At 40.2% G+C, this 72,089-nt stretch overlaps 3 protein-coding genes across 7 annotated transcripts in view; all 3 read right to left on the bottom strand.

Annotated features, from left to right (window-relative positions):
* The window catches only part of TXN2 (thioredoxin 2), a 16,549-nt gene extending 11,865 nt beyond the window's left edge, over positions 1 to 4,684 (bottom strand). Inside the window, exons 1-2 of the mRNA XM_081957897.1 lie at positions 4,542 to 4,684; positions 1,590 to 1,867 (exon numbers count right to left, since the gene is read on the bottom strand). Of these exons, the coding sequence (XP_081814023.1) occupies positions 1,590 to 1,867 (278 nt within the window). The 5' untranslated portion in view covers positions 4,542 to 4,684. The remainder of the gene's footprint in view (positions 1 to 1,589; positions 1,868 to 4,541) is intronic.
* Positions 4,685 to 8,995: 4,311 nt separating this feature from the next.
* FOXRED2 (FAD dependent oxidoreductase domain containing 2) lies at positions 8,996 to 24,932 on the bottom strand. 4 transcript variants are annotated; one of them, XM_081956802.1, is made up of 10 exons: positions 24,192 to 24,932; positions 23,175 to 23,234; positions 21,922 to 22,491; positions 20,381 to 20,632; positions 17,541 to 17,807; positions 15,974 to 16,140; positions 15,002 to 15,167; positions 13,601 to 13,842; positions 11,298 to 11,468; positions 8,996 to 9,803 (listed from the first exon to the last, which is right to left on the bottom strand). In XM_081956802.1, exons 3-10 carry the CDS (start codon positions 22,446 to 22,448, stop codon positions 9,544 to 9,546), a joined length of 2,052 nt encoding a protein of 683 aa, XP_081812928.1. In that variant the 5' UTR covers positions 22,449 to 22,491; positions 23,175 to 23,234; positions 24,192 to 24,932; the 3' UTR covers positions 8,996 to 9,543. The 4 variants fall into 4 exon arrangements, with proteins under 4 accessions (XP_081812928.1, XP_081812927.1, XP_081812929.1 ...); XM_081956801.1 differs by having other exon boundaries at positions 23,175 to 23,278; XM_081956803.1 differs by lacking the exon at positions 24,192 to 24,932 and adding an exon at positions 23,761 to 23,817.
* Positions 24,933 to 26,867: 1,935 nt separating this feature from the next.
* EIF3D (eukaryotic translation initiation factor 3 subunit D) lies at positions 26,868 to 46,164 on the bottom strand. Of its 2 annotated transcripts, none has more exons than XM_081957656.1 (15): positions 46,023 to 46,164; positions 43,960 to 44,091; positions 42,982 to 43,027; positions 41,014 to 41,150; positions 40,503 to 40,588; positions 39,998 to 40,070; positions 39,775 to 39,887; positions 38,944 to 39,076; positions 38,081 to 38,228; positions 37,227 to 37,357; positions 34,288 to 34,373; positions 34,028 to 34,157; positions 32,864 to 33,006; positions 31,475 to 31,755; positions 26,868 to 27,018 (listed from the first exon to the last, which is right to left on the bottom strand). In XM_081957656.1, the coding sequence occupies exons 2-15, from the start codon at positions 44,080 to 44,082 to the stop codon at positions 27,005 to 27,007; spliced, it is 1,644 nt and encodes a 547-aa protein (XP_081813782.1). In that variant the 5' UTR covers positions 44,083 to 44,091; positions 46,023 to 46,164; the 3' UTR covers positions 26,868 to 27,004. The 2 variants fall into 2 exon arrangements, with proteins under 2 accessions (XP_081813782.1, XP_081813783.1); XM_081957657.1 differs by having other exon boundaries at positions 43,960 to 44,085; positions 46,023 to 46,122.
* Positions 46,165 to 72,089: the final 25,925 nt, after the last annotated feature.

A 72,089-nucleotide genomic window follows, 5' to 3' on the forward strand; every position in this document is an offset into this window, starting at 1 on the left:
ACTTCATTTCACATCATCTCATCTTTTTCTGTATCCTTGTTTGTTTATATTTAGAAATAGGAAGGAGGTAACAACGGGTAAACGTTTCACGCTTCTAATAATCAGAAATGAGGATTATATTCCCGTAAAGAAAGGCAAACGAGATTGCATTATAAAAGCATCTGTATCTTTCTCTCCATTAATTGGTAGAAGTATATCCAAGCAATAGTGCCTTATTTTTATTGATTAGCTAACGCTCTGCTAACTTGTATCTTGCCTATGCTTTGATGAAATCAAGTACCAATAAACTAAATATGTAGCTTCTTTTTCAAAAAATTGAAGAGCACCAAGGGCTTTTTTTCAATGTTTCATGAGAAAAAGAATTGTAAGATGACATTTAAAATGTTAACTCTACTCAAATGGGTAGAAGAGGGGTCCCCAAACTCCGGGCCGGGGCCTGTTTGAAACTAGGCCATGTGACCGTTGGGCAAGTGCATATGCACACAAAGTTCGACTCAAGCTAGTGTCGGGCCCTTGAACTTGTGCATGAAGCTCCACTGGTGCAAGTGGCAACCTCTTGTGCTAGCACACAAAGTTCCACTTGCGAGTGCGGGGAACTCATGTGCCCAGTCCCATTTGCGCAAACGGAGATTCATGCATGAGCATTCTCCACTCACGTGAGTGAAACTTTGTGCGCAAACACAAGTGCCCCAGCTCACGCAAATGGAGTTTTGCACATGAGTGCAAGCATATTCCACTCATGCATGAAGCTCCACTCACATAAGGTGCTTCCCCACGAAGCTCGATTCGACCACTCATGCTCGAAGGACCATTCATGCAAATGGAGCTTTATGTGCAGACACAAGCACCCTCCACTCATGCAAATGGAGCTTCATGCACAAGCCAAAGGCCCACTGTTCGTGTGGAGCTTTTGCGTGAGTGGAGGATGCTTGCACTCCCGTGTAAAGTTCCATTTGTGCAAGCAGTGGGCCCTTGCATTCTACACAAGCAGAGTATTTGAGCAGAGGTCACTTGTGCACGAAACTCCATTTGCACACGAGCAACCTCCACTCCCGCGAGTGGAGCTTCGTGTGCAAGCACAAGGGTCCACCGCTTGCACAAATAGAGCTCTGTGTGCAAGCACAAGCACCTTCTGCTCAAGCACTCTCCACTCGCACAAGTTGAACTTTGTGTGCAAACACAAGGGCCCATCTCTCGCACGGATGGAGCTTCATGCATGAGTGGAGGGCGTTTGCACTGCTGCACAAAGCTCCACTTGTGCGAATGGAGGGCGCTTGTGCTTGCAATTCAAAGTTCAGTTTACATGAGCGCTCGCATGCCCCACCCGCTCCGAGCACCAAGGTGGAAAAGTTGAGGACCGCTGGTTTAAAATGTTATATTGCCAAGTAAGAATAAAGTAGGATATAAACAGTAATCAACCCGTATAGCTTTTCAGTTATCCTATGGCATCTACAGTAGGTAACCAGAGACAGACTGTATTAGCTAGCCCATTTGGGCCAAAACTCTCCATTCTACGTAGTCTATAATACGTACATAGCACACTAAGGATTTTAACAGCTTTGTAACAAAGACATATACACCATACTTACTGGGCGTGGAAGTCTATCACCACTGGTTTTTCACTTTTCAAAACTCTGTCTTGGAAGTCATTCTCATCCTGGACATTAAAAGTATGCCAACAGACCTGAGTAGTAGAAAATGTCCTAGTCTGTGAAGGCATGGCAGGAGAAGCAAAGGAAGTACACCAAGGTCTCCTGCATGGCAGAGCTGAAACTCTGTACAGAAGCAATGAAGGTCTGGGATGAAGCACCGGCGTGAGACGCTTGACCGGAATAGACAACAATGATCTGAAAAGATTTTGGGCCATCTAGGAAAAAGACAAAAAAAAAAAAAGCGTCATAAGGAGCAGTGACCCTAAAAACTCCCTAAATGTTCACTGCCCTCTAGCCTACCCATTCTGTTGCTGCTTTGATCCCTTCCCAACTGATTTCAAAAGTTCCCATTCATCTCTCTCAACTATTGCCAATTTCCCAAACAGTATCCTTTGATAAACATCTTTGCTGTGTTCAGTTTGGGCTACCTCATTATTCCCAATAATACTTGGACTACCTTATTTGCATTCTCCTGCAATTCAGTGTATTTTATACATGCCATGTACTGCTTAAAATATGCCAGTATTTTTATTTTACTTTTGCCTGCACATCTACACATTGGCCAAAGAAAGAACTGTCAAGTCCTTTCCTCTAGTTTGCTATCTCACATTTCTCCATTTGGAATGTATACTATGGGCTGCCTAGTTTTATTATCAAATGGCAAAAGCTAGATTCCATACTAGAATTGTTAATGAAAAAAAAGTGACTTTAATTTTCTGAATCATGAACCAGCCTTTAAAGCACTAGAGGTTTCTCAAGAACTCCAGATTCTCTGAGCTGCAACACATTGGTTTATTTTCTAAGCCTATCAACCAGTGGTGGGTTGCAGGCGGTACGCCCCGGTACTGGTGTACCGAAGCCTGCCTGGAGCACAGGGTACTGTTCCGGTACGGTGCTCCGGAGGGCCCAGCCACCGCGTTCCTTACCTTTCTTTAAAGTCTTTGGCGCTTCCACTCACAGCGCATACAGCACCTGCACGACGCTCCGCTGAGCAGCGGGAGCGTTGCAGAGGCTCGCGGAGGTGTCGCCGGACGGTAAGACGCATGTGCTGCACACGTTCATGTGGAGGACGCCGGGCCCCGTTGCAACCGTACTGGTTGCAACGGGATCCGGAACCCACCACGGCTATCAACTTAATTGCTCTTGGTCTAAGCTGGGAGTAAATCATTTGTTTCGATTTGCTGTTCCTTGTACCTGAAAGCAAGGCCTTCTGTCCTGGGACGTCATGGTTCCGGTATATTATTGAAATATACTTATTGACATCATAAAACAAATAGCCTTCTTTTTAAATAGCACATCATTATTACTATATCAACTGAGTATCACAGTGAAGCTAAATTATTTACAATTTTAATTATAAATAATGGATAAGGTATACTAAGTGATACTAAACAGCTTGCCAATGCCATTCAAAGAGATTCAGTTCCGATATATTCTGTCTGGTGGATAACCATAACACAGTTGTTTTGTAACTGTCTATAAAATATTGATAGAGACTTGAAAGAAATATCACAGCCAGGATGCATGGCTATGATATTAATATTGCAGCACTTTTACACTTATGTTATCTAGACCACACCACAATTTTGTTAACAGCATTATCCCACAACAGCAAACTACTTTCATGCAAACTAGAAATATAAAGGAAGAAGGCAGAATGGCAGATACAGTAGTCTTTAAGCGTAGTGGATTGTTGAAGGGTTTGGGAGAGAAGATGGAGTATCTATTTTAAAATTCATTTCCTCCAGGATTTCACATTTTATGAATCATTTTACATTCAAAATCAACATCTTCAGAAGTTACTAACGTTTTCAGGAAAACTATATATATATTGTATTTGTGCTGATAAATAAATAAAGGGAGACTAGTATGGATCCATTTCAAGCTATTTAGCTCTCATCAGCTAGCCATACCCTTACTGTGATTTGAACCTGGGATGTGTTACATATTAGGCAGATTTGTTAGCCACTACACCACAGGCTCTCCTCCTTTATCAGCTAAGCCAGGGAAATAGGTATGTATTTGTGTTACAACCCCTGGTATGCCCAAATATGGGAAGGAGCTTATCAGCACAAATACAACACAAATATAAAAAGGCAATATTAAAAATAAAAATATGGGTTTCTACCTGGATGGTTTTCTGTGATGAGCCGAAGGACAGAAAGAGGGAGGAGTGAGCTCCCTCCCATATTTGGGCATACCAGGGGTTGTAACACAAATACATATACATACATACATACATACATACATACATACATACACATACATATATATATACACACACACACCTGGTGTGTGTGTGGTGTAGTGGCTAACTATATATATATATATAGTTAGCCACTACACCACATATGTGTATATATATATAGTTAGCCACTATACCATATATGTGTATATATAGTTAGCCACTATACTGTGTGTGTGTGTGTGTGTGTGTGTGTGTGTGTAGTATTTCTGAAACGTCCTGAAAATAAGTTCTTTATCCCAAAATCTTACTTCCTGGTCTGAAAAGTCCCCTTCCCCATTCCTCCTCACAAGCTTAAGACACGTGGTTGCAGGGATGAGGCAACGGCATTCTGCACATGTTCGAAGGTCCTCCCCTCTTTAGTCAGTATTAGGGCAGTTCCCCAAGAAGTAAGCAGCTCTGTTGAAAATTAAACCCAGGCTGCCTGCCTGCCAATCTCCCACTGGTACCCCCATTTCTGCAGCCACCTATTTCCCACTTGAAGACAGCCCTGAATATTGTACGCCGTCCTCATTATACCACCTTCCCCTCCATTGTGAAGAGTGACTGTTAAGGGCTCCCTTATCCCCGACTTGAAAATAATAATAATAATAATTAATAATAATAATAAAAACCGTCGAGGGAACCGCTCCCCCCCCCCTCACCTTCACAACCCCCGCAGAGCCCCTCACGGCCGCCCTGGAGAATCAAAAAGGTGAACGACCTTCCGGGAGCTGATTGGACGAGTGGACGCAGCTTTAGAACGCAACCATAACTACTCTCGTGGCGATTGGCTGTTGAAAGGAAGCTGTTCGATAACCTTGGCGGTGGATTGGGTGATGCGGAGAGCAGTAAGCATCTCCCTATGTGCTTATTGGTTAGAGAGAAAGCGAAGGTGCTTTTTTCAGCCTGGGTGGTGATTGGCTCGCGGGGAAATCTGACCTCGCCGCCTCTTCTTAATGCACCAATGGCGGACCTGCATCCGGGTCTGTGTTTGCTCAAGTTCGCTGCGGGAGGGGTGGAAGTGCCCGGGCTGTTTTCTGCGGAGTTTGTTGGTTGCCTTAACGGACGGAAATGTGAAGTAAAAACTTTTGGTCTTTCTTAAAGCGCCCAGGTTTGCGCTTGGCTTAGTTAATCGGTTTCTGAAATTAATTATAGCCAGTAACTGTAAACTATTACTCTGCACAACCCTGACATTTTAAAAATAAATCTAAACTCAAGTTTCTCTGGTTTCTGGGCCAGCAGTCTTAACCAGCACATCAAACTGGCAACAATCTGCATTGAAATTCGTTAATTGATATTATGAACAGCATGGCACATAATAAAGTCTATTAACACTTGAGAAAAATAACGGCTCCGTTGTTGAGGGGGCATTAAAAAAAAATTCCCTTCAATTGGAGTATTTAAAAAAAACGTGTGTGTGTGTGAGATAATAAATTGATGTAATTATTTAAATGTTAAAATGTAAATCACAGGTTATTCCTCTATTTTGAATTTTATCTTTTAAGAATTACAGTTCAGTGGTGCCTTTGGGAATGGCTCTGCATTCATATCCAGGGAAAGATTGCAGCATTGAAGTCTGAATGCAAAAACAGACACAAAAAGATGAATCCAAAAACAAATAGACAAGAAGCAAACAGGGTGTGGTTAAAATTTTAGTTTCTAAACCTTTTTTGAGATTAAACACTTAAAATCTCAAATATGTTGTTTGGATCTACCAGTGCCACAAATCAAGATTTTGAAGAAATAATTGCCTAATTCAAAATGGTATTAATGATTTGTATGGGGAAATGCATCAAGGCAATTTAACCTCCCTTTTTTTCTTGTTTTCAGACATTACAAAACATTGCTCTGTTCAGATTATTTTTTGGATACATACAGGTAGTCTTTGCTTAGCTACTGGCTGAAGTTACAGTGGATCTCCCCAAGGATTGTACAATCCATTTTCGAAGTTCTGATGGGTGCACCTTTCCCAGTCCTGTGATTGTATTTTGGCACTTCGCAGCCAACTCGCATTTAGAGCCATTTGCAGCATCCCATAGTCATTTCACTGTGATTTTTGGTAGATTTTGCTGGGTTCCAGCATTTACTTTTAGTTTTCCTCAAAAAGTAACCATTACTGAGAACAGGTTTGCTTAATGGCCACCACTGAAAAGGTTGTAAAGTCAAGTGCAGTTTTGTAGTGACCTACTTAATGATCACTATTATATATGACTGTAATTCTGGGCTCAAATACAATGGTAAGTTGAGAACTATCCTGAAAGGTTGAAAGGTTCTTGAGTCTTTTCCCCTTCATAAACAATACTTCTGCCATTAGTTTTCATGATAAAATAGAAATGTTTTAAAAGATTCATCCCAAATAATACAACCATACAAAACATACAGACAGTATAAATTTACACAAATTATTTGCATAATTAAACTAATTAATTTTATGAACTTGACAAGTATTTTAAGTTAATAAAAATACTGTTCTAAAAAAGACAAATATTCTCAAAATGAAGGAGCTACAATTTCCCTTTTCCTCCTTGGAATTATTGTAAATGTCTGAATATTTAATGAATAAAGGTATTCATTAAATACCTTTAATTAATATTTAAAGGTATTAAATGATTGAAATATATGGTAGCTGACAAGATATCACTGTTCTCTGTGGAATAGTAGCAAAATCTGACCTTTGGGGAAAAAAGTCTTGCATAACCATACAGCTCAAACTTTGCATAAAAAACATACTAATATCCAGTCTTAACTCCCAAAGCAAGTGCATATTCATATTAATCTGAATATCAGCCATGCAAAATGTAATTCCATTGAATATTCATGCTTGAGCTGCAGTGGATTATGTTCCATTCAGTTTATCTATACTGATCATGCACATTTAGAAAATAGCAACAATATCTGGACAACAAGAACAGGCAAAAATGAAGATATAATATGGTAGAAAATGGAGGTAGCTTGGTATGAATCAGTGTCATTAAATCAGGGTTATACTAGTTTCTGGCTTAGTAATGGAGCTAGTTCCTTCTCCAACACTGATTATATAATAGCAGTGATGGGAAATTTGGACTAGTATTCATATCGTTATGAACAGCTATTTCCCATTTCCCAGTATGCAGTGGAGTACCTCAAAGCTCTGTTTTAGGCCCAGTACTCATCAACATCTTCATCAATGATCTGGATGAGGGGATAAATGGGGAACTCATCAAATTTGCAGATGACACCAAGATGGCAGGAATAGCCAACACTCCAGAAGACAGGCTTAAGATACAGAAGGATCTTGACAAACTTGAACATTGGCACTAACAAAATGAAATTCAATGGTGAGGTGAAAAAAGTAAGGTTCTACATTTAGGCAAGAAAAACAAAATGCACAGGTTCAGTATAGGTGGTACCTTGTTCAATAGTAGTAGTAACTGTGAGGAGGATCTTTGAATCCTAGTGGACCCCATTTAAATATGAGCCAGCAGCGTGCAGCAGCTGCCAAAAAAGCCAACACAGTTCTAGGCTGCATAAACAGAGGGATAGAATCAAGATCACGTGAAGTGTTAATACCACTTTATAAGGCCTTGGTAAGACCACACTTGGAATACTGCATGTGGAGACTCTAGAAAGAGTGCAGAGAAGAGCAACAATGATGATTAGGGAACTGGAGGCTAAAACATGAAGAACGGTTGTAGGAACTGGATATGTCTAGTTTAATAGAAAGAAGGACTAGGGGAGACATGATAGCAGTGTTCCAATATCTCAGGGGTTGCCACAAAGAAGAGGGAGTCCAACTATTCTCCAAGGCACCTGAGGGTAGAACAAGCAATGGATGGAAACTAATCAAGGAGAGAAGCAACTTAGAACTGAGGAGAAATTTCCTGACAGAACAATTTAATCAGTGGAACAGCTTGCCTCCAGAAGTTGTGAATGCCCCAACACTGGAAGTCTTTAAGATGATGTTGGATAGCCATTTGTCTGAAACGGTATAGGGTTTCCTGCCTAGGCTGGGGGTTGGACTAGAAGATCTCCAAAGTCCCTTCCCACTTTGCTATTGTATTGTATTCTCACTTCACTGGAGCAGGTTTTAAACCATATTATTGTTCTTAAAGATATACAGAGAAATGACTATGAAAAGATAAAAGCAACACAAATTAATAGATTCCCTGGCATCTTTGCAAAAATTAATAAAGAATATAAAGCTTTAAATTGCTTGTTGGTAAGTAAGGAATTTAAATTTTCCTATATTACAGTTGTATGATCTTCACATAAGTTAATGTGACCAAACCAAAAACATACAGTGTAAGCAGTGGGTTCCAGATCCCGCCACAACCGGTACGGTTGCAATGGAGCCCGGCGTCCTCCACATGAATGTGTGTGGTGCGCACGCATGCGTCTTACCTTCCAGCGACGCCTCCGCAAGCCTCCATGACGCTCCAGCTGCTCGATGGAGCATCATGCAGATGCTGCGTGTGCGCGGAAGCGCAGAAGACTTTAAAGGAGCATGGGCAGGCGGGCCTTCTGGAGCACTGTTCCGGAATGGTACCCGGTGCTCCGGTATACCTGTACCGGGGCGGACTGCCTGCAATCCACCACTGAGTGTAAGTGATACCAATTATCTTTTTAGACTTGTATAAATACTAATAATTTGTGTTCAGGAATACCACGGGCATATCTAACCTGGTATTATCTACTCTCTAATTTTATACCTCCAAACACATTGAAATGTATCGCTCATCTCTAACCAACAAATTGCAGAATTATCCCAAAACTTTGGTCCTTCATGTTTAATTTGGTAAAGTTAGTGTAGCCTACCTCAACCAGCTAGCTCTGAGTTGCTGGATTTTTTCTTCCCTAATTTTTTAAACATGACAGTGTCTGGTTGTGAATTTTGGGAAATGTAGTTAATGAATAAGGAGGGCATCATATTGAGTCAGTGTGTGCCGGGAATCAAAGCAAAGTATCAACTTGATAATGGGATAATGGGAACCTAACACAAAGATTTCTTATGTGCTCCGCCGAGACAGAAGAAGAAAATGTATGAATGTCATTCATTCTATCTGCCAAACAGATAGAAGATATAAATAAGAAATGAGCTTGAGTTATTTCCAGTTTGCTACACACAACTCAACTGAAGTCATAGTAATCAATACATTGGAGGTAAAGGTGCAAAAAAGTGCAGACCTCTTAACCTATTTTTACCTTAAACAATATGAAAAATACATAAAATAGGAAACACTTTACTATACTAAACTAAGTGGGGCATAATGCAAACAGAAGTGCTACTCTGTTAACATGCAAGAACATTCTGTCTTGAAATAAGCAGGCTGTCATTCAACAATGCCATTTCTACCAAATACACTAATGACTATAATAACAGTGCATTTTGAAAACCTGGTATAAAAGTAACCAGGCTCAGCTATTCATTCTTAATGGCCTAGAAACATCACTCTTCTCAAATGCGTAAGATTTCCCACATTAAAGCTTCATCTGTTCAATCCCATCCAGGAAAGTAAACATTCATGTTCATAAAGATCTGCAAATGTGTGCAAGAACATGGTATGGATGAGATGTGGTCCTCATCTAGGACTGGTTAGGAATACTGGATGCTGGAGCTCCTCTGCAGATCTTTGCCATGGTATTGTGGTTGTAACGCTTGTGAATTTTGAAATAGTTGGGTAGAAGCTAAAGTTCATCCTTGGTGCTTGTAAGATGCTGAAGCCGATGACTGGATATCTTTGTACTTTTCAGTAGTTGGTTGTGGGATTGCATAGTGCCACTCTCTTGTTCATCTTGAGACTTTATAGCTGCACGTTCAATCAGCTCTGCTGCTACTCTGTGATGCTGAAGCTTTTCACTTCCAACAAGCCCTTGCTTTTTCATGTACCCTTGTTGGCAGAAGGGAGGCAGCCTCAAGTGTGTGAAGGCAAACAGAAAACAGGACTCTGTACAAACAGAGGGAAAAAGTAATCTTGCTTTATAGATTGTTATATTCAAGAATTGAAACAGAATAGTAGTAAGCACTAATAGCATTTTCACCCTCCAAGTAGACTATGGTTCTTAGTTTGTAATTGATTTCCTAACTCTAGCAAAGATTCCTACAGTATGTGAATCAGCAACAATCTGAGTTCATTTAAGCCTCTTTTATAAGGAAATGGGAAATATTGTTAGAGGCTAACCCACTCTGATATATGATTATACACCATGCTAGAAAAAAGAATTAAACAATGGATTGAGAAAAGTCTTCTGCTATAGCCCATTTAGCAGATTTTTTCAAAAGATTCAGAAGTTCGGCTTAAAAAAAAATCAGTAACCATTTCTAATCATTAAGATTGTGAAGTATAGGGTCAATGCTCACTGAAATCTCATCATACAAAGGAGGTCTGGGTAAATTTTGTTAAATACTTTGAAAGTAGCATCAGATTTTACATGGTATTTTGAGCCCATACTTCAAAAGCGCCCATTTGGGGAGGAAGTTTAAAGGGTACAATCAGTACCTTAAAACATCTCCAAGGCTTTAAGCGACCAATTAAAACTGCCAAATTGTCTCTAAATGCAAAAAGACCCAGTTTTCCAGCTAATTTCATTCTTTAAGAGGGTTCTGGGGACACCCAAAAAATGATACTGGTGGGCTACATGAAGCACCCCATAAATTGTACTTTTTGTTCTGATATAAAGACATGGATTTTGTTGTCTTCTAAATAGTTATTTGACTTGCAGGTAGATTACAAAGTCTATGCTCACTGTAAACTATAGTAGCTGTATTCATATATTGTAATAGGTCCACATCAAACCAAACATATGTAGCTTATTCAATTAGGATATATTAATAGACAATGTACAGGCAAAATTTAGCTCAACATGTTTGTGCTCTTGTCTCCCCAAGAATTAAAACTATGCAAAAACATCTATGTGCTTCCCTGGACAAAGAGACGTGAAGATCTTTGCACATATAGTGTTGAAACTGGAGAAGGATTTGTGAGTTTACAATCTCCCCATAATAGGTAGTGTGACTTTCTAGAGTCCTTGACTGGGAAGAGACATGCAAATATCTTTACTAGTATTTATGACACGTATGAAAAAATCCATTTTGCCTTTAGCACGCTAATCCAGAGAATAAAGCTCTTGCCAGGAAATCCATGGAAGTCTAGTACTACAAAGCTCTTAAATCCAGTTTTAATATGCAGTTCTCAGTACAAATATTTTAGTTGTAAGTCCAAATTGTCCTTTTAAAATCTTGTGCTCATTTCAGGTGATCATAGATTCACTGGCAAGATCTCTGGTTCTATTACCTTCCAAGGACTCCACAAAGATCAAGAGTCTTTGATGAGGGATTATGTGTAAACATGGATCTCGGCTGAAAGGAATTTAATGGTTACCTGGCCTATCTGCCTGCTTCCCTTCCCTATGGATTCATCCCTAACTAGTTCCCAGAATACCTGCATAGAATCTGCGCAAGTCAGTTTCAAGGCAATTCTCCAAGAAACGTCTCAGTGGGAGAACATGTGCATTTGGTGCAGTCCAGTCGGTCAGGAAGTCTTCCACAATGTGATGGATTGCGTCTGGGCGAGGCAAGGGCCAATCTGGTGGGCAAAGTCTCATTTCACGTTCTATTGGGAAGAGAGAGCGAGAGCACGCAAAGTAAAAGGCACGAAAAGTAAAAGAATGGACAACAAGCTAATTTGGGAGGCTGGGAGTTTTATTTCCTTTAGAGAGCCTTGGATTGCAGAAGTTTGCTTTACAAGTTAGCATTCAAGAAGAAAAGGACAATTAAAGAAAATAACAGAAGAGAATATTTGTAGCTCAGGGCTGAACGGTGGAGTCCTTGTTGTCTCTGAGTTTGGTTGTTTGCGTGTAGATGTTTCATTACCTAATTAGGTAACATCATTGGTAATCAACAACTGTCAGGCTCAGTCCTCGCAATGAGTGGATGAAGGTCTACCCAGTCTGGATGCTACCTCCAACCTATGAGAAGAGGCATCTCAGGTAAGGACCAACGCCCTTTTCACCAAAATGGCCGTGCAGAGCCTGTAGAAGGCTTTCAGAGAGCTCCTGGGGGCTGGGGAAGGCAGAAATGAGTGAAAAACAGGACGTCTTTTGCTCAATTTTGCCCCCCCCCCCGAGTACTCTATAAGCCTCCTAAAGGCTATGCGTGCAATTTTTTGACAAAAAATGGGCCCGTTTTCGTGAAAAATGGGCTGTTTTTTGCTCATTTTTGGGTCCACCCCCCAGGTACGCTCTGCAAACCCCCTAAAGGCTATTAATGCCTTTTTGGGAGGGGGAAATGGGCCAGTCTTCGTGAAAAATAGGCCGTTTTCGGGAGGTTTGCAGAGTGCAAAAAGTTTTTTTTTTAATTTGCCTCTTGAAAGCCTTGGTGCGTCTTATAATCTGAAAAATACGGTAATTAGGTAATGAAACATCTGCAAATGAACAACCAAGCTCAGAGTAGCATGGACTCCACAAACAAGTGGTATTTTCCTAATGTGAGGCTGAAGACCTGTTTGCAAGCATAAGGTACACTTACGTTTTTTTTTGGCTTTTCAGAGGCAACAGGAAAACTAAAAATGACGGCAGATCGTATCACTAGAAAAAACAGTGTTTTGGTGCATGTTGAGCATGTTTACCTGCCCCCTCTCCCAGTGGGTTAAAAAAGCATCCACATATTATTTAGACTCATCTCAATCATTCTTTCAGCCAAATTGTAATCTGCATAATCCAATCAGCTAGGAATAGCAATAGCACTTAGACTTATATACCGCTTTACAGCCCTCTCTAAGTGGTTTACAGAGTCAGCACATTGCCCCCAACAATCTGGGTCCTCATTTTACCCACCTCTGAAGGATGGAAGGCTGAGTCAAACGTACCTTATTTATACACTTGTCATGGTACTCACCAAACCACTTTATAATTGACGGAAGACTATAAACAAGATACATACACATTAAAAACGTGTATAATTCTTTCCAAATAAAATTGCTCATTTACTGCTAGGGATGTAGTTTGAGCAAATATTTTTCCTTATAATTTGATGTTTTTTGTTTTTGCCTTGGAGATTGTGAGGACATGGACAAAGTGTATGAGGATAAGGCCTATTCTGTTTACCTGACCCTTACTCCTCTTCACCAACTAAAATGTCTATATCCAATATTTAAGGGATCTCATCAGTGCCTCATTATGAGAGGGATATATTCTCCATGTGTTCCCAAGTGCCCCCTTTATGGGGTGGTAGTAGAATCACTAGTTTTTAAAGTGTAAATGATTGCCTTTAGACATGGAAGACCCTTGGACAAGTCTGGGGCAAAGGAAAATAATAGCTTGTAGGTCTTGAATCGATTTCTTACCAATCAAATATTTCTTACCAATGCTGTCCGAAAGAATAAACAGTAACAGCATGAGAAATTTCTTTCCTGAAAAAACACTTTATTTATATTGTGTTCTACACTGGGTGAGAGGCCAACCACAATCAAAATTAACACGTTAAGAACTATCAACAGTTAAAATATACATAAAAACACACTCCAAAGTGGTCAAAAGTGTCTCTGATCTGGTGCAGCCATTTTTGCTGGGTCTATCACTGCCTCCCTAATGCCTCCTGAATGCTAGCTATCCTATCTATCTAACCAACTCCAGCACACTACCAAACTATCCAAACCATACTAAAAGATATCCAATTTTCTGACACTTTTAACATTATTTGAAACACTATCGTTAGTGGAGAAGGAATAAAAAATACATTGCTTACCAGTGGGAAGTTGCTTATAATAATAAATTACAGGATGCAGGAAGTTAGACTGCCAAGCGTGCTCTGGCTCTCCTACTGCACGGTTATAGTAGAAGACATCCTTGTCAGGACCAGAGAAGTTCTTTCCATACTCCATCACTATGACAAAAAGTCCATCCTGCACCTTTCTTCCTGTCCGCCACTCCAGATCTTGTAGGACTCCAACTGGATACTCCTCCAGGTATTCAAATTTTGTAGCATTCCTAGGACCGATCAAAACAAACCCATTTCAAATACAACAAGGCAAGTTGGCTAATACTGGTGTGCTCAGTTCAACTAACTGCAAATCATTTTTTTAAAAATGGGATTGCATTTTTTACCATAGCTAATTCAGCATTTGGAATTAATTTTAAATTCTGCTTTACTCCATGATTATCAAGCATCAGCTCTGGTGGTACCCTTAGCTAAACTCTGTACTCCAAAGAGATCTGACCACTGTCAATTCTATCTTCATGACTTAAGGATTACAGTATTGTAATATATATTACGAGGAATAGCTTGTAAAGTACGGAAAAACCTTGATTATGCTCTTGCTTGAATTATCTTTAGTTCATTCACTTAATTTTGAATTTGGCTGAGCAAAAATGTGTGACTAGAAAGTATCTTACTATATAAACAAACCTTTGCATTGATACATTCTTCTCAAAGGAATAGTTTTAGAGCAATCCTCTAGCATTAAGGAGTGTTAATAATAAAAGAATCAAAGTAACATGGTTAACAACTAAAATTAAAGACCAGGTTAAATACTAAATATAGTAATGATTGGTGCTTTGGATCAATCATTTAATTCTCCACTCAATCTACCTTACAGGATTGTTATGGGTAGAATCTATTATTGGGGGAATAGAAAACTACTTGTATGGATTTTTTTTTCTGTTATGCAGGTCTTGTGCCTCTCAGGATCTGCTTTCCAGATCTCCTTTTAGAGCAGAGGTCCCCAACCCCTGGCCCGTAGCTCCCTACCGGGCTGTGACCTATTTGGAACTGAGCCGTGTGAGAGGTAGGCCGGTGCACACTTGCGTGAGTAGTTCTATTCACATGAGCGGCGGGCTGGGTGCACGTAGCTCCACTCGTGCAAGTGGCAGACCAATGTGCATGCACATATGTAGCTCCATTGCTCACGTGGCCTGGTTCCCCTCCCCCTCCACTCAGCTGGGCCAGCAAGCCACAAAGGTTGGTGACTGTTGCTTTAGAGCAAACTTGGAGTACTCATAGTATCATGAAAGTAGCGGAAAAGGGAAAGGAAGAAAAGAATGAGTTCCCTCTTGGTTATGCTTGGCAGAAGTTCTACTCATAGGAATTAACCGATTCCATTCACTGATTCTAAAGGAGAAAACCCCCTGAGTATCATTACTCACTCACTCTTTCAGCAAAATGATGTCTGCCAACACGCTAAACATCTGATAGAGCCCAGATGCATCATTCACCCGCCTGACAATAGCATTTGTTAACTGCACAACAGGATAGCTGGAGGCTGGCCAAGGCACTTTGTGGTGACGGACTTCTAGTAAGCGATGAACTGCACGGGCTGCATAATGGGGGAAGAACAAAAGAGGCAGATATTATCATTTAATATTACATGCTAAGAGAACTGCCCTAACAATAAGACTACTGAAATGTGCAACAAGTGAGTTTTGGGCTGCAGTCAAAAAGCTTACAACTATTTGGCAGTTTCACACTATAGCAGGCAGAAGAAAAACATGAATTAATGCTGTTACTACATTATTCTTTGACTGTCCCACACTCTTGAAAGTATAAATTCAGATTTTTGAGTCTTTATTGGCTTTCACATCTGATAGATTTAGTAATATCACAACCATTGTTGGGGAGTCCTTCCAAAAAGTGATGGATGCCAGAAACTGTAACTTAAAAATACCCGGAGAACCACAAATATTTTCTGATGGATATAGAAAATACGTTTCTTTATAGAAACAATGAGAAAGAGCAGAGAAAATTTAATACAGTGGGGTAGGTGTTGTAAATGTATTACCTGAATGTTATTTTTCCTTTCCTACCCATTTTCTCTTACGGCATATTGTAATTTAAATATTTTTACAATACATAAAAAAGCATTTGGCAGTGTAATGCTTATATGTTGCATAATCAATTGGCTTTTAAAGCTGAATTTTTAGTTGTGTTCTTCACTTGCATTTGCTATTTTCATCATTGGGTACAATAGAAAACGTATTGCTGAAAAAACACAGTATGTTATTTCTGTTGATAAATGGAATAATTTGCTTAAAAGAAAAAAAAAAAGAGATGGGCCTCAAATGCCAGAACAATATCACTGCTGAGCTTGTTCACATTCACTTTCTCCCCATGTCCAAAACTCACCGGTGTAACGGAAGCCATGAATAAAACCACCAGCAGATTTCCTAAAATCCACTGAGTGGCTTGCAGTTCCGAGAAGAAAGAGACCTCGAGTAGCTTTGGCTTCATAGCTGGCCTTGATCAAAGGATACTTCTTCTTACTGCCTTTGCCATGCATCAAACCAACAGACCTGCGGGTTGGGAGAAAGAAACGCATGGAGAATAGAGTCTGGCTGACCACACAGATTTTAATAAAAGGGGCAGTGTATGAGCTTTGATCTTGAGACTATGTACATGTTAAAAGGCTCAGGAAATATCCCTTTCCCAATAAAACTTTTCATCGGCATAAGGCAGTTATCTTAAAGTATGTTTAAGACAGATAATATCAACAGTGTTACTTTGGGGATCCTTATGCCTGAGCTCAGGGGTGAAATCAACTTACCTTAGCTACTGGTTCGCAAATGTGAGCATGCGCCACCTCCGTGCATGCGCAGGACTTTCCGCGCATGCACAGAGCGTTAAAAACAGGACGTGATGACGTCCTGGTGGGTGGACAGAGCCTCCCGCCACAACCACTACCGGTTCGTCCAAACTGGATAGAACAGACTGAATTGCACCACTGCCTGAGCTGCAGCTTCTTTACAAGTAGCTCTTGACCTATAACCACAATTAGGGCTAAAATCTCAGTCAGTGAGCAAAGTGGTTGTTAAACGAGATGCTCGTGTGGCTGCTTCTCTCAATGACTGCAGTGCTGGCATTCCTGGTTAAGGTTGTTAAGTGATCTCTTAGGTTGTAAGTAGACGGTATTCCCTGCCAAAATTCCCATAGGATTTTCAGCACTCAAATGAAGAGATGCGAGTTCAGCCTGCCCGAGGCTCCTAGGACATCCCCCACTTGCCTGAGGCAGCCCCCACTCCTTACTTTACCCTGCTGTCCTGCCACTCAGATTTCAGCTCCCTCTTATTTCTGGGGACTGGCTGAAAGAGCTGCCTGCCAAAGGAGGGGCTCTGGAGAGCTATAGTTTAATTTCTTGACAACCAGACATATGGGCACAGAACCGAAGCATATCCATACATTGCTTCCCTGAAATTAAACAGAATTATGATACAATTATATTTAGATAAGTGCACCCTAACTGCAGAGCTACTGACTTTTTAAAGGAGAGCAAAGCAAGTTTCATATGTGACACAATAGTCTTGTCTATTTAAATCATTAAAGCAATAATGGAAACCAATTAATTGTTAGTTTAGACTGAATTAAACAACAAAATGGTGGCATGAAAAAAGAAATAGACGAACATCTTACTGCTCATGGAGTCTCAGAAGGATAAAAGACAATGTCATGGCAATAGGTAAGCACTTTAGTCAAATCTCCAAACCATTTTACTATGGAACTACATTTGCAAATGTGAAATAGATTATTATAAGGTACTGCAAATATTACATTTAATAAAAGATGGGAAAGCACTTTGCATGACATTTTGTTTGATTTGAGGCTCAGAAAGTTACATCCATGCCACATACCTATCTATACATATCAACCCTCCCAAACATTTTATCCCTCTGTCATGTTAGAACCAATCCCATCTTACTTGTTGAATATGGAAAAGTCAAACTTCCAACCCAGGCAGCGAATGGCACGGTCATAAGGTGCACGAGTGGCAAAGTTGTCTAATTCATCCTGTGGAAGAGTGACAGATTCTGGGTCACTGCTATTGCTGTTTTCCAAGTAGAACCGAAGGGTGATGTGCAGTTTTCCTTTTCTGTCTTTGATGAGAACTAAGTCTTCTAGATCACCCTCTATAAGTCCATCCAAAGACTTCAACTGGTATGTATCTAAGAGCCCATTGTTAATTGCTCTAAGGAAGAAAGAAAGAAAAAACAATAGGTGGGATGTAAATTTTACATGCCATTTTTATAAACATGGCTGACACTCATTGTAGCAATTCTAGATTAAATATAGAAGCTCTCTGGCTAGGTATGAAGCAACTTCCTGTGTTGCTACTATGTTCTACTTTAGTTTTAGTATTTTGATGCAGAAAATATTACTTTTGTTTTATTTCAAATTATTATATTTTCTTTTGTAAATATACTAGGAAGATGATTAACAAATACAACAAAACAGAATGACTTGTGAAACACCAGAAAGAGTAAATGAGGGAGCATTCTTTGTTTTATTTATTTTTTATTGGGAGGCTTTACAATCACTTGTTATAATTAAAAAAAAATACTTCCTGAATGTACTCACACTAAAAGGTCATGAATGGCCATCTTTCTGTAGGGTAGGGGCTAAAGTACTAGACTGAAGATGGGTAGATTCTAGTCTTTCTTTAGAAGCTATCCGAGTGACTTTAAAATCTTCTTTCTCAGCCATAAACAGGGAGGTTGAAAAACATAGTCTACCAACCCACATTGGATCAACGTGATAGATTTATGGTCCATAACATTAAATGAAGAGGGCTTCATCATGTAGCAGACTGGTTTGAGATCACCATCATCATAATCTCAAATCCCCAAAATGCCAACGTTATGTCTTACTGAAATCAAGCATATCTCACTTAGGGGTCTATACTTGCTCACACCATGCTTCTTTCACAAATATTCCATGTCCTGTTCCTTGAAGACCAAAAATAAAAGAACCCACTCTATAACAAACAGCAGTGACCAAAATGCTTCTGCCTGGTCCTTCAAAGAGTTGCTGACCTATTTACTCTAAGCAGCTAAGAGAGGGACAGGCATAAAAAGGGAGATGGGGCGTGGAATGATGACACTGGGCAGGATTGATACCAAACAAAATTGCTGCATATGGACTGGTTGCTAGAGAAAAAGTGGGCAAAATGGGCTATTTGGCCAGTGGTGGGTTGCCATTTTTTAAACGGTTCGGGTGCGCTCCTGCGCATGTGTGACACTTCTGCGCATGCGCAGAAGCGTCCAGATGGAGCCTCCTGCTGCCACTACCAGTCGGCCGATCCGGGCCGAACCAGGAGCAACCCACCTCTGTTTGGCATATGGCAGTCTGAGCTATTAGTCTACAAAACACTCCCCACAACTATCTCAGGTTGGCCTGGCTGTTCTTCTGAAATAATGTTCTACTCAAGCCAGGAGAGAGAGGCAGAGTTAATCTCTGTTTACCGGACCAACCAAGATGTGCCTAATTGCAGGGTTTTTTTTTCCTCAAAATGGTAGAAAACTCATTATTCCAACGTATGTTGAGAGATAAATTCTGAAAAGCATAGTCCTTCCAGAAAATTCCTGATTTCTCTCCTTAACAACTTTTCCTTCAGAGTCGACAAAGGCATAGGAACCAGTTATTCTTGATACGATGCAAACCAAAAAGCACACTTAATGTAGAAAATGTAGTTATTATTTGAAAGCAAAATAAAGCTGAGTACAATTGAAAGCATATCTTGGACTTCATGAAAGATTTTAATGAACAGAGAATAATAATAAGTAGGATTCTGTTGCTGGAGAAATTAATAGGAAGAGGAGCTCTAAGTGGGTGTATTACAGACACAAATGGAAGCAATTCCAGCAAGGAAAAAATGCAATGCAGCAGAAGACAATGATATGGCTGCACAAAAGACTTACTAAGATCCAGAAGCAAGAGAAACTACTGTATATGGGAGATGGAATGAGGGACAAATTGCTAAGGAATTGCAATTATACAACAGTCTAGAATAGATTATAGAAATATTAGAAAGGCTAGAATTTAAAATGAATCAAGCTTGATTTAATAAACCAAACGAAAGCATTGCCTCAGATATGTTTAAATGGAGAGAAAAGAATTGATATAATGGAAAAGATGGCAAAATATTAATAGGCTACAATGAAAAAGCAAAACAATTTGATTTCTAATTTGGTTTCTCTATCAAGAGGGTAAGTGTTTCACCAGGCAATTATAAAAAGCACAATAAAGAAGCAGCATTAAGACCAACCAAAACATGATCGGGAATCTACTTTTCTCTTAATTAGTTTAATTATGTGAGGCCAGATTAACTGAAATTTAGGGTAATAAAGATACTTGAAAATACTACAATGCTTTTTGGAAAGAATTTGTCTTGCTAGACTAAACTTATTTTGTGATCAGTTATCTTTCTTAATATGATAGAGAAATACTGTAGACATATATCATACAATATTTTGGTTTAGCAGAATATTTAGTAGAATGCCTCAGGATATTCTGATTAGGAACATAATTAAAACAGCAGTGGATCACATCACTTTGAAATGAATACACAGCTATTTCAAAATTCTTATTCAAAGTGTTTTACTGTTAAACTGGAGGAAGAGACCAAGTGGAGGGCAACAAGATTCAATCCTGGGTCCTGAACTCTTCAACATTTTTATTTGGGTTTTGGATGAAACACATTTAAAAATATGCATCTTTCATCTCTGAATATATGCAACGGTTCATATGAATATGAAGTCTTACCTCAGATCTCCAACGTAATGAGTAGCCCAAGAAAGACGAACTCGAGATCGGCCTACCATATGCACAAAATTGGTGACACCCAGAATGTTCTCTGCTGTTTCAAAGGCAGAATTTCCCCGACCTAAGATCAATACAGACTGTCCAACAAAATCTTTTGGATTGATTGACACAGATTCATAACCTTCAACATATTCTGAACCTGGAAAGTTCACTTCGTGAGGAACCCACATACCTGTGGCCACCAAAAGAACACTAAAATAGAGAACAAACATTTTGATTAGGGTCAGTCATTTTATATGTGAAAATATCTTTCTCTAGTATTATTTACATGCTTCACTAAATCACCAAACTCTTATCTCAGCAATAAAGTTGTGCAACAAAAAACTGATTTGTAAAGGGAGAAATCCAAAATCACCAAAATTAGCTCTCAGGTAGTTTAGAGTGGGGTAGCCATTTTTATACTTATCAATTTAGTGGGAGAGAAAAAGCAAAAGATCATAACTATAGAAATTACTAGAAACAGGCTGAAAAGAGCATTTTCATACTGCAGTATATTTTAATGAAGTAAAAAATCTATGTTGAGACTACTAAAAGAGTTTGATTAGAAAACAGCTACTATATTTTCCACTGTCTACTTCTAAAAACATTTGATGTGATTATACTGAAAGTTTTGTTGCTACAGTGACAAATGGGGCAAACAAAACCAGAAAGTTGCCAAAACAGGCAACATAGGATCCTACATGTTTGAAGCACCTTTAATTAGTAGAAAAGATAAGAGTTCAGTTACAGGTACAAGAAAAGGGAAAAATTTGCTCAGAGGGATAATACAACACTTTATAAAATTATAAACTATACAGAAAAAGGAAATAACCTTTCTCAAATATGTTACCTACTTAACAGATTTATATACTTCCCACTCTCAGTAACTATACAAAGTCTCACTATAGACCAGTTGATAACTCTTGATAATCAAATCTACAAAGTGGCACAAAGTGTCCTACTGAGGAACTCAGTGCACAGGATGGACTGAACAGGAGAAGACAGATCTAATTGTCATTTGAAGCTAAGCCATGTAATGCTTCATATACCACAGCAAGGACCTTGAATTATGTCCCACAAGCAACCAGTGCAGCTATTTCAACATGAGGATAATGTGGAATCTCCTGGATAGCTCACCATGCCTGTTGCTGCATTTCAGACCAGCTAGACTTTTAGATTAGATCTTAGAATAAATCAACCAGCTCACATCTCACTGACAGATCTGTCACCTCCAGCAATGTGTCAATATATTCCAAATGGACGTGTGTAGGGAAAGTTATGTTGGTGAGTGAAGGAATGGAATGGGGGAGTGTTTAGGTACTCAGCTGTATCTGAAAGAGTCTTTCTGAAATATGCACTGGCACCTAAATTATCTTCAGTCCCCAAAAGATGGTTTATGCATGCACGGTACTAATAATCAAAAACACCTGTATTTCTACTATGGAAGCATCCATGCAATATGACATTTTTTTATTACCCAGATGACGTTTTTTCTCTCTTACCTGCATTTGTAATTCTTAGCATTTTGGTCTCTGAGGATGAAGTAATGACCATTCCAAGCCTCGGAATCTTTTTCCCGCATCACAAGTACAATGGATGTGTTATAGTGCACATGGAGGGCTAGTTTGGAAGCAAAATCAGCCAGATAATGCACCATAGTATCAGCATCAGGGAAGAAATCCTGAGAGTAGTGTCGAAAAAGCAGTTGGTTATTGTGGCTAAGCAATGAGTTCCAATCATGACGAAGGTTGAATTCACTGTTTGATTTGCCAGTGTAACGTTTATTGATGCTGATCAATTTTCGATGACGGGGATACAAGGTGAAAAAGTGCCCTGGTGTATTTCTACGTTCAAAGACAACGTAGTTTCGACCTGCATGTTGAAGGAAATAGGCCATCTGCAAGCCTGAAGGGCCAGCCCCAATAATACAATAGTCATGGTAGAGAAAGTCATTAGACCAGGAAGAGGCTACAGACAAGGCAAAGATGAGCAGAAGTTCTTGCACACGCTTCAGAAACGACAGCACCATGTTGCTGGTAAGTGCCTAACTTTGTTCAAGGCACTTTTGAGAACTGACAAGGCAAGAAAAAGAAACAAACATTCACTGAGATTTTTCACACATAGCATTTGACCATGGTTTACTTATCTACATGTTACAGAATATTTATTCAGTGCATATACTGCTTTTCTACCTGCCTAGCTGGATTCTTGTGCAACAGTAAGCAATGTACCATGGCTGCCAAATTAGAAGGAACAATTTAGCAAGTTGTGCCAACCCAAACAAACCACATTATGGCTTAGTGCTATGTGTGAATCCAGACAGTGTCTATTCCCTCCCCATCCCTCAATCTCTGACGTTTAACCACAAAGTCTTACTCAATCCCATTCCAAGACAGTGGAAAAAGATAACTAAACATCTCTTTTAAAGACTGTATTATCTCTAAGATCATTGCCTAACTGGAATACAAGACAAAACTGGATTGCTCTGGGCCATTGTGGCAAGCTCACATATGGTCTGTGCAGCCATTCCTCAGGTTCCTGTAAGCACATCTCCTATAATACTAGATTGCTGGGAGGATAAACGTGCAAGGGAGTTATTCATGTCAGCATTGAGATAGAAACAAAACAATTCAGACAAAAATAGTCTGAATAGCAATCCCCTTTAACAGAAATCAGCAAGTTAATACACATTACTATTAACATTCAGATTGCTCATATAAAGTAAGATTACTGGCCTGAACTAAATTTTACCTACTTGCACACTCTAGCAGCTCTCCAAAGTTCTTTGACAAAAACCATTATTCCCTGGCAGCATCTTGGCAAGACAGAATGGGTAGAATAGTGTCGATCGCCCTTGAACTTTGTGAGAAAAGAGGACATTATTAACTACAGAAAAGGCTGCCCACCCTCCCTGATGTCTGAATCCAACCTTTGATTACATCGGAACCTTACTGAACTTCATTTTATTCCTGTAAATGCTCAAGCATGAATAGAACAAACATCAACAATATAAACTTAGTACAAGCATAACAACGTGACAAAAATTTTACTGTCTTAATCAAGGAATTCCTAGAAAAGGTTTGGATTCAATTATTTAGTCAGGAAAAAATGGATTTTCTGGAAAAAAAAAATCCTGCTCTCCATTTTCATTACGAGGTCAATAAGAAACAGAAGCAAAATTTTTAATTTGGTAGTGGTGGATGGGGGAGAGCAACTTTTTATTTAGTATTCCTGTGCTAATCATATCATCAGAGAAAAAACACCCATATATAAGACCAAGTAATATCTTCTTTACAAGCTGGAGCAGAACTTAACTCCTGGTTAATATTGGCACACACCACCTTGTTAGTATCTTGTCAACAAAATGGAAATGGGTGGTCTTGCCTTCTTCCAGGACATTTTTTTTTTTGGAAAAGTTTTGAGGTTTTGGCTCTGCGATTTCCTGCAGATCTCCCTTTCAAGTCCTAAGCAGGCTGTTTAATTTTTTTTTCAAGATTAGCCAAGTGCTGCCACCTGCTGCGATAATTTCTTTACTAGGACTAACCCAAAACATGTAGAAGCCTCCAAGTTCTCTCTAGAACTCTTCGGGGAGGTTTTGATGAATAGAAAACCCTGTATAGCCATCATTTAGCTTGGCCTAATTACAGCATTACCCAGCTAATGAGTTTGAATTATTTTCCCCATAGACCAACAGCTTCTCAGAAAAAGAGACGCTGGGCGTGTGAAGAAAAGGCAAGTAAGAAATGCGATTCCAGCAATTAACTGAACCTACCTCGACCTGGGGTCTTCCAACAGCCTTATGGAAATCGTTGTTTTAACATGCTTGCAAGCCATCTAGGAGGGAGGGGCTGAAAAGGAGCCCAAGCAATGCCTGATCAACCCAACACGTGCAAGCCCCCCTCGGATTCCGACAGCGTAGAAACAACGCCGCGCGTCCTGTGGACCTCAGCTGCGAACCGTCACACCACTCAAAGGGAAAGACCGGCAGCCCGCGAGATGTGCGGACATGACTGAGGTTTCCGTTGGCAGCGGAGCCGCTATTTAAGGCTCAGACACCAATGGATACATGCAAGCAAGGGGCGTCAGGTCAGCGTCGTCGAGGCCACGGAACTCCGGATCCTCCAAGGCAGAGGCGGCACCCGGGGCTCCAGCAGCTCGCTTTGCGCGCCTCCTAAGCGGAGCAGCTCAGTCACAGCCTCCAGGCAGCGCGAGTCCACATCACGCGACGCCCGTGATCCGAGCAGACGCCCGGCCTTCCTCTGCCTCATTGGAGTCTTACATTCCACCCCCCACTCCGTCATGTGGTCCCGCGGAAATGGCGAGCTTCGTTCTGTTTCAAAGAAGCAGGCGCCAAAATGTCCGTCTCCGAGAGTCCAAGAGGCGTAGGAGCGTGGAACGCTTCCTTCTAGAATGCAAATCATAAAATGCAGGATGAAATACGAAAAGGTGTGAATTTAACACGCGCGGGTCAAGGGATTAGATGCGAATAGAGGACATTAAGGAGCTAAATACAGTAGCACCCACCCTTAAAATCCTGAGCAAAACGTCATCCAAAAACCTATTCGCTCGCCTGGGTTGTTTGCCAAGTAACGTAACTGCAAATTAGCCGTCTGCAAATTGTGGCTTTGAAGCAGGGGTGAAATTCAGCAGGTTGTGGAGAACCAGTAGCAGAAATTTTGAGTAGTTCGGAGAGCCAGCAAATACCACCTTGGTGGGAATGGAGATTTTGCAGTCTCCTTCCCCTGCCATGCCCACCAAGCTACACCCACAGAACCAGTAGTAAACAAATTTGAATGTCACCACTGGTCTGAAGCCTTGGTTTGTCTTATAATTTGGCCCGTGACCTATTTTCGGTATGAAACACTGAAGGCGAGGAATTCAAGGGCCAACGTTGAGGGCAGACAGATCGCAGGTTTGCCGAATCTAACCTGAATTTTGCTTTGTTACTATCTCTCCCGTGTACCGGTGATATACACGGTTGAATTGGGTTGAAAGAATAGATGAGCACGTATTCAGACCAGAAATCGAATAGTATGAGGAAAGTGTTTTATTTTAATAATATTCATGCGAGATTCTATATTCCCAAATTAACTTTATTTCTCTTACTGTCTTGTTATCCTTCAACCAAAACCAAAACCCATGATCCATTGAGCTAGACCAGTGGTTCCCAACGTGGGGCCCCACAGGGAGTTAATTTGATTTTTAATGAGGGCAATTTGAACCTTGTTTAAACCAAACTAATGGCCTTTTAGGCTTCCTCCTTGTAAGTAGAGTTCTTTTTGAGCAAAGTAAGAATTATATGTCACTAGGGGGGGGGGGCATCAGAATTTTAAAAATGCTTAGGTGGGGCATGGCCAAAAAAAGGTTGGGAACCACTGGGCTTGCCTGGACAAACACTGGCATTCTTGAAGCACTGCCCCCCCCCCCATAACACATAGCTCTTCTGAGGATATTCCATTAGTTTGCTTGACCTCATCCATCCATACCTACTGACTTCCATTCTTTCAATCACACCAAAGTATTTTCTTCAGCCTATCCTCTTGCATCATGAGACCAAAGCATGTTTTTCTTCCTGATGATCACCTCAGTAAACCATTTAACCTTTATTTGGTCTAGAAATTGTCCTTGCTCTTAAAAAGTTTGTGGTACTTTTAGGAACTATGTCCAATGATTAAAGTCTGAGGCATCTCCTTTCGCTATAATTTGTAGCTTTGGTCAAACATGAGTGGTGGCTCACATACCATACTTATAAAGTGGCTTATGTTTGATATATGTGAACCTATTGGGATTATTCAACAAATGCTTATTTAAATTGCTTACTTAGTAAGATAAAAACCACAACACAAATAAAGAAATGCTGCAATCTCAACTGCAAAAACCAAAATGCAAACCTTTTCCTAAATTCTATCATTTGACTTTTTAGAAGTATTTCTCCAGTAAAGGATCCTTCATTTCTATATACAAATGAAGCATGCTTTCATGCACAAATTACTGTAGTGAGATTATTCCATGCACAAAGATGGACAATTCACAATGAAATAATGGTTGGTGAAAATGATGGAACTTGCTGAGATGGCTAAATATTTAATATGATCAAAGATATGTCTACATTTATTGCTGATTGGAATCCTTAGACTTTATTGTGAAACCGAAAAAAACCCGCCTGCTCTGGCCCACTTCTTGGCTTTCTTGTGGCCTGCACAGCACATCGGGATCGCCTGCCTCCACCTGCTGCTTGGACTGGTTAATCAATTCACCTGTACTGTGCAGGCTGCTGCCGGCCATACCCACCCCTCTGGGCTGATGACGATCTTTACTAGGGCTTATTTTTGGGAAGGGCTTATATTAGGCGCACACTTTAAAAATCGGGCTAGGGCTTATTTTCTGGGTAGGTCTTATTCTTGAGGAAACATGGTACTTAGATGTAGTAATAAGACAAAAGGACACATTTATCAAGATTATGATTTTTTTATTTCTTAAGGTCTAGCCAAACAAGGTCCAGATTCAGCTCTGATCCATCCTTGAAGAATAAAAAGTCGAATGACCTTCAAGATGCTGTTGACCCTAAATGCCTGGTTGTAAAGTTCAGGTCTCTTCTTCTGCAACACAAAGAACAGATCAGAATGGAAAATGTCTTTCTATCCCCAGCCACAGACAAAAAAGCCTTAATTTTTGCCGTTTGCATATATTCCACAGTATTAATTTCTGTATGTACAGATAATAACTTTCTGTACAGTAGAAACCCTCATCAATCATTTGACAATCAAATGGCAGCAAAGGTTTTAGCAAAAACTTCTGAAATTTCCCCAATTGTTTATATACAGCTGAAATCAGAAAAGACAAAGATAGAACTGGTTTTTTAAAAAAATGATTAATATTGTCAGGTATGAAGAACCAGATCCACACGTGCAGAGTTCAAGCTAACTACTTGATACCTGAAAGTAGATAGGGCACCAAGGAATTTAGGGAGGGGCCAATTCTGGTTCTGGCTCTTTTTACTTGGCTCCTCGCTATGCATCAGCAGCCCTGCCCGAGCTCCTCGAGCTAATCTCAGCGACGGCAGTTGAGACTCCCAGACTTTTGGTCATGGGGGACTTCAACTTGCCGTCAACGGGAGCGGCTTCCGAGGTGGCTCGGGAGTTCATGGCTTCCATGATGGCCATGGACCTGACCCAATTAGTGCAGGGCGCCACTCACGAAGGGGGCCACACACTGGACCTCATTTTTGTATCTGAACAGTGGACGAGTGATCTGGGAATAGGGGACTTAGTCATCACGCCCCTGTCATGGTCAGACCACTCATCCCTCCGGCTGGACTTCCCTGGCGCTATCCCCCACCGCGAGGAGGCGGAACCAGACTCTACAAGCTGGTACCGCCCCAGGCACCTGATGGAATCGGATAGATTCCAGACGGAGCTTGGGCCAATACCTGTAGCCTTGTCCCGCTCCCGCTCCGAGGACCTAGTGACTGCCTGGAATAGGGCGACGACTGGGGCCTTGGACCGGGTTGCGCCTTTGCGACCTCTCCTGCGGCATCGACCCACCCGGGCTCCTTGGTTTACTGAGGAGCTAAGGGTGATGAAGCGCCACAGGAGACGTCTAGAGAGCAGGTGGAGGTCCTCACGCTCCGAATCTGACCGAACACAGGTAAGAGCCTATTTGCGGACTTACCTTGTGGCAATAAGAGCGGCCAAGCGTAGACATTGTGCTGCCCTTATTGCGTCCGCGGATAACCGCCCTGCCGCCCTGTTTCGGGTGACCTGCTCCCTTTTATCGCAGAGGACGCGAGAGACACCCTTACAGGGAAGAGCAGAGGAGTTTGGGGAATATCTTCAGGACAAAATCGATCAGATCCGGAGCGGATGGACCTCCGTCAGTGGACCAGACGAGCCGTCAACAGCGAGTCTTGAGAGACCATTCTGGGAGGAGTTTGACTCTGTTGCCCCCGAGGATTTGGACAGGTTGCGTGGACGGCTACGACCCACCACATGTTCAATGGACCCGTGCCCCTCCTGGCTGATACTGGCAGCCTGGGAGGTGACACGAGGCTGGCTTCTGGACCTGGTGAACGCCTCATTGGGTGAGGGTTACTTACCAACCGCCTTGAAAGAGGCGGTGGTGAGACCCTTGCTCAAGAGACCTTCGCTCGACCCAATGGAGCTAGCTAATTACCGTCCAGTCTCCAACCTCCCCTTCTTGGCGAAGGTTGTTGAGAATGTGGTGGCGCAGCAGTTTCCACGACACCTGGACGAATCCGACTATCTAGACCCACGCCAGTCCGGCTTCCGACCCGGGCACAGCACTGAGACAGCCTTGGTCGCGTTAGTTGATGATCTCTGGAGGGCCAGAGATAGGGGTTGTTCCTCTATCCTGGTCCTATTAGACCTCTCGGCGGCTTTTGATACCATTGACCATGGTATCCTATTGCGCCGGTTGGAGGGGATGGGAGTCGGAGGCACCGTTCTGCGGTGGTTCGGCTCCTACCTCTCCGACCGGAAGCAATGTGTGTTGACAGGGGGGCAGAGGTCGTCCCTGAGGCCACTCACTTGTGGGGTGCCGCAGGGGTCGGTCCTCTCGCCTCTCCTGTTCAACGCATATGTGAAGCCACTGGGTGAGATCATCCGTGGCTTTGGGGTTGAGTACCACCTGTACGCTGATGACACTCAGCTGTACATTTCAACCCCAAACCACCCCAACGAGGCTATCGAAGTGATGTCCCGGTGTTTGGAAGCCGTCAGGGTCTGGATGGGGGACAACAGACTCAAACTCAACCCCTCCAAGACCGAGTGGCTATGGGTACCGGCACCTCGGTTCAGCCAGCTGACACCATCGCTGGCCATAGGGGGCGAACAACTGTCCCCTGTGGAGTGGGCGCGCAATTTGGGCGTCCTCCTTGATGCCCAGCTGTCACTGGAGGACCATGTGGCAGCCGTGGCAAGGGGGGCGTTCCACCAGGTTCGCCTGGTGCGCCAATTGCGCCCCCTACTGGACCGGAGTACCCTGCGCACGGTCACTCATGCGCTGGTGACGTCTCGCCTGGACTACTGCAATGCCCTCTACATGGGGCTTCCCTTGGGACGCATCCGGAGACTGCAGCTAGTTCAGAACGCAGCCGCGCGGGTTATCATGGGGAGTACACGTTACTCCCACGTAACACCGCTCCTGCGCGAGCTGCACTGGCTACCTGTGGCCTTTCGGGTGCGTTTCAAGGTATTGATCACCATCTTTAAAGCGCTCCATGGCATAGGACCTAGATATCTGCAGGATCGTATCCTACCACACACGTCCCTGCGACCTATTCGCTCACACAGGGAGGGACTCCTCCTGGTGCCGTCCGCTAGGCAGTGTCAGCGGGCGACACCTAGGAGTAGGTCCTTCTCTGTGATGGGCCCAACCCTCTGGAATGACCTCCCCCCCGACATTCGAACCACCACCAACCTCCGTTCCTTCCGTCAAAAGTTAAAGACTCACCTATTTCAATCAGCTGGCCTGGCACTTTCTTAGTTTTACCTCCCGGGGATTTATTTTAATTGGGTTTGGGTTTTTAATTGGGGATGTTTTTAGGGTTTTAGAATATATTTATTTCTTGTACAGCCTATCTCCTCCATCCAAATGTATTTAATTGTTTTATGATTGTATTTTTATCTGCATTGACTGTACACCGCCCCGAGTCCCTTTTTGGGAGAGGGGGCGGTCTAGAAATCCAAGAAATAAATAATAAATAAATAAATTTACAGTTGTGCAGTGATTCTAGACTAGTTCTGCACTTATCCCTCCTACTTGTCAGGCTGGCTGCTTCTCAACAATATTCAGTGCCATACACATTCTTTAAATTCTTGACTAAGGAAACTAGATACCATACTGAATGTACCTAGATTCTATTAATTATTTATTTCCCATGTACTATTTGAAAATCACAGGATGCTGTTCCACTTTGGATAATAGCTTAATTTAACCCTTTTTAATTAATGGACTAAATTCTGCAAAATATATAATCCAATATACTGATACAGCATGCTATGAATAATTTTATCATGTAAAAGAGGCTGGTAGTAGAATGATGGAAATTAGCCTCTCAAATAACTTATTTTGAAATAAGACTTTTACAAACTACAGCCTTAATTGGATGTATCTCAAACAGGCACCTCTAGCAAGGCAAGCTTCCAAAGATCATTATATGAAAACACATTAATATGCTTTGATAATATGAAAGTTTGTATTATTTTTTTTGTTTTTAAGAGAGATTTTCTGTTACTATTTTATTTAAGGTATTTATTTTTTGTAAGTAACCTAAACTTTGGCATTTAATAGTACCAAAATGTGGGTTGGCTAGCTAGCTTGCTAAATCTCCAAGAAAATACAACTTCTATCCCTAAGATATTCAGCAATAAGGAAGGGTTGAGACATTTATTCTCTGAAACATCCAAAAGCAGCAGCTAGATGTGGAAAATAAAGTGATTTAGCCCCTTCCAAACTGTGGATGAATTATTCCAGGATGAAGAAGAACCTCAATATACTGAGAATTCTGCAAGAGAACTACTACTCAGAATATATTAAGAGTTTTTATTCTGAATCTGCTCAAATTGTGCCCAATTTCTTTCAAAGCTATTTTTCTCTGAGATTCAATCTCCCTTTTGGATGAGCTACCCACTTTACATTCTTTACACTTAATCTTTAAAATGTAATTCTTTTTATCTAAGCATTTATCTAGTCCAACCTTTAAAAAAATGGTACAAATACTATTTTAAACAAATATTTTTGAAGGGTATGTGTCTATTAATGTGCTACAGAAGACCTGGGGCTCTACAATATGGATACCATAACATGGCTTAATGTGTACTAGTATTTCCTGTAGCAAAATTAGGATGCATTTTGCTTCTTTTGGCTTTGCTATTTTAATTCTGGTTGAGAGACAGAAGGTGAGGGTAGCAAATATCAGTTGAAAGTAGTAACTGCTACATCACTGAAGGCTATTCTAGTCAGATGGGTTAAGTTTTGGTTGTGAAAGTAAGTTTAAGAGTAGTGATTTATCTAGCAGTCTTCCAAAATAATTACCTTCTTCCTCCTCTTCCTCCTCCTCCTCATCTTCATCTTCATCAGAGCTGAAGGTGCCATCAGGCAGGCTATAAACCCGGATAACTTGCTTGTTGGGATCCTTCAAGATAAGGTACTTGCCCTCATCTAGTTTCATACATATGTCAATGACACAGCGCAGAATGCCCCAGGCGTTCTCCATGATTAAATTAATTTGGCTTGCAAATTCATTAGGTTTGAACTGCTGTGTGCCCAGAATCACATGGCGTGAAGAATCTTTCACATGGTATCGGGAGACATATCTAAGGAAGGATGAAGAGACAAAAGTTAAAAAGTGCAACAATGTAGTCCAACCTACTAGAAAAAAGGAAGATTTCAAGGTTAATGATTATTTGACTCAGCTAATTCAGTATGGCTACTAACAGACTATTAACTGCTAGTTGCATCTAAAACCCAATCAGCCCTTAATTCATCACTATAGTATCACTGTATCAGTAGCATTTCTTCTGTATATAGCATTACATATTCTAAGATTATCAATAACTGAATTGACAATACAGACACAACTTTGCTGTGTTCTGTTTCTAGTAAGGTTACAGCTGATACACCTGTGCAACAGTCTTCTTGACTATGATCTCCACCTGCTTTTGAAGGACCCATAAGGCCAGGACGACCCTAGATTATTTATTTGTATCACCTTAATTTTTTGCAAATAACTCAAGGCAGTGAACATATCCAACACATCTTTCTTTTCCTATTTTCCTCCCAAATAGCAACCTTGCGAGATGGATTGGACTGAGAGTGTGTGACTGGCCAAAGTCATCTAGCTGGCTTTCATGGCTAAGACAGGACAAACTCACAGACTCCTACTTTCTAGCATGGTGCCTTAATCACTAGTCTAGCTGAGACTACTCTTTCCAGAAGAGTATAAGAATCCTAGAATCAGTTTGTCTCTGAATCAAGGTGTCCAAGCCAGATTTTACCCTAAGAGCCTCCAGACACTGGGTCAAGAGTTCTACATCATCTTCAATGAGCCTGAGGTAAAGATATATAATTGAATTGTCTACATATTAATGATACTTCATCCCAAACCAGTAGATGATCCTTCTCAGCAGTTTCAGGTCTGAACCTGGATTCCATAACCAAATGTTTGGAGGTTCAGCTTCATGTCAGAGCAGGATCACCATAAGATTGTGCTTCCAACCCCTGATCCTCCCCCACAGTCCAGAAGGATGCTGTAGTCAAAAGCATCAGAAGTCACTGAAAGACCTAGAATTTATAAACTACTACTTCTTGGAAAACTATTGTTAAGAGAGGTTGCTGAAATTCTAAACGTCTTCCTAAAGACGTAGTTTCCCCTTTGTACACCAGACAACACCCCCTTTTAAATATATATATTTTTAATCTTACCCCAATTTAAGATATTCTGATCCAGCCAGCAATGCACAAGTAGTCCAACGAGCAAGTTTGTAACTATTATTTTTCAGTTCAGTGGCAATCACAGCTCCTCGCTGGGAATCCAGTTTCTGACGCCAATCTACTCCATTACAATGCTAGAAAAATATGCAAGCATATTGGATTTTCAATTATACCATACCGTATTATGGTAATTTACAAGCAGGTTATAAATGTGACGACATCATGCAAACCCATGTAACTCGGCATGGTTGGCAGCAAAGAAAGAAGGGAGCATCATTCTAAACCAGTGATGGCGAACCTTTTTTGGCTCACGTGCCAGAAGTGGGGGGAGCGCAGGGGGATCGAGTGCGGGCGTGCCACACCCATAATGCAATGCGCGACCCCCCCAGTGCGCATGCGCACACAACGCACGACCCCCCCCATTTTTACATGCTTTTTTCGCCCTCCCCAGGCTCCAGGGGCTTTATAGGAGCCTGGGGAGGGCGAAAGGAGCCTCCCCCGACCCCCCGGAGTGACTTCCGGGTTGCTCGGAGGGTCGTTTTAAGCGCTCCGAAGGCTTCAGGGACGGTCCCTGAAGCCTCCGGGGGGCGGGGGGCTCTTTTCACCCTCCCCGGGCTCCTATAAAGCCTCTGGAGCCTGGGGAAGGCGAAAAATAGCTTTTAAATAGGTGAACTCAGCTGGCCAGCGCGCATGCGCCTCGCGTGCCCTGACAAATGGCTCCACGTGCCGCTTGTGGCACGTGTGCCATAGGTTCGCCATCACTGTTCTAAACTATCATTCTTTTGTTTTTCATTTAGCACTCAACCTATGCTTTGCATAAAATGTAAATATACAAATTAGTTGATTCAATATTTAATGCTCAACAAACAACGCTCAATGAACCTGGTTGGCATGACAAGAGAAAGGCAATAGTATGGTAGGCCAACCAGTGGTGGTTAGATAATCAAGATGAAGATAAAAAGGAAATGGAGAACGTTCACATTCGTAAGTAATCATAATGAAAAGATTAACCAGCACAAATACTGTCTATACAAAATAACTGTAATGCTCTTCTCATATAATCAGTATAATCATATAATCAGAGTATATACATGAATCACTTTTTATTTTGATCATTACCTCAGCCAACATGCTGAGCCACTTATTTTTTCTTACCCTTGAATCCCATTCATTCAGTGTTTTAATGTTGATGAATGATACTTCTCCATTGGCTCCAATCATCACTCCATCGTGCTCACAACGTACTATCAGATCAATGTCATCTCCCAACTTCCATCTTCGATACCTACAATCCAAGAGTTTTGCTATTTCAATGGCATAACAGCTGTTTATTCAAATGACGAGTTTCAATGAAAACTGTAATATGTATAGAATTAAAAAAAATCAAATCCTATCAATGAGCTAGAAGCACGTACCGATATGCAACAGAAGCAACCTCATTCTTATCCATGTCATCTTCCACAAATGGGTTTGGATTGGGAAATGTGTATTTTTCTTTCCCCTGTTAAAAAATGACATGCAGAAATGTGATCCAACAGCAATAAGTATACGATCAAGATAGTCATGGTTGCTTCATAAGGAATTCCATTTTGGAATTACAAAATTTTAGTTACTGCTTCTTTATCAATCTTTCCACGAACAGCATAATAGCTTTAGGGTGTCACTGTGTGGATTTCATTACATGTTGAAATCCACACCAGAACGCAGATAGTCCCTGACTTACAACCATTTGTTTAATGACTATTTGAAATTACAACAGCAATGAAAAAAGTGAAGATTCTATAAAATATAGAATAGAATTTATAAATGGCTAGAAAACAAAAGCCGAAACAGGAAATAGAAGTCTTTATTTGTGGTTTCCCCCCCCCCCAAACTAGTATTGAATCAAAAGTACTGACCACATTGTAAATGTAATGGCGATATGAACAATTAATACTATTACAAGTGTTAGTACAACTATTATTACAAGATTATAGAAGTTAAAACCAATAGGAAGGCAATGTAGAATGGTGAACTACAAAGGCTAAACATGAATGTGGATACAGAAGGCTGTATAACTATTTTATACAGTTATGTTTGTCTTGTTTTTTTCTTTTTCTTCTTTGTTGCATCTTTTTTTTTGTTTTTAAAGGTAAAAATGTTTAATAAAAACTATTAAAAAAAAAGAAAAAGAAAAAAGTGACAATTGATGCTCACACTTGTGAACATCACAGCATCTCTAAAGTCATGTGATCAAAATCTGGTCATTTGCCAACCAGGTTGTATTTAGAACAATCGCAGCATCTTGGCATCACATGATCTCCAGGGGGCTTCCAAAAAGCAGTTAAGGAAACCAGATTTGCTTAATGATTATATGATTCACTTAACGATCATGGAGACTCACTTAACTATGGCAAAAAGATTGTAAAATTGGGCATAACTCACTTAATGACAACATTATTTAACTATGTTAAGTTCCAGCCCTAATTGTGGTAATAAATGAAGGACTACTATTTCTCTGGTCTTGCTCAGTAAATATTAATAGCTCTAAGAAAAAAAACGGAAGAGCTTATAAAAGCAGAAATAATAGTTCTTAATCTATTTTTTGCATGTTTAATTGGAGTACTACAGGATAAGCGTTTTCTTGGTAAGCATAGCAAAACCTCCACCTGGTTAAGTTGCAAATACAGGTAGTCTTTGACTTACAACAGTTCTTTTAGTGATTGTTTGAAGTTACAACAGCTGAAAAATGTGACTTAGGACCATTTTTCACACTTATGACCGTTGCAACATCCCCATGGTCACATGATCAAAATTCAGATGCTTGACAACTGACTCATATTTATGATGGTTGCCATCTCCTGGGGTCATGTGATCACTTTTTGCGACTTTCTGACAAGCAAAGTCAATGGGGAAACCAGTTTCACTTAACAACTACATTACTAATTTAACAACTGCAGTGATTCACTTAGCAAATGAGGCAACAAAAGTTGTAAAATGAGGCAAAATTCACTTAATAAATTTCTCACTTAGCAACATGAATTTTGGACTCAATTGTGGTCCCAAGTTGAGGACTACCTGTATAGTCATTATAGCCAATATCCTTTAGAGCAATAAGCTGGGAACTGGAGGTGCTGGTAAGATCACTGCTGCCAGTGAGGTGGAAAGGATAGGGGGAATTATAATGGTGAGATGATTCTACATGCATGAGAAAATCTATCCAATTAGAGCAACTTCCAAAATAAAATCCAGAAGAAATCATGTTTGCATTATTATGGAACGGTATAGGGTTTCCTGCCTAGGCAGGGGGTTGGACTAGAAGACCTCCAAGGTCCCTTCCAACTCTACTATTGTATTGTATTGTATCAGGAAAACTGTTATGAACATTGCTGGATCTCAAATCAAAAATAGTTATATATTTGATTACAGCACCATATTGGACAGTGTAGTTCATGCCATACAGCAGAACATATTAAGGTTACAGAACACACAATTATGTCTCTCAGAAACAATTATAATGAATAGGAGCTACTAGAAAAATGGTACTTTGAGAAACAGAATAGGGAAGAAAGTAAATAAGAGTGCATATTATCCCTGCATTTAACATATTCAGCAGATATAATACAAAAGTTGCAAGACTGCAAAAAGTATACCTGGAATTAAAAGATAAGACTGAAACACAAACACAATGAGATACCCAGACAATACTAATTTATTAGCTAAAGTAGACATTGAACAGCTTGTTAGGAAAATGAATGGTGAAAGTTTCAGGTTAATGCTAAATATTAAGACGACAAAGGAATATTTATTTTAGGCAGGAAAGTAATAAAGACCTTTGATGAGATCATAGAATCTATAAATGCAGCTATATTTCTATGACAACATTAGTCAGAATAGTTAAGGCAATGGTGTATCCAGATAATAATATATACCTATGAAAACTAGATACTCAAAAAGTGTGAAAGGTAAATTATCTTCAAATTATGGCTTAGGAAAACTAACAGCGTGCTATGGATTAGAAGAACTAGTTACTTTATGTTGCATCAAAAGGACTTGCTGTCCTTTTGTGATTATGATCAGCAAGCAGAAATTCTGCTGCATTTTACACTTGTGATGCAAGCAGATCATGGATCAAACCCCAACCCAACTATACTTACTAAGTTTGAAGGAAATTGAAGAATAGGAAGACAATAGATTTGGCGGATGTACAAGATCAATGAAATTATTAGAATGTGCTTAAAAGAGTTCTAAGTCCAAGGAATGTCAGAATGGTGAGTATTTGTTCACAACTTCATCGGGATTCAAACTGAATCCAGTGACGTCTAATTAAAAATTTTTAAAAAAATCTATGGCAAATTAAATGTTCTATTCTTACCATTCTTAAGCATTGCTGAGAGAAGTTATGGTTGATGTAAGTGGCTTCCATAGCAAGGTTGCGAGGTGAGTTGAAAGAATTGCCTTCATCTTGTGGTGGCTCATTAGCAGTTTCACTCACTGTAAGAAGATCTGAGAATACAGACAAACACAACTATTGTCAGAAAGTTTAATATCTCAATCCTATACAAAATTACTCTAAATTACACTAAGATAGCAAGTCATAAGAACTAGAAAGTCTTGATCCCCCCCCCCGCCCCTGAAACAGTGTTTACCCCTTTGATATAAAAGAACCAGCTGGCTACCAGTGCTTCGCAACGAAACTATGTGATCGGGCTATGCAGGAGAAACTTGGTTCACAATCCGTTGGCTCAGTGATAGTTGGGGATTGAAACACATAAGGGAATATCACTCCCACTGCCTTGAGTCTAGAAGCAGTTCCATAGGTGGAAGGTATAGATATTTTGGTGAGGTACCGACATTTAGTACTGTAAGGAACCCCAGACTACTCCTGAGTGAAGGAGTGGAATGTCTGCCAATTTGAATTAAGGTGACGGAATGTGAGGCAATTGAAAGATAGAACAGAGTTCTTTTCAGGTGGGGAGGGGGAGTAGAACTCCTTAGCATCTGAGCATGTTAATTACTGTATAAGAAATACTAATGATCTGATGGTCATTTCAAAAAATCCTTTCTTAGCGAGCACCTAGAGAACAAGAGGAACATACGTGCCAAATTTCAAGTTTGTAGGCTTTACAGTTCTGGAGATTTCGTGATGAGTGGTACATTTTACATATGTAGGTTACAGGGCCACCACTATTATCTTGTTTTTCTGCAAACATACACGAAAAGACTCACCAAAATCAGAGTTGTCCCTTTTGTCAAAGAACAGCTTGGATCCAACTCTTTGGACTATGATATCCCAGGAATATACTGAACGAGTGCAAGACATGAGGGTAGCTAAGATAGCATCTGTAGCAAATACGTTCCCTTGAGTTTTGGCCAGCTATATGCAGAGAAAAGACACAATGGGCAAGAATAGGAATGTAGTACCCAGATTAAGAAAAATGAGCTGAAATCCCGTCTACTTCTAATGATCTATCTGTCCATTTCCAGAAATTCAAATTTAGAGCAAAAAACAACAACAACAGGTTTTAGAATATTTTTTTTCTATAATAAAGGAAAAAACTGTGCCATTTGATTTCCCTCAATTAACCCATATGACATTCAATATTACTCTAATATTTATAACCTTCACATTTAAGAATTTTGGCCGGAAAGGACAGAAATGAGAAAGTAAACTAGTCATCTGCCAAATAAGCGGTTTAGTTTGTATTTTTTCTCACCATCTCTGACATTCACAGAAATTATACATTCTTCCATCTATTATCAGTATAATGACTACAAATCATTATCCCCAAATCCAGTAAAGATAAAAAATCTGCAACGCTAATAATTAGGTCAAATACTGTAAATATTTTACCAGTTTTTGAAAATGGGCTTTATGGAATTTCTGACAGGGGATTATACTATATTCAACTATATAATTACTCTATGCCTTTTGCCTAAAAACATGGTACTATATTTTACTTAGCCTTGCCCAGCATAATGTAAGTTTCTTGTCTTATCAAAGGTAAAAAAAATCTATTTTTCTTTCCAAACAAAGCACCATTAAAAGGTCTTCTATTCAATAATATAAACTAAACTAATAGATACTATACCTTGCGTATGACTGGATCATCAGTGGTAGTCACAGTATGGAAGATGCGCTTAATGCTACGAAGATTTCTTTCATTTCTTGTGGTGATGCGGTCAAAACCTTTGTCATAATGTTCTAAACCCCCACAGCATTCTCTGCAAATTAAAGAAAATGAAAGTCTCCCCAAAATATCACAGAATAGTAAGTACTGTATAACTGTACTGCAACCAATCCAAGGAATAAACACAAATTATCATCCCACTTCTATAATAACCTTCTCTAACCCATGATCTTTTATGTGTGACAGAACATAATTCTCACTTCCAACAACATGATCATGGGAACTGTGGCCAACAAATCTGGAAAGAATTAGCCTCTGGCACCATCTTTGCCAAATCAGTTTAGTTTCAATCTTCATACAGCAAAACCCCATTTTAGAGATGTGAAGATGATGGGAATTCTTATCATGGAATTGGGTCTTTGGGCCAGTCTAAATAACTAGTGTTGTCAGATAATTTTATACCTTGGATAATATTCTGTTTTGTTGATTTTGATTAATGGTATGCATTAAATCTTCATTTGTTGCTTATTCAGGAACCAAGTACATTAGCAAAGAGGACGGCAATACAGAGGAGCAAGCGAGAGAAGGGAGAAGGAAGGAAGAAAGGAGAGGGAGAGAGAGAGAGAAAGAGAAAGAGAAAGAGAAAGAGAAAGAGAAAGAAAGAAAATATGTCACCCTTTCCTAACAAAATGTACTTTAAGTGTCTGGGATTCTTAACTCTTTAAGAATTTGAGAAATTATAGTCTGGGAAATGTGATCAGCTCAGTTGGTGTTGCTAATTCCAAGTCTTACATGTCCTGAGGCTCTGACACCTCCAAATATCTCATTTTCATTAATCTAGGGAAATCCATCTCCTCCTTCACCTCCCAGTCACTGCGAACCTCCACTGAGGAATCACGTGGCTTCTGCAGATTAAACATAGGGAGATGGAAAAAAGGAAAGAGAAAACTCATCAGTGTTTAATACAAACACCCCCCCCCCCAATCCCAATTCATTACGAAAGAGAATATCATACCTGAGATTTTTGGTCCCATTTCTGTCTCACTCCAAACTGCTTCTGAAATTTCTTTTGCAGACGCAGTCTATCTCTGAAGTAACAGAAAATCAATAATATTTTTGTTAAATAAGAAGACTTTGACAAAGGAGTTGCTTATTCCAAATCCTTCATTCACAATAAAAAAGTTAGGCTGCTAAATTAAAGAGTATGGTTGATCCCAGATATACTTGGTGAAAAACAGGTATTTCACTCCATGATTGCAAACTTTAATATAATTACTTGAAAAGTACACTGATCAAGGGTGGATATGAGAAGGTATAAATGCAAGTTTAATAAACACAACAAAGCAAATGGTATTTTTGATTCATAGTCAAATACAAAAACAATTCAGCAACTGGATGAATTCAAAATACAGCATAGCGGAACTCAGCAACTCATTTACTGAATTATTTGCTTCACAGAAAAACTGACTTGTTACTGTTACAAACAAAAACAAAACTGTTCTGCCACAAAGGAAGATTACCTCTCCTTCTGCTTGGCACTTTTAGGCAAAGTCTGTAGGTTGAATTGAAGTATGTTCCGTCGATCCTTGTCTCTTCGAAGATTTCTCTGAAAGGAGATATTTGTGTAAATAGGAAAAATAAGCAATTCATTTTAGAGTATCTTGGAAACCAGGGGAAAGGACAACAAACTTGCATGATACCTGCACTATGTTCACTGCAGAGCATTAGATATAGTCAGAAATGTCACTGAGCTTTAGGAGGTATAATGGATGTGTATTTTAAACATTAGAGACTGCAGGCTGCCCATTCCTCACTTAGGGAGTTTCAAACTTGTTTCAAAAGATAATTCAATGTTAGAGAAAAGGAAACATTTCCCAAAAATTGCAGCAAGAAATTATCTAGTAGGCTGGAAGACAAGAGATAACATTTTCTGCATATATCTTGAAAAGAGTATGTTTGAGGGGGGAAGGGGGAGGGAAAAAGCCACTAAGCAGTCATTCAAGTGTAAAACCTTTAATGAGAATGTCATACCTGTGCAAATCTCATACGATTCCTCTGGTAAGCAGTTTTCTGGGTTCGTGTTGTGTCCACTAACTGGAAACTGGCTTCATCTTCCTCATGGAAGTAAGCATATTGACTTCCTCCTCCAAACTGGGACGAATATTTATCTAGAAATATAATTATAATTAATAATATAATTAATATATTATATAATATATGTAATTAACAATAGAAATACAAAGGGATGCGGTCGCTCAGTGGCTAAGATGCTGAGCATGTCGATCAGAAAGATTGGCAGTTTGGTGGTACCACGTAACCGAGCTCCCATTACTTGTCCCAGTTTCTGCCAACCTAGCAGTTTGAAAGCACGTAAAAATGCAAGTAGAAACATAGGGGCCACTTTGGTGGGAAGGTAACCGCGTTCTGTGCGCCTTTGGCATTTAGTCATGCCGGCCATATGACCACAGAGATGTCTTCGGACAGCACGGGCTCTTCGGCTTTGAAACAGAACACTGCCCCCTAGAGTTGGGAACGACTAGCACATATGTGCAAGGGGAACCTTTACCTTTTTATAATTACCACTATCAGCTTTATGCTCAGGTTTTGGATTGTTTGGAAGACCTAGGATTGAAATTATCTTAGTAATAAGAACCACATGAGAAAAATCATAAGGGAAACTATACTAAGAACAAAAGTACAAGTGGAAGAAATTTACTGGCTGATCATGAATTGAAGCTGGTCTGTTTTGAAGCCTACAAGTACAACATAAATTCTATTTTTATTGTGATTAATACAGAGATACCATACATTAATAGCTTCTATCGATGTTTTGTATACCCCAATGCCATGCTTTGGTAGAAATCTATTCATTAGATGAGGTACTAGTGTCATACACATTTGAGGAGACATGTAGGCTTGCAGAAATGCTTAGCTGTTCTGGAATGATAGAACAATGATGTCCATGTCCTGGAAGCCTTAGCAGAGGAAAAGTAATACTTAAAAAGATAATGCTGCTCCAAATCAATCAGAGAGGTCTTTTAGCAAATATAAGCTCAACACCAACTCTATATTACTTAATTAGCACCAGACTGGGTTTGATTCTTGGGGACAAACATTTACTATCCTAACTGTACACCTTTTCCCCCTCAACCTTGCCAAGCATTTTTTTTTCTTCCTATGATATCCACCCATATGACATTCAACCCCCATACGTGGGTTCTTGCTTGTTGATTACAGATTGACTGGCTCTTCCTAAAACTCATTCTTAGTAATTTATTAAAAATCCTTAATTTGAAGATTTTTATCCTTTCTCTCACTTTTTCTCAATGTTCTTTTATAGGTGTGCATTATTTCTTAATTCCACTGCTTTAATTATTGTTATCATAGGAATACTTGTTCTGCATGATCTTATGTTGCTCATTGTCTTCCTTCCTACCATTTATCTTGTTTATTTTTCTAGAACAATGCCCAGCTTAGTTGACTCTTGAACCAAGAAAACAAAATTATCTATTACCTTCTCATCTTATTCTCAACTGTTAGTAAGCATACAGACTGCAATTTTTAAATATTTAATATTAGTCTGGATATGTTGTTTCCCTATTTTATTTTTCCAGTTAGGCTATGTTTTATTTACTTTAGGTGAATAAAGTGAAATCATTGGCCTATATCACTAATTAATATTTGACTTCAAACTGTTGACTCTACCTGTCATTTCTTCCAATTCTGAACCGTTATATATTCATTATGAGCATTTCTCAGAAGAGAAAGTATGTGTCCTGGCCCTCCCAAAAGCCCTTTTATGTTCTACATAATGACCTTTTTGGAGTCAATGAGATATCCATTATCCATCTTAAATTAATTATTTTTTCATCAATCCTTTTGCTCTTTCTGAAAACTTGCCTATTCACTTGGTATTTCTCTTCCCATGTATAGTTTTATTTACAGATTCCCTAAAACAATGTTTTTTAAAATCTTAGACAAGTGTGCTATCTCACTCACTTGTGTATCGCTTATCTTGATAAGTAGCTCCAGTCCAGTCTGCAACCTAGGCAAAATAAAAAGAAGTATCTTTATATGAAACAATCATTGAAAAAAAAATTCAACATTCTCTAAAATTATCCCCCAATCCAGTTGAATTTCTGAGTTCTAGATCGCTTTCTCTAGAGACAGCACAAAGACTAATGTATGTACTAGGGGAATGCAGCCAAAAATGGTATCCCCATATTATTATGGTTGTATCCTCTTTGTCAGTATACTTTCATTTTTTCACCTTTAATTGTTGTAGTATAAGTATACTAAACAAAAGTGCTTATTTAGTTAGTTTATTGCAACAAAAGCGCTTATTGTGATTCATCACCTTGCACTTAAACTACACCCCTTGCTTTGTTTCAACATACTAGGAATTAGTGCTGTAACAGGTTATCAATGAATCAATACCCTCTAAGTCTAACGTATTTTCTTTTTAAGTAACATATGCGCCACCAATGACATTGCCAGAGTTCCCTAAATACTTAAGAAGCAAATGTTTTAAGCCAAGTTTTACCTAGATTCTATCATCTTGTATACAGATGAGGATTCTGTATTTTTCATAATGTTACTGGACTGTATGTCCAAGTATATTTCACCATTGGTGATATTAACAATATTAGGAGAAAGTCTATCATTGATTCTAACATTCAGATTCCCCGTAACAGCATACAACCATAAGGTTGAGCTATATTGAAAAACCAGAGTGAAAGAAAAGTTAACTTTAAAAAAATGTAATATTTTACAATTTATTTCCTATGTAGCTTGATTCCAATTCAGATGTTGTTCTGGGAATTAAGGGAATTAATAGGAATTAAGATACAGATTCCTGAATAATAAACAAACTGCCCGAAGCAGCATTTACATTAAAAAAATACAACTAACATTGTCAAACTGACAATGAGTTAAAATCGCTTAAGAACTTCTGTGCAAAGATTCAGATAAAAGTACCTTTCCAAGCCGATCTCCTTTGCTGAAGGGCTGATAAGGCATATCTTTGAATTGCTCCGGTACAGCACATGGACCCCAACCAGATGGGTTGTCCTGGACAACAGGAGTGACAAATTTTGCCATCTTCTATAACTATCAAAAAAGATGATGGGAGGAGTTAAAATACAACAATAGACAGCATAAACCTTGTGACATATTGTGACATTTTTTGCCTTTGAAGAGCCGGGGTAGGCGTGGCCTGCACGTGACACATCTGACCAGTGGGCCACCAGTTTGAGCAATAATGTTGATGGTTTAATAAAATTAGACTCAAAATGAATACACAAAAGCTACTAAATCCCAACAGAAGATAAAATTTATTCAAAATCCAAATGGAAAAAATGTCCAACACTATGATGAAATAATTTGGAATTCTTTTTATTCTGATATGTATAAAAGTCCACAAGGTAGCTTCATGTTCAACCTTTGGAAATGATATGCTATGCCTCCTGCTCAGGGGTGAAATTCAGCAGGTTCTGACAGGTTCTAGTGGAAATTTTGAATAGTTCGGAGAACCGGCAAATACCACCTCCGTATGGCCCCAGTGTGGGGTGGGAATGGAGATTTTGCAATATCCTTCTCCAAGGAATGGGGAGGGAATAGGGATTTTGCAGTATCCTTCTCCAACGAGTGGGGAGGGAATGGAGATTTTGCAATATCCTTCTCCAAGGAGTGGGGAGGGAATGGGGATTTTGCAGTATCCTTCCCACCAAGCCACGCCCACAGAACCGGTAGTAAAACAAATAGAATTTCACCACTGCTCCTACTCCTAGTAAACCACTGCAACATATAAAAACACTTAATGTAGTATCATCATATAACACAAGGGCATAGTGCATGCCCAAATCACGATGTATTAATCAACCTAGGTCTGTTAATATATTTTACAGAATCTGGGATCAGATTGTATTCTCTGGACTCTTAAACCTATTTCCAGTATTTTTAATTTGTTATGTTGCTATGCAGTTTATATAAAATACCTTATTTTCACATAGACTGATTTGATATCTCCTTTTTTTAAGTGACAATGTAATTTCCAGGTCATTTTTTTCTTTAATACAGCAGTTTCTCACAACTCATTTTGATAAATTTCTGCTGAAATACTATCTTATGATTCTCAAAATCTAATGAAAGTCACTGCAGTAGCAGGTAATAAACACATTATTGAAATATATGGCAGCAAATGTTCAGATTTTTTGGAGTTGTAAAGGAACAGAGGCAGTTGAGAGGGAATAAGGGATACTACTGTATGAGAGGAAAATGATTGGTGTCAAACGTTTCCTCTTTTCTCTTGGGAGGAACCAATGGCAAGTTTAGTGTTTTATGTATTTTTAGGAGGGTTACATTATTTTTTTGCCCCAACATGGGAGTAAATTATGCCACTAATGTCAATTACCCTACAAAAGTAACATACATATCTACAGGCTGCATTGTCTCTCTATAAATTGAATGACAATTTCAAAGAAAAATAGTCTTGAAATTAAACAGATTAGACAACTTCAATTTAGCAGCTATTTGTAAGTACTGACAATTTATAAAGATCCGCTTCCCATTCAGAATATGAACTCAAATGAACATGAAAGAGATCGTCATAATCTAGACGTCTCAGCAAATACGACCAGACCAGGTTGCTCTGTTCTTAACCGACACGGGGAAACAAAGAGGTAAATGTCACATCCAGGGTCTTTCTCAGTATCATCATCAGTAGTTCTATCCTTAGTTGAGTTACTGCTTTGGAGCACCGGGTCTTCATCATGACGTTGACAAAAAGGGGGAACAGGAAACGAGGCCCAAACTTTTACTATGGAGGCCTATTAACGGGGCATGGGAATGCGTGAATATCGAAGGATCTAGGAAGGCCTGAATGGGGCCTATTCTGAAGGTTCATGGGGCCTCACCACAGGAAAGGCAGGAGGGGTCCTTAACCCCACCCTGCATCCTAAGCTAAACCTGCCGGGGAAGAAAGACGCCGGCGTTCCGCAGCGCGAAGGGTCGTGGGCTCAGCTCCAGGATTCGCCTCTCACCTGTACGACCCAAATGGGCCCAGATGGCGACGGATTCAGCCCAGCAACTGGACGCGAAAAAGGCTCGACCGGTAGTCGCAGCCTGCTTAGTTGCTCGTTTCAACTTCCGGTGCCTTTTTTTTTTTGCGATGTGTCATTATACCGCGACGACGCAAGCAAAAGGTGATAGAGTACTGTTTAAAAACTAAGACAGAGCGTCGCAGTCGGTGTTGTTAGACGGCGCCTGATGTTGGTTACATTGGATGGGGATAATGTGGAAGATGACATAGAAGAAAGGAAGGGTGGGGGGAACGTAAAAGAAAACCTTTAACAGTCTAGGGATGAAATGCTTCAAATATCTTGGGATGCAGTAGAAAAAACCAATTCATCTGGCTAAAACTGTCATGAATAGCCAAACTCACAGAACTGCACTTGTATACATTGTTTAAAGAAGAATATGGAATTTTCAGGGTAATTAGTTTAGAACTAGAAATGGAAGCATCAGGCAAGGTTGTTTTGCAGAAGTTATGAGTCTTTGAAGAGGACTAGTGTAAATGCTAAAGAAAACATTGGAAAATTCAAACACATAATCTTATTTCACTTGGGAAATTTATTGAAAGAGGATAGGATGATGTTGCAGAAACTTCAGGACCTGGATTATTTTTCTACTATTAGAAATATTTTTTTGCCCAGATTAATAAATATAACAATACATTCTTAAACCAGAACCGTTCTCATTATGTATTTTATCTGAAACAAAGATAGTTGTTTTCTTAAATTATAAAATGGGAGAGCCTACTGGCTAGAATATGAATCTCTGCAATGCTAAACATAATGTAAATAATAAAAGGAAGGAGAGTCTTTGCTTTAAAAATGCTATTTTCTAGACAAGGGTATATATACGGTACTAACTTGGACTTGCATTAGATCAGGGATGTCCAGCCTTGGCAACTTTAAGATTTGTGGACTTCAGCTCCCACAATTCCCCAGCCAATCTTAAAGTTGTCAAAGTTGTACATCCCTGCATCAGATTGTTTATTTGTAAGTCAAGCTGGTGGATTTGTTCTCTTGTTTCTTTACACACGCTAGTAAACTGTATAATTCAGTCTTTATTCATATATTTGGCTACATTCATATTTTTTTGCTTTAGATCAAAAATTTTCTATAGAAAACAGTATCCAAGAGATCGGTAATATTTATAGCAGCAAAGCACTGTAATCTACTCAAAACATTATTTCTTAATTAAATTTGCACCTTCTTTTTAACCAAATGGTATGTATCTTCCAATGAAATACTAGCATTCTGAATATTCAATACCCCCCCCCACTTTTCAGCTTTTCAACCCCCGACAAGACTAGAAATATATTTTACTCAAATAATCTGGTCACTATACTATGAATATTGTATGATGGATAGGTTATTACTCTTTTTCTCTTCCTCTTATATCACAAGGAGCCAGAGAGGAACAGTCGTAATACTTTCCCTTCCCACTGAGCTCAAGTCATGCTTAGATACATTTTGTTTTTTAATGGTTTCCTGAATATTTTCTACAAGGTCATCTCAATGGCTCCCTATGTGATATTGATTTTGTTCATCTTCTCAATCAGATAGTTCAGAAGCTGAGATGTATTTTAAAGTCTACCACAAATTGCAAATTCACCTGGCTTCAAGCATAGATTGCTTTTAAGGCAATCAATTGTGCAGTTCCTAGAGCTGATACCATGTCTTTACTATAGTTTCCCTTTCCTGCAGTTTCACAGCTGAGTTTGGTGCAGTTTATTTCTACACCAGCAAGCTCATAACTCCCACCTTCATTCAGTTTCAATCTTCATTCATATATTCATTTCAACATGCATATCTTAGATAAGCTTTGCATTTTGCAGTATTATGAACATTTTTTCATCTCTAACATGGAAAAAAGCTAAAGTCTATTATAGGTATAACTTTAGTGCCTAGAGCAGTGATGGCAAACCTTTTTTGGCTGCCGTGCCAAAAGCGGGGGGAGCACAGGGGGGTTGTGTGTCAGCGTGCCACACCCATAATGCTATGTGCGCACTCCAGCGTGCGCGCATGCATGCAATCAGCGATTCCCCCATGTTTGCCACGGTTTTTTTGCCTTCCCCAGGCTGCAGAGGTTTTCTAGGAGCCTGGGGAGAGTGAAAACAGCCCCCCCCAGACACCCTCTGGAGGCCTCAGGAGCTTCCCTGAAGAAGAGCAGGAGAGCAAAAAACGGACCTACAGGGAACCCGGAAGTTCGGGAATGATGACTTCTGGTTTGTCCATAGGGTCGATTTTCGACCTCGAAGGCTCCCGAGGTCGAAAAACAGCCCTATGGACAAACCGGAAGTCATTCCCAAACGTCCAGGTTCCCCGTAGGGCTGATTTTCGACCTCCAGAGCCCTCAGGAGGCTTCCATTTAAAAAAAAGATTTTATCAACAATAAAATAAACCATTTTAAAAAATTCTATACTCAATACTTTTAAATGTATTGTGTATAGAATTTTTTAAAATTGTTTTATTTTAATTTATTGTGTGTAGAATACTTTTAACTGGTTTTATTTTAAATTATTGTGTGTGGAATACTTTAAAATGGTTTTATTTTAAATTATTGTATATAGATATATTTAAATATTTTTAAATGGTTTTTGAGGATTTTTAAATTATTTATAGAATATCTTTTTTAAAAATTATTTTTAGGAATTTTTTATTTATTTATTGTTTATCAAATATGTTTATTACAAGAAATGTTATTGCTTTTGGCAAATGTTTTATTTGTGATACAATATGTTGCTTTTAAGTGTGCAGGTTGGTGCATGGTTTATGTATCTCAAAGTGGCGGCTTTTCTATGGGCAGGCCAGGTTGGTGCGAGGCAGCTTTGCCAAATTTTGTGTGTTTCTGTGTGATACCTGGTTGTTTATGTAATTGTGAGGTGGTTGCTGGTTCTGTGAGCTTCCTGGCACTGTCCTTTATAATTTCCCACAATGCCTTGATGATTTTTATTCCAGTGGCTTTGTCTTTCCTGTCCTTAGGGTTAGGGAAAAAAACTGATTTCGTCTGCAGTCTTTTGGGGGGAAATTGTTATTTTTGGGTGTTTTCCTGGCTCTGTCATAGTTTGTATGTGTGGGTGTGTAATGTCCCGCAGTTATCTTCACATTAATAATGATCAAGCACGAATAATATTTCCTTATACATTTTAGTGACCTTTCCTTACATAATTGGTGTTTTCTTTCATACTTTTAGATTTCTAATTTCTGTTTCTGTTAGTTAGCAATTGATAAAACAAATCCCACGTGAAAAAGTATTCGAAGCCTTCTTGATTTTAATTGTCAGTTTATTCATTCCTGCACATTCTAATATTTATTCATTTTCATATCTTTGTTTTTCCACTGTTGTGCAAACACAATTCCAACAGCTGTTAACACGTGTAAAATTAAATATGTATTGTATTCCCTTTGAAATGCCCAACCAATTACTGGTTTTAAAGCCATATCTTGCTTTACCATTGCTTCTAACCATGACACCACTAACTCTTGAATAGCTACTTCGTCTGTCCTAAGTACTGAACCTAATTCAGATATTCCTGTTTTTTGAACTGAGGAAAAAATTTCAGAAAAAGAAATCTGCATTGCTCTGGGAATCTACCTATGACATTCATTCTTGATCTAACTTCTTAAATGAAAAACTATACCTTTCTTGTTTGTTGGGGGACATGTAGCGGTCATGTTTAAAAGTTGCTAGCTGCATCACATTTCTGCTAAGCCAGCACAAAGCTTGCTCAAGGTTTTGTTTTGCAACATTTCTATGCAACATTCTTCGCTTTGCAACATTTCTATGCAACAGTCTTCTGTAACATCTTTTTGTAACATGTGAACAAGCTTGCCCGGTAACACGTATACGTGACAAGTGAACAAAGCCTGCCCAGTAACAAGTGTTTTAACCAATCATGTAATAACACGCTGTAAGACAGAAACCTTTTGTATGATTTTAATAAATACCGTCTCAATCGGGCAGCCGGGGTCTTTGGATCTTGCTGAGCTGGTTGATGCGTTGCAACACATCATGGAGTCCGTACTTCCTTGGCAGTATCAGGCCCGTCTAACCTAGGCGCACCCCAGCTGGGGTCCCATAGCCGAGCTCAGTCAGGCTCACCTCTGCAGGGGTTTCGATGCCTAGCTCCGGCTCACCTTTGCAAGGGTCCACACTCAAAGCAGACGAGGTCACCGTGTGGCAGCCAGCCACACACTCACTCTCAGGGACATCCTTCTTGAAAAGACTGTACATTGCTGGGTGAAAACAGAGGTCCCTTCTGTTACCTGTAATGTAGTCCTTAGCTTACAACCACAACCGAGTCCAATATTGTTTTATTTCATCTGCAGTTCATATTATTTAACAGGATGAAGAGGCAACAGAGGCCTATGACCGCTAGGACAGTAATCTTTCCTATGTAAGTGGCTGTTTTATTGCTTTGTGTGCTGGTTTCATCCTTAATATAGTAGTGCAAGCAAGCAAAGTCTTCCTTTCTGTATCTCTTTGTGCAGGCCATTCATTAGAGCAAGGTGGGTGCCGTCAACACACAAAAGGACAGTAATCTTCCTTTTCTATTATTTTGTGTGCTGGTTTCATCCTAATGCAGTGCATGCAATGAAAGAGTTCATTTTTGTGTCTCTTCTTTGTGCAGGCCATTCATTGGAGTCAGTTATATTGAAGACTGGCAAGGACAGTCATCTTCCTTCTGTAAGTAGCTTTTTTATTGTTTTGTGTACTTATTTTAATCTTATTTAAGTGGTAAGTACACAAAATAATAAATTTCCTTTTTTATATCTTTTTGTAGATCATCCATTGGGGCAAAGAATTCAGTGACATCGTCTTGGCTACTCCCACCCGGTCACATGACTGCCAAGCCACTCCCACCTGGTCACATGACTGCCAAGCCACTCCCACCCAGTCACATGGCCGGCAAGCCACTCCCACCCGGTCACATGGCTGGCAAGCCATTACCACAAAAGCAGGCCACACCTACAGAAGAGGTTCCAAATTTTTTTGAAACCCACCACTGGTACACTTGTCCCTCTGGGCCTCCACTGTCATCGGCAAAGGCCTTTCATCAAGTTCTTTGCCTACACAAATGGAGCCGTTCTTTTGCTCAAGGTGAAACTGCAGCAGAGAGACTGGAGAGAAGATAGCTCTGTTGATCATAGAGATCTATGTAAGGGTAAGTGACCCAGTTGGACAGGATGGGTGGGATGGGGGGAAGCATGAGATATCTCAGTGGTCAGGGGAGGCCTTGGATGGTCAGAAGCACTTGGTTCCCCCCACCCTGAGATACCTTGTGTGCTTAACGACCCATCATTTGATTAGCAAATGTGTGAGCAAAAACAAGGAGTGATCTTGTTCAAGTTACGTGATTCATTCCTACGAATCCTTGGGTTACGAATGTAATAGACAGGGTCCATTGCATTCATGATTACATTCATAATATTATAGTTAGCCTTGCATTTACAGCAGATAACTTCCAACCATTTGGAATAAAGATGGGGACTGGAAAATAGGTATGGGCTGATCATTTCAATTGCATTTGTCTAGTTGCATAACTAGACAATCCGTGACTTCTTGGGTCATTGTTTCAGAAATATGTCCTTACCAAACTCCCTAATGCCTTAAACAATAGCAGAGCTTCTAATGTATTGGAAAAGTTCTTAAAAATTCAGCGATATAATCAGGGATGTATCTGCCTTGAAAGTAACTCATATTGAACTGTATAGCATAGTGAAACACCAACACCAAATGACCAAACACCAACAACAAATGACCACAGGAGGTGTTTATGGCATTTTGTATTATGCCATAAAATACTTCCTAATAATTTTAGTATGTCATAAGTATGTATAAAATGCTTTATAGTATGTCATTTAGTATGTATAAAATGGTTTATAAAATTTCCAAAATTTTATATTCCGCAGGAATCATGGGTCTCGGATTTTGGATGCATTCTGTAAATTAGCCTTGGTTCAAAAATCATTGCCCTGAAATGCACCATTTCAACCAGTTAAAAGTTATAGATAACAGAGTTTCAGTAGTACCCGTATTTTTCGGAGTATAAGACGTACCCTTTTCCCTCAAAAAAGAGGGTGAAAATCTGGGTGCATCCTATACACTGAATACAGCATTTTTGGCCACCGAAACCCTGCTCCCTTTGCAAAAATGGATGTGCAGAGGGTTTGGGAGGCTTGCAAAGTGCTCCTGAGGGCTGGGGAGGGCCATTTTTACTAGTTTTTGCCCCCCAGCCCCCAGGAGCACTCTACAAGCCTCCCAAAGCCTCTGCATGCCCCCCCCCTTTTTTTTTTGCAAAAAACAAGGCATGCAGAGGGTTTGGGAGGCCTTGCAGAGTGCAAAAACTTTTATTTTTTTTAAATTTACCTCTTCAAAATCATGGTGCATCTTATACTCCGGTGCGTCTGATAGTCCAAAAAATACGGTATATAGATTATGCTAATGGGGCATTCAGGTGATATAATATTTTATTAATTATCCTTTGTTTTATGTCCTTTTCTTTTTTGTTAGGGATAATCCATTTAGACAGAATCTTTGAAGTTTGGTAATTCTATGGCATTATGCTCCGGGCTGGTTTTTTTAAATGGGGGGAATTTAGTACCTGGAATGTACACTCCTCCCCCCCTCCTTATTTTCCCAACAGAATATCAAAATATTATAATTGTACAATTTGGAGATTTCTGCATCTTGCTTATATTTTACTTTTTGCATTCGGTATGTTACCAACATTGACTAGCCCAAATATAAAAGCAAGATATTGTTGATCTATGGCTAGATATTATGTTATGCATTGAAACAATAAAAGATAATATATCTTCAAAAATAATAATAATAATTTTTATAGTTTATAAAAATAGTATTCCTATGTACATACCTGGCAACATTTATTTTAAGGAAGAGAAAGAGATGTTTTAAACAGTTGCCAAATTGCTGGTCTCTAATATTAGCACCATTGTGCATTAGGAACAGTTTCTTTATACAAGTCATTAATTTGGTTTAGACAACAAATTATTTTAATGTTTATATTCATATGATACTTTATTTCATTGTTATATAAGACAAACTTTGTGAGAGGCATGGAATGATTTGAACATTTTGAAGTTCCAGAATTTCTATTTATTCATTAATTTATAGAGCAACTGTTTCAGATATATGCTATATTACAGAAAACCACTTATCTTTACATCTTATGTGCTTATATTGATATATTATTGATAAATAAGATGTGAAAAGGGAAGTCTCCCTAAAACATGGAATTAAAGGCACTGCATTAATTTCAGTGGTATTGGAATACAAAGTCACTTGCTGGAAATGTTATCTTGTCTCATACAGTGTAGAGTTCATTTTCTTTCTCTTCGCAGTTTCTCCATGTTCTCTGCATGGCTCAAACCCTCTCCATTTTGTGGGTTTCTAGCTGAGCACCAATTGCCATATTTCACTAATCTCCCCCTCTTTTTTCTTCTTCAAAGCAATAGCCCACTTATATCAGCCAGAATTCTCAACCAATCCTCACGTTCTTTACCCACACCTTCTAGATTTCTTCTAGCCATAAAATATTACTACTTTATTTGCAACTGTGATTCACACCTAATTAAATAGGTTCAACAGTCACCTTAATTGCCTTTCAATTGTTTATAAAAACAATACTATTTCTAGTAGACAGTATGAACTGATTAAGGGAAATCACCTAATTTCTTTTTCACAGCATGTCCCCTTTCATGGAATTGTACATTTCTAAATAATATCATCCTAAGAAATACTAAGTACCACAATTTCTCTCTTCTTACACTACCATCTTAAGAGTGCCAAAAAGTTAAGTAAGCTACATGGAGAAAAATATTCTGGGAGATTTCCTCTGTGTTGTTCTGTTAGCAAGGCTCACCTATACTCGCTCGAACTCTTTAATTTTCAGGTGCTTCTCACAACCACTCGTTCAGTGATCAAAGTTATGATGGTACTGAAAAACTAGATTAAACTATAACTTTTCCCTCAAAGCCAAATATAAGTGCTATCCCTCAGTCCTTGAGCTTGCAGGAAACAATACTAATATAAAATTTGCTGCCCATACTGGTAGATTTGATCCTACCACAGGCATGATACGAGTCCCTTGGACTGCAAGGCAATCAAACCAGTCCGTCCTAGAGGAGATCAATCCTGACTGCTCTTTAGAAGGCCAGATCCTGAAGATGAAATTCAAATACTTTGGCCCCCTAATGAGAAGGAAGGACTCACTGGAGAAGAGCCTAATGCTAGGAAAGATTGAGGGCAAAAGAAGAAGGGGACGACAGAGAATGAAGTGGCTGGATGGAGTCACCGAAGCAGTAGGCGTGAACTGAAATGGACTCTAGGGGATGGTAGAGGACAGGAAGGCCTGGAGGAACATTGTCCATGGAGTCGTGATGAGTCGGACAAGACTTTGAACTAACAACAACAAGGCAGGATACAAGCAAATGGTATTCTCCTTATTTACACGTACAAGGTGTATTAAGGATAGGGATTGGTGGATTTTCTTGACTTTCTTTTACTCTCATTAATTTAGGTTAGGGTTGGGTAATGGTAAAAGTGATGGCTAAGGTAGAGACAAATTTTGACAGATAGCTAGACTGGCAACAGTTGACATCAGGCAGAGAATTGCACCCTGAAGCAGCAAATAATTAGTTTGCTTGTTACCTTGCCCTTCACTGTACAGCCTCCTCCCTACTGCTAACCAGGTGCTATTTAGATTGATTTCTTGAAGTCTCTTGACCCGGGAATCATCTTGGAAATTTAGCAGATATAGGTCAGAGGTTGGTTTGAAAGGATCAAACATTTTCTATGCCCAAAAGGGAATGGAAGGGGAACATCTAGAAAGACATGTCTAGAACTGAATGTCCTTTTGAGGAGCCTTAAGATGATCTATGGTACACTACTGGTTGGTACCTCACAACTTGTTCTCTTCTTCTGTGAATATGAGGGTTGTGATAATTGGTTTCCACCAGTTTTGTGTGTGTTGCTTCCAAATGAAAATTGTAGGAGAAGAGAGGAAAGTTAAATAATATTAGAGAGCAGAGATACCACTGTCCAGCAGATGGGATTCCTAACTGGCTGACCAACCACACTCAACATGTAGTCATTAATGGAACTGCATCTACATGAAGAGTGGGGTACTCCAAGGCTTTGTCTTATACCCAGTACTCTTCAGTATCTTCATCAATGATTCAGATGAGGGGATAGATGGAGTACTCCAAGCTGGCAGGAATAGCCAATACTCCAGAAGATAGGTTTAAGATATACAAGGATCTTGACAGATTTGAACATAGGGCCCTATCTAACAAAATGAGATTCAATGGTGAAAAAGGTAATGTTCTACTTCAGGCAAGAAAAAACAAATGCACAGGTATAGTATAGTATAGTTGGCGCCTGGCTCAATAATAGTAACTGAGAGAGGGATTTTGAAATCCTAGTGGACAATCACTTATCTATCAGCCAGCAGTGTGCTGCAGCTGCCCCCAAAAAAGGCAACGCAATCCTAGACTGCATTAACAGAGGAATAGAATCAAGATCATGCAAAATGTTAATACCACTTTATAATGCTTTGGATAAGACCACACTTGGAATACTGCATCCAGTTTTGGATGATATAAAAAAGAAGTTGAAAAAAGAGACTAGAGAAAGAGTAGAAAGAGTACAGAGAAGAGCAACAAAGATGATTACGGGATTGGAAACTAAAACATATGAAAGACGATTACAGGAATTGGGTATGTCTAGTTGAAAAGAAGGACTAGGGGTGACATGATAGCAGTGTTCCAATATCTAAGAGGCTGCTACAAAGAAGAGAAAGCCAACCCAAGTACCTGAGGGTAGAACAAGAAGCAATGGATGGAAAGTAATCAAGGAGAGAAGTAACCTAGAACTAAGGAGAAATTTCCTGGCAGTTAGAACAATTGGAACAACCTGCTGTCAGAAGTTGTGGATGCTCCTACACTGGAGGTTTTTAAGAAGAGATTGGACAATGATTTGTCTCAAATGGTGTAGGATTGCCTGCCTGAGCAGGGGGTTGGACTAGAAGATCTCCAAGGTCCCTTCCAACTCTGTTATTCTACTATTCTATTATTTAAATGGAGCTAAAGATGCACCAAAGACTCTGCAGAATGGGAAAACTCACAGCATATTAGAAATCTGACCAGGAGATAACATGAGTAAGAAACAGCTTGACATCAAATGATTATATTGAAAAGAACTAAATAGGGAAATAGATGCAGAGATGTTGATGCCTAGTCTACCAACAGAATGATAAGGGAAATCTAAAATGTGTACTTACTTCCATTGACTGTCAGAATACTGTAAGGCAGGGGTATCCAAACTTGGCAACTTTAAGACTTGTGGACTTCAACTCCCAGAATTCCCCAGCCAGCTCTCTGGCTGGGGAATTCTGGGAGTTGAAGTCCACAAGTCTTAAAGTTGCCAAGTTTGGACACCCCTGCTGTAAGGGAAAATACTAATACTGGTACAGCTAAAGATATCTTAAGGCTGGCAATCAGATAAAGGCAAGACACATTAAAAAAAGTTATTGGTGCATGTTGTGCTACAGTTAAAGACAAGTGGGGAAAGGTTCTAGAACCTTCTGTGCTAGGTTGCAACTGCAAAATCATAGATCAGAAACTACCTGTATGAGTCAGCTCAAATGTACTTTTGTGGCATCAATCCCATTGAAACAAAAGGATCTGGCAATAGAAGAGACTTTGAAGATCAAAGCTTATTCCCTCTCTTCTTCCTTATATGTTTGCCGGGAGACAGCTGATACACAGTCTCAAATTACAATGTGAAACTGCTCCCACTGGAGGGCAATGCTTCCTAAGAAATGAGGATTACAGCTCAGCATCTTGATGAAATTAATAGGAGGAGGCAAGGTAATATAATTGACAGATCCCTGGAGAGCTCATTCCTATATTTTATTTATAGCTTCTCAGATGGCTTGGCCCTGCCAGTTCCTTCTGATTGGTACTGGAGTTATTGAAAGAAGTGACTCCATTTTCTGGACCTTTAACTCTTTCTCCTTTGTTGAAAGCAGTTCTGACCAGAAATGACTCTCAAACATTTGAATCTCAGTCTTCACTTGCTTGCTCTTTGACCCCATTCCACAATCAAGAGCCAGCTACCTCACTCCAACTCATTTATGTGCACTTGTGTGTAAAGATTTGTGGCTTGGTTCATAGCATTGATGTTTTCACCCTCTCTTGGTTTCAGCAATGAACTGATTCAACGCAATGCCTCTAGCTGAAAAGGTGTGGCAGAGGAAACCAGAGTTACATTTCTGCCTGGGAAGAAAATGCATATTGCCAGGTTCCTCCAACTCCCTAATGGTTCTGTCATCTAAATAATGCCTTGTTATTTGTTTATATGCTCATATGAGACTTCTCAAGTTTAATTAGGCTTTTAGAGTAGGAAATCTGTTGGTTTTATTTCATCAATTTCTTCGGTTCTGTTTACATAGCAAACATTTCAGCAAAAACAGTTCCTTAAGTCTTACAGAACCCAGCTGAATTTTTTCCTGGATGAACAAGGTTACGCTATATCTAGTGAAGTGCCCAAACCAGGGGTGAAATTCACCAGGTTCTGGAGAACCAGTAGCAGAAATTTTGAGTGGTTTGGAGAACCGGCAAATACCACTTCTGGCTGGCCCCAGAGTGGGGGAGTGGGAATGGGGATTTTGCAGTATGCCCACCAAGCCAAACCCACAGAACTGGTAGTAGAAAATTTTGAATTTCACCACTGGCCCAAACATAAGACACCTGTGTAAGAAGCAGTGGTGGGATCCTGCCGGTACAACAACCAATTCGGTGATTGCGTGTTTCGCACCTAAAGCACGCTTGATGTGCATGCACAGTTTTAACAAAACTTACCTTCCACGTTTCTTCTGGGGAGTAACACAGCTGAGGCGTGGCAATCCGCTTTGCCTCGCAAATTAGCTGAGAGGATATAGGTAAGTAAAATGAAGAAGCGGGTGGCCGGACCCAGCTGATTGTTGGAGCTACCAGTTCGCCTGAAACAGTCCGAACCGGCTGAATCCCACCCCTGGTAAGAAGGCTTTTGAGATTTTTTTATACAGAGCTTTGCTTCAAAAACGAAAAGAAAAAAAAAGTTCAAACGAAATACCCCTTGAATATGCCTTGTGAAGCCATGCAGCAGCAGCCCCCCTTCTAAAGCAAAAAGCCACGGCATTTTTCACTTTGCATCGCCAGGGGCAGAGGTCTCCCTTGCAGCTTCCTCTGCAGGCAGAAAGCCTCTCCTGCCTTTTGCAAGTGATCGAAGAGACTGTGAGATGATCAAAAGAACTTCTTTGAGGTGAATCAAAGCCATCTCATACAAGCCTAATATGTCATATCATAAAGCAGCACACTGAGATGGTGTGATAGCTTGGATAATCATTGGAGTGTGGGGGGGGTGTGACTTAGATTCAAATCTAGTAGAAGAGAATATATGTACTGTACCGATTCTGTATAGAGAATAGGTTTCAAATCTGTGCAATATTTACTGAACAATTTACTTCACTCACTTCAATCTATTTCAGAGGATGGTGTTTTCTTGTAACTCCCCAAATTATTTGTTGCTCTTGGTAGCCATTTTAAGGCCCCAATGTTAAAAGATCCCGGAGTTGGGAGACTCATCATCTTCGTAGCATACAAAGCTTTTTCTCGTCGAGCAGACACATTCAGATTTCTGAAATGAGTTTTTGTTTTTGGACTTTGCTTGAAGGCTGCACCCGTGGCTGTTTATTTAACTTACTTGACTTTAAAGGCAGTGCCTGAGTCAACATCACAGCAGAATTTAGACATTATTGTGGCAGCTGCCAGAGAATTTGTTCATGATTGATCCCAATCTAGATGATTTTCCCGTCATTTTGCGATTTTAGTACAGTCACATAAATATACTCTTTTATAGGGTGCCCTGGGGATTTCAATATCTTAATAGTCCTATACAAAAAGTTGTTACATATGTTATGAAGAACACAGAGCACGTGTTACAAAGAACACAAATGATGTTTCTGAGATAAGCTAGAAGAGTCACGTAGGGGATTTATTTTAATATGCAAAGGATTTTTTCTCACTGAGGGCTCCAGCCTTCTGGAACAACTTGTCCCCTGATCAGGGGTGAACTCCAGCAGGTTCTGACAGGTTCTGGAGAACCGGTAACGGAAATTTTGAGTAGTTCGGAGAACCGGTAGCGGAAATTTTGAGTAGTTCGGAGAACCGGTAACGGAAATTTTGAGTAGTTTGGAGAACCGGTAACGGAAATTTTGAGTAGTTCAGAGAACCGGTAGCGGAAATTTTGAGTAGTTCGGAGAACCGGTAGCGGAAATTTTGAGTAGTTTGGAGAACGGGTAGCGGAAATTTTGAGTAGTTCGGAGAATGGGTAGCGGAAATTTTGAGTAGTTCGGAGAACCGGTAGCAGAAATTTTGAGTAGTTCGGAGAACCGGTAACGGAAATTTTGAGTAGTTCGGAGAACCGGCAGTAGAAATTTTGAGTAGTTTGGAGAACCGGCAAATGCCACCTCTGACTGGCCCCAGAGTGGGGTGGGGATGGAGATTTTGCAGTATCCTTCCCCTGCCATGCCCATCAAGCTATGTCCACCAAGCCACACCACACCCAATTTGAATTTCACCACTACCCCTGATGTCAGGTTGACCCCAACCCTCCTATCCATTTGTAAGGGCCTAAAGATGTGGCTCTCCCAGTTGGCTTGGGGCCCCAATGAGGAAACAGCACAGTAGAGGTAGTTGATTGAGTAACAACAGACCCCACCTCACTTTCTGCTCCTTTCCCCTGTTAGATTTTAATTTATTTATGTATTAATATAGAAGTATAGGCATATTTTAATGACCCAGTGTTTCCTTATTATAAGATGGGCGGCCAATAACTTTTCTTAAAAACAAACAAACAAATACAGGAATAAATTTATCCTGTTCCTTTATTTTTGCTAACTTATAGACCTGTGAAGGAATTTGACAAAAGGAACAGCAACTGACATTCAGAATTACCCCTAGAACATATTTGACTGACAAGGCCTGGCACTAGGATTAGGTGGTATAATTTAAAAAATGTATACCTTGACTTATGACCACAATTGGAACCAGAATTTCTGTTGCTAGGCAAGGCAGTTATTCAATGAATTTTGACGGATTTTACAACCTTTCTTTTGCCAAATTGTTAAATGAATCACTGCAGTTGTTAAGAGAATCATGTGGTCATTAAATGAATCCAATTTCCCCCATTGACTTTGCTTGTTGGAAGTCAGCTGGGAAAGTCACCAAATGGAGATCACATGATCCTGGGACACTACAACTGTCATAAAGACATGCCAGTTGCCAAGTACTCAAATTTTGATCATGTGATCCTGGGGATTTTTAAGATGGTTGTTAGGTGTAAGGACCATCATAAATATTTTTTTTCAGTGATGTTGTAATTCAAATAGTCACTAAATGAAAGGTTGTAAATTGAGGGATACTTGTACTGTACATAGTAGATTTCTTGCACTATTAGAAAACCAAATCAATCTATTTTTTACATCTAGCCCAGAGGCTTTATTCCTAAAAAAAAAAAAATCTCATGCAGAGATATATTTTCTTCCTCACATTTATTTCACTACACTTGAATCTTGAACTTTTGTCTAGCTTTGTCCTTTTTGGAGTGTGATGTGGTGTTGAGAGTCATTGTGTCCTCGTCACTTTGTATTTGGATGAATTAATGAACTTTATTTGAAGGCTGAGTGAAGGCTGATTTAATGAATCTTTGAAGGCTGTTTGGGAATTGAAGTTAATTCAAAATGTATCTGCCCACCTGCTGACTTATGGCAGTCATTTTAGCAGAATAACATCTACAACTGCAGACTAAATAGGTTTCTGAATACATTTCAAAGTGCCAATAAGACGTTTATGGCTCAGGTCCTTGTTTTCTTCATATTTACAGTAAGTAGAATATACCCATCCTGTGTGTTCAGTGTTACGTATTGAAATGAGTAGCTGAAACTAGTTGCTGAAGTTCTCACTCAGGTCTGCTATTGAAGCAGGAAAATACTTTAATCTGATTGGTTGACTGGCTGAAAGTTTCCTATAAAAGGTGCGCTGTTTGCCAGGCTGTAGCTGTTGTTCTTATGAAGTAATAAAAGAGCTTTGCTGAATTCACTCCGGCCTCGTCTCCATTCTTGCCCCAAACTTAACGTTCAGTCTGACAATGTCCATTTCTGATTTTGTCTACTTGAGATGCTAAGTGCTGGGGACTGCAAAGCAGGACTTTTTAGTGGCTTCCCCACTCTTATGCAATAGCCTCTCTTCTGAGATCAGACTGAACCTCTGTCTGTTGCCTTTCAGAAAAGAGAAGGAGACAATTCTCTTTTTGCTGAACTTCTGGATTATAAATTCCAGAAGTTAAGACTTGGTATAAGACTTGTTAACTGGTATTCATCTTTTTGTGCTCTCATTTATGGTTTTGTATGGGAATTGTATATTTTTATCGTTTGTTTTTTGTAAAACAAACAATTTTGAAAATTATATATTTTATTTTATTTTATTGGTTTTTTTATGGCTGTAAAGAGACTCAGTTTGATGTAGTGGTTAAGGCATCAGGCTAAAAACCAGGAGATCAGAAATTCTAGTCCCACATTAGGCACAAAGCCATCTGAGTGTCCTTGGACCACTCACTTTCTCTCAGCTCTAGACAGAGGCAATGGCAAATCACCTCTGAAAAACCTTGCCAAGAAAACTGTAGGGACTTACCCAGTTAGTCTTTGAGAGTCAGATATGATTGAACGGAAAAGGGGAAAAAAGTACTCAAAGTCTATGTCTGGAGTAATGTATATATTCTGTGAAATAAATAAAATAATGATGCTTCTTTAGGACTAGACTACTCTTTAAAAATGAGAAATCATAACTATAGCTTACATGCACAATTAATTTTGCATAATTCTTGCACATGATGCTGAGTGGGAAGGGAAAAAGACAACCTTGTGTGGCTCTAAGCAGTCTGACTATTTTTGCTTATGTATGCTAGCAGATAACAGTTGCTGAAATAATTAACATACATGGAACAAGAGAAATATTCTATATAGTGCTAGATAATTTATCAACTAAATATCATAGCCTGCTTGGGCTCTAAGGAGGAGACTAACAATGAACAGCCAGTTCCAGAGATGCAGGGCAAACCACAGTTTAAGGAGTTGCAGGCAGAGGATGCTATGTTGGCTGGTGACCAGAAGCCACAGCTGCCCCTTGTCTCTGAAAATGAGGAGTTTGAGCTGCTGCCTCCTCCCAGTGCAAGGATCTGTCATATAGAGAGGACAGCAGTGCTTTGCAATGCTCCTAACTAGAAAGGAGACTTTCCCTTCCAAAGCAGCAACACCAGAATTGCTTCTATTTAAGAAGAGTGGTGAGTTCAAACCAGAGGTGAATTACTACCGGTTTGGCCCGGTTTGGCCAAACTAGTAGCTGTATGCTGGCCTGGGTTGCCAAACCGACAGAGACCCAGGCTGATCACGCCCCCGAACCGGTTCCCTGGTTGCCACCATTGCCATTGCCACCTTTTTTTGAGTTCTGTGCATGCGCAGAACAATTTCCAATGAATTGCACATGCACACACAGCGCACATCCAGTGCACCTGCATGCACGAAGCACGCCCACAAGCAAAGTGGCAGTGACCCTGGCCACAACCCATTCCTGGTTCAAACCTCTCTGTAGGCAATAACCCTTCATTTACCCAGATTCCAGGTGCCTTGACTCCCAACTTAAAACTTTATAACTTTGACTTGGACTTGATGACCCTTTTTTAATATTTGGGCTTTTAGACTTAGCTTTACCACTCATGGCTGCTGTTTCGCCAAAGGAACTCTCAAGGCAAACTTGCTGGACTTTGGGGGAACCTGTTTTCAGTAGTAGGTGTGAGAGTGGTTATGTGTGTGTGCACAATTTCACTCACTTTTTTTTTGCTGCTTGTTCAGTTCATTTGCTTCACAAACTTCTCAGTAAAGTTTGCAACCATTTTTTCTTTGTCCTTTCAAATGCACAGCTTGAAACTGGACACTTAAGGCAGCTATTTTCATCTCTGTAGACTTTCTAGGTTCTTTACCAGGTGTCTTTGTGAGACATACCCCTCTGGCTTTAAAGTCGTAATGTAGAGATTGAACCTGGGACTTGCTGCAGCAAAACCCATGCTCTGCCACTGAGGTCCAAAACATCTGAAAGGTTTTTGATTGAGAAAGAATGTTCTTTTCCATCACAACAGTTAGCTTTGGGTTAGCTAGAATTTGCTGAACAGATCCCTCTGTCATATTCTGTATCCTCTGCTTTCCTGTGGTGCTTCTGAGTAATATGTCATCCCCAAAGAACTTTAGAGAATAAATGGCTATAGGCGCCAGATGCTGTATATTGAGCACTGAAGTCTTAGTGATTACTCTAGCTACTTCACTACCTAAGCTGAAGATGCAAGGTGTATTTCCTATTACAATAATGGAATGAACACTTCTGCTGATGTGAATCTACTGGTATATAGTAACTATAGAACTGAACCAGGTTAAAGAATTGATATCTAAGGCTAAAGAAAAATGGGAGGACGAATGCTTGCAATTATTAATCAGTACTTCTACTGATCTCCAGTAGTAGCTTACCAATGTGTAGATCAAAGAGAAAATAGGGGACATTGTGCTTTGATTTTTGCTTGCATGCATGGAGAGGGCTTGCTGTGTTCTAAATCATAAGAAGAAAATACGTAAAGATGAAAAAGGGATGGTTTCATGCCGTTATTGAAATAGTTCAGGTAATATGTAGGCACGGAACGTAACCTTTTCACTTGCATTCCAGGGATTTATTGGGAAACCTGCATATTTTTCATAAATGTATAGATGTAACTGCAATCAAAATTAATATAATGAAGTCAGATAGGAAAAGAAACATAATATAAAACAGGCCTGTCAAACTGGTGACCTGCGGGCCGAGTGTGTCACGCACAGGCCACGCCCAACTTGGATTCACAAAGGCAAAAAACGTCGTGATAAGTCATGATATGTCACGTGATATGATTGAATTTGACACTCGTGATATACAAGGTGAGGTAATCTGTCTGGGACATCTATAATCCATTGGGTTGATTGGCTAATCTGACTGACTAGGCAAATGTCCCCTTCCTCCCTCACTGCTGCATGGATATTTCTCCCAAAGCTGTGTAGTTGATGGAAGAGGATGACTATACCTGGTAGAAGGAATCCACCATTGCTCAGTCAAGGAATATGATATGCTGGCAATTTAAATTAGAGGCAAGACTCTACATGTAGAACAATTCAGCCAAAGTTCAGTTCTTCATTTGTGTACACCCAGTAGACAGAATCTTGCCAGGTAGAACACTAACTACTGTACTGTCACTTTATGGACATACCCTGGGAGATTCTAGGGAGTGGCTGCCTTTACTCTCTTCCTTTGTCTCTTATCTAACTCCGAACTGTCTACCTCTTGTCTCCTCCTTTTCTGGACTGGGCTCCCTCCTTCCTGGGAAGCTGCCATTTCACTGTAGTCCATCACATCAGCTCCCCCTTTTTGGCCACCATCTCTCATATCAGTGAAAGAGTTAAGATCAGGTTTTCCACTACAGTGATCAAGAATGTTATTGTCACATATTATAGTGGGTGGAGAAGAAACAAACAAAGCAGATTAATAGCCGACTTCAAGAAAACAATTGTTATTCATTCTTTAGTTATCTGTGGAGACGACCTTATGAGCCAAAGACATATATCAGGATGTGGAGGCAATCAAAAAATTATTTGGAGAGTAGAAGTCTAAACATGAAGCTGTCTATATTATGTGAGTTTGGCTTATAATGGATGTTAATTTACTTCAGCTTTGAAATAATTATATTTAGGGGTTACCATAAGTAAGATATTAACAGAGCTGGAAATTCAAAAGTACGTACTGTAATAAGATCAAGAGTTCTTTGTCAGAGACTCTGAAAGTAACAATAGGATTGTTAACTCAGGTGGATCAAAATTACAGTTCCATAGAGAACTGCAGTCTTGGCTGATCCTTTTTGTGATTCTGCTGGTAGGATAAAAGATATAGTTTCTGAATACTGAAAAAAAAGTTTTATTTATTTATTAGTTTATATTTCCTATTTCTTAACCACCCATCTCCCTCAGAGAGGGACTGTTGTTGCAAAGAAGTCTACAGAACACAAGGAAGAGGTATTTAGATTGAATACTATAGGACAGTGTTTTTCAACCTTGGCAACTTGAAGATGTCCGGACTTCAACTCCCAGAATTCCCCAGCCAGCTGGCTGGGGAATTCTGGGAGTTGAAGTCCGGACATCTTCAAGTTGCCAAGGTTGAGAAACACTGCTATAGGGTGAGAGGTAAAAAAAGCTAACAAACCTACCAATAAAATAGAAGAAATATATGAGAATGGTATCTCATGCACGTCCTTGCATGCAGACGCATTCATAGGTACAAGCAAATTGTCTTCTGAGTTTTCATATCATGTGGCATATTTTCAAGCCAATTTTCACAACCAAAGACTAGAAACTTTTTTTTTAAAGTGATGGATTAAAAATACCAGGATGATAAATTCAACACCTAAGATTTAATTCCATGCTTGACTTGTTTAAATACTGTAAATAACAGAGAAAGTCCTGAATTAAGGAAATGGGGTTGATGCTTGCTTGGTTCTCTAAATACCTGCACAAGCCATACAACAGTTGGGTTTGGGTCATGTGGTTCAGAGCATAAGGAGCCTCCCAGGTGAAAAACTCCAGGGTACTTCATAACCCTTAACTCTCTGCAAACTGGGATTATTCAAATGCAGCAGTTGAGGGTAGATTTTTTTTTGAGCACCCACACGCACACAGTTGAAACAGATCAAAAGTTAAGAGAGAAGAGACCGAACGAGAAGATAAAAGATGAATAAATGATGAAGAGAAGGGAGATGAGACACGGGAGGGACAGAGAGGCTGTTTACAAGGGGCTGAATCAATTGTGGAATTTTAATCTGAGCCCTGATATTGATTGGTGGGAGATGCAGCAGAAAACTGCAGTGCTATTAATACAGAGAACATACTGCAATTTATCAGCGTCAGACAGAGAATCCAACCTGCTGCTTTAATCCTTATGTTTTCTGGTGGTTGTTTTCATTACTAAATCTGCAAATAAAAGGGATGGTCATGTCATCCATGCTGGAGACCATTACAGAAAAGAAGTTTCAATATTTCTGCATTTCAGAATGTTATAATCATACTATTCCCATACTAATGATGCCTTACTGTGGAAAGGTTGAATATTGCGGATAATACTCGATAGAGAGCTTTGACCTAGGCATGATGACAATTAATGCTTCCCATATTTTTTTTCCTACCTGTTCTTGTCTTCAATTTTCAGAAAGACGATTTGCTTTGGAGAGGAGAATTTTGGAGAAATAACTTTGGTGTGCGTGACAGTCTGGTTTTGCCCATGGCTCTCTAGCATCCAATCACTTGTGTATCTAGCCAGACACATTGCAGTTTTAAAACTAATAAGGTGATAGTGCAAGTTCTCAACTTTCTCACAGGAAAGGGGGGCTCCTGCTGACTGGCAAGGAGGAGGAGGAGGCAGACAGAGATTGGAAACAAAAGGTCTTCTGGAAGGACCATGGAGAGATGGAGGTATAATGGTTGGCAATCCAAGACTAACCTCAACAGTTGTTGGTTGTTAAATAGGTTGTTAGGTAGGTATTGCTTCCAGGAGAGCCTGGAAGCTCTGAAATGATTATGAATGGATAGGGATGTACAATGGGCAAGGGTTGACACTGAAGACCAGAAAAATCCATTGCTAAGTTACTGGTTGTTAAGTGAATCATGTCTGATCTTAATACTTTTATTACTAAATTGGGATTACATGGGAAAAATGAAATTCAATGTAGAGAAAAGTAAAGTCTTACACTTGGGCAAGAAAAACCAAAAGTAGACATATAGACAAGGTGAGACCAGGCTTAATAGCAGTGACGGTGAGAGGATCTTGGAGTCTTAGTGGACAACCAGTTAAATATGAGCCACAGTGTGAGGCAGCAGCCAAAAAAGCCAATGCAATCCTAAATTGCATTAACAGAGGGATACAATCAAGATCAAGTGAGGTACTAATACCACTTTAGAAAACCTTAGTAAGAACACACCTAGATTACTGCATCCAGGTTTGGTCACCACATTATAAAAAAGATGTTGAGACTCTAAAAAGAGTGCAGAAAAGAGCAACCAAGATGATTAGATGGACTAAATTAGCGAACTGGAGGCTAAAACATATGAGGAACTGGGCATGATTAGTCTAATGAAGAGAAGGACCAGGGGAGACATGATAGCAGTGTTCCAATGTTTGAGGGGCTGCTACAGAGAGGAAGGGGTCAAGCTATTTTTCCAAAGCACCTGAAGGCCGGACAAGGAACAATGGATGTAAACTGAACAAGGAGAGATTCAACCTGGAAATAAGGAGAGATTTTCTGACAGAGCAATCAACCAGTGGAACAGCTTGCCTTCAGGAATTATGGGAGCTTCATCGCTGGAGGCTGTCAAGAAGAGACTGGACAGCCATCTGTCAGAAACGGTGTAGGGTCTCTTGCTTGGGCAGTGGGGGCGGGTTGGTCTAGATGACCTACAAGGTTCCTTCCAACTCTGTTAATCTGTTAAAGTATAAGTTGTAAGTGTGAGGATTGATCATAAGCTACACTTTTCAATGCCACCATAACTTTGAATGTTATTAAATGAATGTTTGCACGTTGAGGATTACCTGTATTTGTATCTATAATTATTACTTATCTCCTGCAGTCTCTTGCCTCAGCTGGACTTATTTCTGTGACCTAAAGCCAGTTTAGCCGGGGTGGGGATCAGAAAAGATGGCCTTGTGGAAAAGAGCAACTAAATCAGAAGAAATGTTTTACAATCCTTATTTGCCATTTCAATCACAACTCCTCCTGTACACAAAAGGAACAGAGTCATATTGAAAGATACTGGTCTGCTACAATCAAATTTACATCTGATGTGAATGAAGAGGAGAACATACACTTTAGAAATTCATGGCCAATACATTGTATCTATTTTGCTATTCATCAGTCCTCCACTTGAAATTTTGTTTGTTTAAAAGATAATAGAATTCAGATTTTTCAGTCTAAGTCTGAAGACAGGTGGACTATCAACATCCTGTACTCACTTGAAGAAATAAAGAAATTTTACTGAAAGTATAAATAATGTGACTTTTATACATCGAGTCAATGTGCTATTGAGTATATATGAAAGAAATGAAGAAAATGAGAGAAACATGCTCTTGAATTTTGAGCTCTGATCAACTGATAGTCGTCGTATCTTGTATGAAATTTCTGTTTACATAAAATCTTCAATATAATTTTTTCATATTGTCTAAGACTCAGCCTTATTGTTCTTTACTTGAAATTATTATGTTATTAAATGTGAATGTTGTTACATCTTTTGAAAAGATCACAGGGCTGCAGTAGATGCACAACAGCTGAGCAGCATAGCTTTACACAAGGCCATTCAGTTTTGCAGCAGGTCAATTCTCATTTTTTAAAAGACTATAACACTCCTAGGAAGGGATACAGTGGCTCAATGGCTAAGACACTGAGCTTGTTGATCAGAAAGGTTGGCAGTTCAGTGGTTCGAATCCCTAGTGCTGCGTAATGGAGTGAGCTCCCATTACTTGTCCCAGCTTCTGTCAACCTAGCAGTTCGAAAGCATGTAAAAATGCAAGTAGAAAAAATAAGAACCACCTTTGGTGGGAAAGTAACAGTGTTCGGTGCACTTTTGGCATTTAGTCATGCCGGCCACATGACCACGGAGACGTCTTTGGACAGCACTTGCTCTTCGGCTTTGAAATGGAGATGAGCACCACCCCCTAGAGTCGGGAACGACTAGCACAGCGATGGTGAACCTTTTTTGGCTCGCGTGCCATAAGTGGGGGGAGCGCAGGGGGCGTCGTGTGCGGGCATGCCACACCCATAATGCAATGCGCGACCCCCCAGTGCGCATGTGCGCAATACAGGCGTTCCCCCTCCCCATTTTTACATGCTTTTTTTCGCCCTCCCCAGGATCCAGAGGCTTTATAGGAGCCTGGGGAGGGCGAAAACAGCCTCCCCCACCCACCCGGATGCCCTCTGGAGGCGTCAGGGAAGCCTCCGGACAGTCCCTGAAGCCTTCAGAGAGGATTGTTTTTAGTGCTCCGAAGGCTTCAAGGACTGCCCAGAGGCTTCCCTGATGCCTTTGGAGTGCTCAAAACAACCCTCCGATCAAAGCGGAGGTCACTTCCGGTTTGCTCCGAGGGTCGTTTTAAGCGTTCCGAAGGCTTCAGGGACTGTCCGGAGGCTTCCCTGATGCCTTCGGAGTGCTCAAAACGACCCCAGAGGGTCGTTTTGAGTGCTCCCAAGGCATCAGGGAAGCTCATGAAGCCTCCGGAGGGCCTCCGGGGAGGTGGGGAGGCTCTTTCACCCTCCCGAGGCTCCTATAAAGACTCTGGATCCTGGGGAGGGCGAAAAATGGCTTTCAAAAAAGAGTGAACTCAGCTGGCCTGCGTGCACTGGCCAGCTGACAGGGCAGCGCCTCGCGTGCCCTGACAAATGGCTCCGCGTACCACCTGTGGCACGCGTGCCACAGGTTCGCCATCACTGGACTAGCACATATGTGCGAGGGGAACCTTTACCTTTTACCTTTTTAACACTCCTAAACCATATCCCAGTGATACATTTGCGTTCAGATCTCAACAGGAGAGACAGTGAGCAGCACCTCCCATTTCAAGCGTCTTGTTGGTAGCATGATTGAAGTACTGGTCTCCATAGCTATGACGCAGTCATTTGCAACAGATATCTTTTTTGTACACTTTGAGGGATGTTGAGCATTTGATGCTGAATGTTTGAAGAAGTGAACTGCTTAGGCCTATGGCTTTCAATAAAATTTGTCAGAAAAGGTGCTGCCATTCTCCTCCTGATTTTTGTGTATAAACGAACATGTCCACAATAGCTCATGTGGAGGCCTTTATTTATGTGCTGTTTTTGTGACCTTGATGAGATCACCAGTATAACTACAAGAAGGTGGAACTGTTCCCAGCTCCTCTTCATGTAAATATATTATCTGAGTAAGGCTCCCATTCCAAATACTTCTGTACAAGTAGTCCTCAACTTGCAACCACAATTGGGACCGGACTTACCATGGCTAAGTAAAGCGGTTGTTAAGTGAGTCATACATACTTTTACCTTTTTTGCCACAATTGTTAAGTGAATCACTATCGTTAAGTGAATCACTATCGTCGTTAAGTGAACCATGTGGGTGTTAAACGAATCCAGCTCCTCCCATTGACTTTACTTGTCAGAAACTGGCTGGGAAGGTCACAAAGGATGAGCACACACTTGGGAACTCTAACTGTGATGACTCCCCTGGATGCTTCCCCAGATGCCTCGCCAGATGTCAGTTTAGAAGAGGATGAGTTTAGAAGGACAGCTGTGAGGCTTTTGATGGGCAAAGCATGCAGTTGCAGCCGGTCAGCAAAGAGGAGGAGGAGGAACTGCCTTCTTTTTCTGATCCAAGAACACGTAAGGTAGAGAAAAGGCAGGAACAGTGAAAGTCAGCCCGATTACACATGAGGATAAACCTTACCCCTCTTGATGGGCTTGCACCAGAAATTGGCTATTTAGCACAGCAGACAGATGGAGACGATGCTGGGAACAATGTGTTCATTTCCTTGCTCTACGTTCTTGCCTTGAACTTCAGATCGTGTCTCTTACAGTGTGGCCTTGCCCTACCTGGCAGCCTTGCCTTTGCCTGTGGACTTGCCTTTGACTTGGGAATTTGCTTTTGCCTAGTGGACTGGAGTCGTCTTTGCCCTGAGGACTAGTGTTAGCAGTGGTGGGTTTCAAAATTTTTTAGAACCTCTTCTGTAGGTGTGGCCTGCTTTGTGGGAGTGGCTTGCTGGCCATGTGACCGGGTGGGAGTGGCTTGCCGGCCATGTGACCAGGTGGGAGTGGCTTGTCAGCCATGTGACTGGGTGGGAGTGGCTTGGTGCTTAGCAATCAAAATGTTGGCTCAGAAACTCTGACATTTGAAGAACTCAAGTCTTAAAGCTGTCAAGTTACAAGACCCTTGCACCCCTAACCCTTTAGAAAAAAACCCCAGGGGTGTTCAAACTTGACAGCTTTAAGACTTGTGGACTTCAACTCCCAGAATTCCTCCTCTCGCTCTTCATCTTGATGATGTGCGGACGGGCGGGAGGAGGGAGCTGGAACCGGTTCTAAACGGCACTGTAGATTTGTGGAGCCTCTTCTATAGAAGAGGTTAGAACTGGCAGGAACCCTCCCCTGAGTGTTAGCTTCATCTGAGTAGCCTGTGGAACACATTGGGGTTGAGCTGGTGTCAGCACAGGGAATTGTTGGGAAATTCAGGCTCTGAAGTCTTAATAAGGACTCCTTACACTCGTGGAGTGTGTATGTGAGAGTGGGACATGCAAAGTCACCCTTGTAAATACATGCTGGTTGCCAAAGTTGATCACCTGACTGTAGGGATGTTCCAACAGCTGTAAGTCTGAGGACCAGTCATTAGCCACTGTTTCTACTGCCTTTGTAAGTTTAGATGATTGCTAAACAAATAATTGTTAAATCCATGTCTATCTTGGTTTTCAATTTCAGATCTATATTCTACTAAAACTCTTATTTCTGTTTGCCCGTAACCTTCAATGAGTGAAATTGGAAGGTATAGGGCAGGGCTGTCAAACTCCTGGCTCATGGGCCGGATACGTCATGCACTGGCCACACCCACACCTGGTTTAGCGAAGGAGGAAAAAAAAGTCCCAATACGTCATGTGACAACATTGTGATGATGTGAGTTTGACACTTCTGGTATAGGGCAACAATGATTGAACTAAGGTAACTTAAATGGGCTAACCTACAAAATGCTGAGATCCTGATTACTGTAGGAATACATTTGGAAAAGTTGTGCCTGTTTTGACGTCACCATGTCATGCATCTACACCCCCCAAAAGCCATGCTTTGTATGGTACAAAGGAAGA

The sequence above is a fragment of the Natrix helvetica genome, assembly GCF_964273705.1.
Source record: "Natrix helvetica genome assembly, chromosome: 6".
NCBI classification, from domain to species: domain Eukaryota; kingdom Metazoa; phylum Chordata; class Lepidosauria; order Squamata; family Natricidae; genus Natrix; species Natrix helvetica.

Excerpts from the sequence above, each read along its gene's own strand:
- FOXRED2 (XM_081956804.1), bottom strand. The coding sequence starts at position 22,448 with ATGGTGCTGTCGTTTCTGAAGCGTGTGCAAGAACTTCTGCTCATCTTT. Across the intron at positions 13,843-15,001 it reads GACATCATTTTGCTGAAAGA|GAATGCTACAAAATTTGAAT; the intron begins GTGAGTGAGTAA and ends GATCGGTCCTAG. Across the intron at positions 9,804-11,297 it reads CTTGCGCAGATTCTATGCAG|AGTCCTGTTTTCTGTTTGCC; the intron begins GTATTCTGGGAA and ends CTGTTTGTACAG.
- EIF3D (XM_081957656.1), bottom strand. The coding sequence starts at position 44,082 with ATGGCAAAATTTGTCACTCCTGTTGTCCAGGACAACCCATCTGGTTGG. Across the intron at positions 39,888-39,997 it reads AATGGGACCAAAAATCTCAG|AAGCCACGTGATTCCTCAGT; the intron begins GTATGATATTCT and ends TTTAATCTGCAG. Across the intron at positions 34,374-37,226 it reads CTCAGCAATGCTTAAGAATG|GGGAAAGAAAAATACACATT; the intron begins GTAAGAATAGAA and ends ATTTTTTAACAG.